This window comes from Melanotaenia boesemani, chromosome 7 (genome assembly GCF_017639745.1).
Source record: "Melanotaenia boesemani isolate fMelBoe1 chromosome 7, fMelBoe1.pri, whole genome shotgun sequence".
Lineage (NCBI taxonomy): Eukaryota > Metazoa > Chordata > Actinopteri > Atheriniformes > Melanotaeniidae > Melanotaenia > Melanotaenia boesemani.
In genome coordinates, this window is record NC_055688.1 from 37,993,903 (window position 1) to 38,063,966 (window position 70,064).

At 44.2% G+C, this 70,064-nt stretch overlaps 4 protein-coding genes and 1 long non-coding RNA gene across 6 annotated transcripts in view; 3 read left to right on the forward strand and 2 right to left on the reverse strand.

Moving 5' to 3' along the window:
* The window catches only part of LOC121643186 (fibroblast growth factor 4-like), a 16,387-nt gene extending 9,762 nt beyond the window's left edge, over nucleotides 1-6,625 (forward strand). Inside the window, exons 2-3 of the mRNA XM_041990461.1 lie at nucleotides 2,044-2,147; nucleotides 6,273-6,625. Of these exons, the coding sequence (XP_041846395.1) occupies nucleotides 2,044-2,147; nucleotides 6,273-6,449 (281 nt within the window). The 3' untranslated portion in view covers nucleotides 6,450-6,625. The remainder of the gene's footprint in view (nucleotides 1-2,043; nucleotides 2,148-6,272) is intronic.
* A 6,546-nt stretch (nucleotides 6,626-13,171) lies between these two features.
* Nucleotides 13,172-27,164, forward strand: zgc:113425 (uncharacterized protein LOC541425 homolog). Of its 2 annotated transcripts, none has more exons than XM_041990325.1 (6): nucleotides 13,172-13,629; nucleotides 13,716-13,775; nucleotides 14,756-14,884; nucleotides 24,557-24,703; nucleotides 26,313-26,370; nucleotides 26,867-27,164. In XM_041990325.1, the coding sequence occupies exons 1-6, from the start codon at nucleotides 13,465-13,467 to the stop codon at nucleotides 26,974-26,976; spliced, it is 669 nt and encodes a 222-aa protein (XP_041846259.1). In that variant the 5' UTR covers nucleotides 13,172-13,464; the 3' UTR covers nucleotides 26,977-27,164. The 2 variants fall into 2 exon arrangements, with proteins under 2 accessions (XP_041846259.1, XP_041846260.1); XM_041990326.1 differs by having other exon boundaries at nucleotides 26,870-27,164.
* A 1,646-nt stretch (nucleotides 27,165-28,810) lies between these two features.
* Nucleotides 28,811-31,087, reverse strand: LOC121643148. Its single transcript, XR_006011045.1, has 3 exons — nucleotides 29,320-31,087; nucleotides 29,049-29,114; nucleotides 28,811-28,885 (listed from the first exon to the last, which is right to left on the reverse strand). It is a non-coding gene; the product is annotated as an uncharacterized LOC121643148 (long non-coding RNA).
* Nucleotides 31,088-31,225: 138 nt separating this feature from the next.
* On the reverse strand, nucleotides 31,226-36,470 carry rab33ba (RAB33B, member RAS oncogene family a). The gene is made up of 2 exons (XM_041990412.1): nucleotides 35,792-36,470; nucleotides 31,226-32,574 (listed from the first exon to the last, which is right to left on the reverse strand). The coding sequence occupies exons 1-2, from the start codon at nucleotides 35,990-35,992 to the stop codon at nucleotides 32,080-32,082; spliced, it is 696 nt and encodes a 231-aa protein (XP_041846346.1). The 5' UTR covers nucleotides 35,993-36,470; the 3' UTR covers nucleotides 31,226-32,079.
* Nucleotides 36,471-38,965: 2,495 nt separating this feature from the next.
* hspa9 (heat shock protein 9) lies at nucleotides 38,966-50,856 on the forward strand. Its single transcript, XM_041989717.1, has 16 exons — nucleotides 38,966-39,262; nucleotides 39,797-39,855; nucleotides 42,490-42,577; nucleotides 43,685-43,866; nucleotides 44,836-44,960; nucleotides 45,038-45,111; nucleotides 46,123-46,229; nucleotides 46,306-46,468; nucleotides 46,540-46,632; nucleotides 46,718-46,927; nucleotides 47,571-47,798; nucleotides 47,871-48,093; nucleotides 48,259-48,353; nucleotides 49,324-49,416; nucleotides 49,988-50,128; nucleotides 50,307-50,856. The coding sequence occupies exons 1-16, from the start codon at nucleotides 39,182-39,184 to the stop codon at nucleotides 50,373-50,375; spliced, it is 2,031 nt and encodes a 676-aa protein (XP_041845651.1). The 5' UTR covers nucleotides 38,966-39,181; the 3' UTR covers nucleotides 50,376-50,856.
* Nucleotides 50,857-70,064: the final 19,208 nt, after the last annotated feature.

The window sequence follows — 70,064 nt, forward strand, 5'->3', positions numbered from 1 at the left end:
TAATTAATTAATTTAACATATTTACACAAAAGCTTCTTAGAAAAATGGGTGATGCATTACCTTAGAACTCACTGACTTTCCAGTAGCCATGGGCCACTGGTCTTGGAACAACTAATTTCACCCGGCTTTTCTATTTCACAAAAGACCATCTATTTACGATCGAGGAGAAAGCACTGGGATTTTTTGGAGACACAGAGAAACATTTGGCAATTCACACACCTCACCTACGTTTTGCTGTTGGACCCCAACATTCGTTACCTGAAAGGACCTGGAACCATTTCAGGCATGTGGACTGTACCATACTTTCTGATCATTATTTGATCGTTTACATTTTTAGTTTTATTTCTGATCATATTTTCTGAAGTATAAGTTATGTAGTCATGTGTAGTATGTGGTCATCTATTGCCATGGATGGCGTCTTTGGGGTCACCTGCCACTACATAAATGAAGACATGGAGTTAACAAGTGTTCTGCTGGGTGTCGGCCACTTCACACAGTCTCACATAGCCAAGAATTTAAGGGATGCCATGGACTCACAGTTGACTGCGTGGGGATTGAGGCATAAAGTCCATTGTCTCCTCAGGGACAACGCATCAAACATGCAGTTAATGGCAACACCCATGTGACTGAGAAAGGTGCCTCGCTTCGTGCATAGCCTCAGTCTGGTTGTCATAAAGGCACTGGAACAAACAAAGGCTTTGACAGACATCAGGACCAAGGCAAGAAGGATAGTTAACATATTTTAGATCCAGCGTCAAGGCCAAAGAGCCTTCAGGTGCAGCGGTATCCAGCCGAACCTTCATCTCCAGAGGAGAAGACCCGCTCAGATACTGGAGGACATGCAGAACTATGTTCCCCAACCTAACCAGCCTGACTAAACTGTATTTACACATGCCTGCCACATCTGTGCCTTGTATGCGGGTCTTCTCCAAAGCTGAAAAGGTAGCATACCAGATGAGGAGCAGACTCACAAACATTACTGAGAAAATGCTATTTTTAAATAAAAATCTATGACACTTCACAAAGTTGCACAAGCATTTGTCTCAGAATTCATGTGAATACAACAGTATGAATTCAGTAACACAATCAGTATCCCCGCTGCACCAGCACCCCAAATACAAAAGTAGCTGCAGGTAGCTTTCCATAACCCTGTTACCTAAACCAGAGTCACCGAACAGCCCCTTTTATCATTTCTATGAATGACAGAAGAGGACAGTAACACCTGCTGGAAAATGTTTCTCAGTCAAAGATGAGACTTGCAGCGAGTAAACCTTGTCAACACTTTCCCTCCCTTTTCACCATTTGTGGATAACGTCTCTCACTGTGGTTCCCAACGCTTTAGAGACGCCTTTAGAACCTTTTCCAGACTGATGGATCTCTTTCTTTCTTCTTTGTTCCTGAATGTCTTTGCTCCTGACGTGATGTCCAGCTATGAGGATGTTTTGGTCTACCTCCCTCTGTCAGGCAGGTCCCAGTTAAGTGATTTCTGGATTGAGAACAGGTGTGGCTACAGAAACTGAACTCAGGTGTGATGAACCAGTTATGTTTTAACAAGGGGGCAATCACTTTTTCTCACAGGGCCATGTAGGTTTAGATTTTTTTTATTTCTTCTTAAAAATAAAAACTGCACGTTGTGTTTACTTGTGTTGTCTTTGACTAATATTTAAGTTTGTTTTAAGATCTGAAACATTTAAGTGTGACAAACATAAAATAAAAGACTTTTTCACACACTGTAGTTTAAAACATCAGATCATTTCTATGTTAAGGTGCTATATAAGCTATAAAATAACGATTAGTGAGACCTCACGCTTAACCCAACGTGTTGAGTTTGAAGAGAGTAAATTATTTATTTGTAGAACTCTTTAAATCAGTCTGTTCGTGTATAAACGAATAAAACGTTGGATCGTGGACTACCGACTCCAGGACGAACCGGATCTGTTTTGTTTGCTTGTTTTTTAATTGTCTCATGACACACAGGCTGTGATCACAGGCGAGTAGAATTTACTTCATTTTTTAACCCTCTGATGATTTTTGTTTCTCCAGGTCTTATAGAAATTTCTCCAGTGGAGAGAGGAGTGGTGTCTCTGTATGGGGTGACAAGTGGCCTCTTCATCGCCATGAGTGGCAAAGGCAAACTCTACGGTTCGGTAAGAACAAGATGTGTAGCAAGGTGTGTGATCTGAAATATAACTGTAGTTTCAGCCCAGATCTTTTCCACAGTCCATTCAAGTTCATTACTTTTAGTTTTATCAAAGCATTACAACATTTTATATCTTTATTCTGTAATTTATCATTTGTCACAAATTCTCACTGTGGATTGAAGTAAATTGAAGGTTAAAGGCGGATTTATACTCGCGTCACCACTGTAGGCGCTACGTAGCTCCGAGCAAACCTCTTCCAGACCTGACGTGCACCCCTGCTACGCAGAAGGTTACGAGGAAGTACTCCCTTATCATTGGTCCATTTGGGATTACGAGTTTCCAGATTTCTGGATCTTTTCGCTGAATTTGTGTTGTAACCACCGTTCTTAAAAACAACACCCGAGTTGATGAGAACCTGATCGGATTATTTCTTCGTTTTCTTCCACAAGCTAATAAAGACACTGAACCGTACTGGACACCTTTGTTGTTTTAAAACATGAAATACGTAGCAGAACTGAAGAGAACCATCAAAAGAACTCCAACCTGGTGAATTTACCAGCCGATACCGCCCCTGCTGCCACCTTCAGGTGAGGAGGAGAAACTGCAGCACGACACCAAAACAACACTCGAGTGCAAAAACAAACTCACCAGCGTAACATCGATAATTCGATGTTTCGACGTACGCAGACTCCACGCAGACGCCACGCGAGTATAAATCAAGCTTAAGAGAAAAGGTGTCCAGTCAGGCTGCTGGCTTGACAGCGAGCTGCAAGCAATTTGATGTCAGGAAAAAAATTATTTACATAAAGCTGCAAGCAGCACATCGGCCCATGTCACGTACAAGTGCTGCAATCACGCTGCCTTGTCAGCAGTAAACCCAGCTGGTTAATCATGACCCAAAGGCGCAAAAGGAAAAGTGAACTTGGTCTGATTGGCACTGGTCGTTCACTCTGTTGAAAGAGCTAGCGCATCTGGTCAGCGCTAGCTAATAGCAGAGAGCAGTGTTAAGACAGGCGCTATCAAAGGTACCTTAGACAGGCCAGGTCCCAAAGGCCCCATTGTGGGTCGCTTTCATTTACTACCCTTTCAGGTCATTAGTAGACTAAAGAATCCTCTCCTCAAGACCTGCTTTAGAAAATTATAATTAATTTTGTTTGTCAATTCAATCAAATTTGTTTATAAAGAACTTTAAAACTACAAAGTTGACCAACGCTGAGGGGTCCATACGCGGTTACATGGGTCAGCAGCGCAAATCTGCAAGGGGGCTTTTATTTTGAAGCTTTTACACCTCTCCCATGTCTGATTTCCTGTCTGCTCCTACCTGAGCTGCTGAGCTCAACGGGGCTTGGACGGGGTTTAGAGACAGGGGTTAGAGATAGGGTGAGAAGCTTGGTCATCCAGGAGGAGATCAGAGTAGAGTTGCTGCTTCCCCACATTGAGAGGAGCCAGATGAGGTGGATCATCTGGTCAAGATGCCTGCTTGACGCCTCCCTGAAGGAGGTTTTCCAGGCATATCCCAACAGGAAGAGACCCAGAACACACTGGAGGGACTACATCTCCTGGCTGGCCTGGGAACGCCTCGGATGAGCTGGCAAATTTGGCCAGGGAGAGGGAGGTTTGGGTTTCCCTGTTTAGACAGCCACTCCCACGAACCGATCCCTAAAAAACGCAAGAAAATGGATGGATGGATGGATGGATGGATGGATGGATGGATGGATGGATGAATGGATGGATGGATGGATGGATAATGATGGATGGATGGATGGATGGATGGATGGATGGATGGATGGACTGAAGGATGGATGGATGATGGATGGGTGGATGGATGGATGGATGGATGGATGGACTGAAGGATGGATGGATGATGGATGGGTGGATGGATGGATAGATGGATGGATTGAAGGATAATGATGAATGGATGGATGGATTGATTGAAGGGTGGATGGATGATGGAAGGATGGATGGATGGATGGATTGATTGAAGGATGGATGGATGATGCAAGGATGGATGGAGGATGGATGGATGGATGGATGGATGGATGGACTGAAGGATGAATGGATGGATGGATGGATTGAAGGATGGATGATGGATGGATGGATGGATGGATGGATGGATGGATGGATGGATGGATGGATGGATTGAAGGATGGATGGATGATGGAAGGATGGATGGATGGATGGATTGAAGGATGGATGGATGATGGATGGATGGATGGATGGATGGATGGATTGAAGGATGGATGGATGGATGATGGATGGATGGATGGATGGATGGATGGATGGATGGATGATGGATGGATGGATTGAAGGATGGATGGATGGATAGATTGAAGGATGGATGGATGATGGATGATGGATAGATGGATGGATGGATGATGGATGGATGGATGGATGGATTGAAGGATGGATGGATGGATGGATGGCTTGAAGGATGGATGGATGATGGATGGATGGATGGATGGATGGATTGAAGGATGGATGGCTGGATGGATGATGGATGGATGGATGGGTGACGGATGGATGGATGATGGATGGATTGATGGATTGAAGGACGGATGGATGATGGAAGGATGGATGGATGGATGGATGGATGGATTGAAGGATGGATGGATGGATGGATTGAAGGATAGATGGATGGATGATGGATGGATGGATGGATGGATGGATGGATGGATGATGGATGGATGGATGGATTGAAGGATGGATGGATGATGGATGGATGGATGGATGGATGGATGGATGGATGGATGGATGGATGGATTGAAGGATGGATGGATGATGGATGGATGGATTGAAGGATGGATGGATGGATGGATGGATGGATGGATTGAAGGATGGATGGATGGATGATGGATGGATTGAAGGATGGATGGATGATGGATGGATGGATGGATGGACTGAAGGATGGATGGATGATGGATGGATGGATGGATGGATGGATTGAAGGATGGATGGATGATGGATGGATGGATTGAAGGATGGATGGATGGATGGATTGAAGGATGGATGGATGATGGATGGATGGATGAATGGATGGATGGATGGATGGATGGATGGATGATGGATGAATGGATGGATGATTGAAGGATGGATGGATGGATGGATGGATGGATGGATGGATTGAAGGATGGATGGATGATCGATGGATGGATGGATGGATTGAAGGATGGATGGATGGATGGATGATGGATGGATGGATGGATGGATGATGGATGGATGGATGGATGGATTATGGATGGATGGATGGATGGATGGATGGATGGATTGAAGGATGGATGGATGATGGATGGATGGATGGATGCTGGATGGATGGATGGATGGATGGATGATGGATGGATGGATGGATGGATGGATGGATGGATGATGATGGATGGATGGATGGATGGATGGATGGATGGATGATGGATGGATGGATGGATGGATGGATGGATGGATGGATGGATGGATTGATGGATGGATGGATGATGGATGGATGGATGGATGGATGGATGGATGGATGGATGGATGGATGATGGATGAATGATGGATGGATTGAAGGATGGATGGATGATGGATGGATGGATGGATGGATGGATGGATGGATGGATGATGGATGAATGATGGATGGATTGAAGGATGGATGGATGGATGGATGGATGGATGGATGGATGGATGGATGGTCGACTGTGTAAAAAGCTGCTGTTAAATCTAAAAGCATCAGGAAAAATGTGTCTTCAGTCGTTGGCAAGTATGATGTCATTAAAACTGGTGCAGGTTTTGACAGGTTTTAAAACCAGACTAAAAGACCTCAAGAATTTTGTTTCCATCTAAAAGGGCCTTCAAATGGATAAAAACAGTTTTTCAAAACTTTTGGAAAGGAAATGAAGCCTAGATGTTCGTCCAAATTAGACAAAGCTGAGGGGTCCCTACCAGATTATTGGACGACAGGCTGAGTACATAAGGGCCAATCAAAGACCCAAAAAGCCAGAAAAGTCCATCATTACCCACAAGGGTTAACAAAGCACTTTAATTTTCATTGTATTCACTTAAATCAAGCCTTCGCCTTTCTACTGACCAATGAAAACAAAGACCTTTTCAGAAAAACTGATATTTGATGTGATTGCCCAACATTCTTTCCCCTTTTCTCTTCAGGGTCACTATAACGATGAATGCAAGTTCAAGGAGAGTCTTCTGGCTAACAACTACAACGCCTATGAATCAGCTGCCCACCCTGGCATGTACATCGGCCTCAGCAAGATCGGCAAAACGAAACGAGGCAACCGGGTGACGCCCACCATGACCATGACACACTTCCTTCCCAGGATATGATTACAAGAAGCACAGAACTGATTTTACTGGCATCTTGTCCCGCTGCAGCTACCCAAGCAAACCGCGATGGAGAACTCGTAGTCGAAGATTTTCTTCGAGATATTACAAACCAACCGGTGACTGAAGCAACGTTTATATGAACTGCAGGGATGTGCATCAACAAGGCCGGGAATGGAGACTTCAGTGGACCTTTGAAAAATCAAAAAATTAAAAATAAAGCATTAATGTTAACCATTCTAAACAGGAACATTTGTTTTTTTTTTACTAGTCAGAAATAGCTTCAAAATAATAAAATACAACACATGCAAATCTTTGTCTTGTCAGATTTTTTCTGAACATTTTTACACTTCTGAACTACAGAAATAATGTAGTCATGGTCATATCTGCACAAGAAAATAAATGTAATCTGTATGTGAAGATTTGGGATAATTAGAGATTTATTATAGACAAAGGTCAGAAACTAGAAGCAGCTCAGATGAGAGTTTAGCCAACTAAAATCCCCACGCCTTCTCCAGGAATTGTGGGTTTAGATGTGCCCTGCTCTCAGCCTGGGCCCACCCAGATAGCAGACATGTTTGGGCCAAATCTGGGCTAATCATGGCTCAGTTAAGTAGGCCAGAAGTGGGCCAGACCTCAGTTGTAGGTCTGGGCGTGAATTGTGGTAAGGTCTTTGTAGGCCTAACATGGGAAGCCTGCCTGGACGTAGATAATAACGCCACAAGTCAAGGCTAAGTTTAGGAAAAAGTTTTTTCTGCCTTCTGGGCAGTGCTCCATGGCATTTTTGCACCACCAGTTTATTTTTATATAAAACAGCCTGTAGAAGCTCAACATCCAGACATTAGTTGTTCAAGACGCCTCGGTCGTCATAGTATGAGGCTAAAATTATGTTTTTGTTAGAAACTGAACAAGTTCAGGATTATTGAGCATTTTTTAAGTCTAGAGGTTAAAAATAAAGATAAAATCTTCTTCCCAACTAGCAGCACTGATAGCAGGCATTTCTCCGCATATACGTCTTAGAAGACGATTAAAGAGTTCATTATAGTGCAGGTACACGTTGTGAAGACTATCAGAAACCTAGATCCCCCCTCTTATAGTCTGGACTCTTCTAACATAAGATCCCATCTTGTGACAGCTGTGAGAGAATCAGGGGGGTTAACAGGAGCAGGACCAGCTCAATCAGCAGCTACGCTCAGAAAGAAACAAGCCCAGAAAAACAGAAAAACCAGCCCAAAGTTTCTCCAGCGCAGTCGTCTTTATCCCGTCTTTGTTTGATCCAGCTGGCAGTTTACCGCCGGGAGCCTCACACACTGATTGGCTGAGTGCATCACATGGGACGGCTTACCTCCCCTGCAATTGGTCGGCGTGTTTCCTGACCGTTACCATGAAGTTTGCAGCATCTGCGCCAGTTAAAGTAAAAGCACCCAGTCAGATCCATTTACATTTTAACTCTGGGTCCATGTGGGACAGGTTCTGGGTCCGGATCTGGACCGCGGTCTGTTAGTTAGTGACCTCTGCCGTAAACGTGAGTAGCGAATCGTTTCTGTTAATGGGGATTACCTTCTAGTATTTCCACAATGGTCCAAGTGGCAGAATTGTACAAATAAGTTCTTCTGAAAGCAGCTGAATCACTAGTGATGGCAGAAGTGGAACGTCCGGGAGATCGAATCGTTTGTAACAATTGTTCTGGAAAAACAATCGATCTTTTGGAACGTTTTGAGCGCGTTACCATGGCAATATCTGGGAGCCAAAAAAAGTCATTTCAAAATATCATCAGTATCAGTAAACAGAGATGTTTTCAACATTCTTGTGTTGGTTCATAAAAGAAATCTGTCTGGAAGCAGTGGGTACATTTAAGTATTTTTATTAACACGATCTGCTCAGCTGTACTCGGCCACTTCCATTTCTATTCAAACTTCCTCCAAACGCTCGACACAACACACTCATAAATGAGGCAGACTTGCAAATAGATGTCACGTTTAAGTTGTGCATCATTGTGAGCAACTATGTGATTTGTCCATTTTTTGACAGTTATTTTCAGCTGTATTTTGAATGTCATTTCTTTCGGACCTGTGTATCATCATATGATGAAGTGTTCAGTAGTAGTAGATAAATACACAGAGCTCATCTAGCATCTGCACTGAGGGATCAAGGCTCCCCTCCACCCCGTTATGCTGGGCTCAGAATGTCCAAGGACACGTTTCCTTTGTCTCTGGGGGTTTTACTGATGCATGTTGAGGCAAACTTGTGAAAGTTCCACTGGAACCGTACCCACAGAAATCAGTTTATTCCAGCTAAATATTGCTGAGTTCATTTGTACATAAAAACGTTTATGTTAGAAAAGAACGGCCTCGTGTCTTATCTGTTGCAGTCTGCTGCTTGAACTGAGCTATCTCGCCCTTGGCTGGGACTGCGAAGCATACCAGCGTTTCTCTGTCTGTGTTGGGCTGGAAGTGGGAAAGCTGCACTGATTTCCATGCAGATACAGGGTTCGTATGGCCGAAATGATAAACAGGAGGTTAGTTTGTGCAGTACAAACCTTCCTTTTTAAAGTTATTTGATTTATTCCAGTTATTAATAGCCCTTTACTGTCTGCAGACTAATTATGAACAGAAATACATTCGTGCTCACAGCTGCTGGTAATTAGACACCTGGACGGCAAATTAATCCACCAACTCAGCAGCTGAATAAAGAGATTTAGAGTTTCCCTAAAAGTGTGTTAGCGTTTAAAGATGTGGTAGAAAATATGAAAAGACTTTTTCATGCAAAGCTTCAACCAGTTTGAAAAGAAGATAGACATGTTTTTATGAGTTCATGAGCTAGCTTTCATCCTAGCTTTAGCAACGTAAACTGGCAGCCAGGGCTGATAAGTGGTGCTGCTGATTTAACTTGGTGTTAGGCTGCTGGCCTCAAAGCCTTCCTACTGTTATCAGCCCCGTCCCGTCATCTCCGCCCTCAAAGGCCTGGGCTGAGGCAGGATTCAGGACATCCTCTGCCTTATTCTGAGCTCCTCGCTAACCTGCACAGAAACAGTAAAAAACGCCTGCTTTGTGATGAGGATATAATGTGGAGCAGAGCCCCCCCCCCCCCCCCCCCCCCCCCCCCCCCCCACAGGCTGTAACTGTTGCCTTCCCCAGAAGGCTGATTTTTGCTTTGGCCATCACTTCTAATGCCCACCTTGTTTTTGATGACAGGGGAGCAGCTACATTGTCACCAAGTCAAAATCAAATCAAAATTTTCTTGCTGCATGCTAATTATTAACTAATCATTAACATGGACGGGGGGCGTTGAGTAGGGTTGGAGATTGTTTTAACAGATTATTGCTCTCACCACCATCTTGAAATTCTGACATCAGGAAGACTCACTCTTCTGTTTGTGCTACAACACAATATAAAGATATTACCTGTCAAATATGACCCTCATGAATATTGTCCACAAAAAGGAAGATTTTGCTTCATTTCACATCCACTGATGAATGCGATCATCTGAAACGTTACAGTCATGAAGACAAGACCAGGAAGGACACAGCAGAGGACAGACAGTCCTGGAGGATTGTGTTCCTCGGTTCTCCAGGACTGCCTCCGTCCTCCTCAGCTGGTCCTTAGAGAAGCAGGATCCTGCTCTTCCAGCTCCGGCTCGTTCCCACCAGTGCAGGAGAAAAAGGAACCGACCTGCTGGATGTCCACGTCTACGTGTCCACGGCTGTAAAGCCGTCTACCTGGCTGATTCGCCGTCCATCAGGCTGGCTCAGAATGTGAAGAATGGGACATTCACCGAACTCAGTGGTGTAACGGGAAGCGTGTTAAAGGGAATTAGCTCAGTTAGCCGGATAACGCTACCACAAGGTTGACAAACTCACAGCGACACTGGGACTGAAGATTCCACATGCACTTTAATAAAAGGACATTCATCAACCATTTAAAGCCGGCTGGACGGCGACGGTCTCATTTTACATGAAACAGTGCGACACAACACATCCGTCACACCGAGGGGGGGGGGAATAAAAGAAATGTCCATGTGCAAGACGATCGCCTCTCTCGAGAAGCATCTTGCTGACGTCATCATTAGTGGACGACTAAAAGTAATCTTAAAGGGCCATTCCACAATTACAACTGTCACAGTGGGTTAAACGGGGACCAGTAAAGTGTCAGACTCATTGTAAATAACTGGTTTTACTGGGTCTGTTGATGAGAAAAACAAGTTAAACCTGGCTGTCTAAGTGGTGTTAGATATATTTATTGGACCTGCAAGTGTTGAATCTGAATAAATACAAAAACTTTAAAAAGTTTAATATTCACATTTTCTCTACTAATTTCACTCAAAGTTGTTTCAAGCTTTTTCCCCCAAAACTAAAAGATTTTCCTGTACTAGCTCAGGAATCACCAGCTCCAGACCGCCTGGGCCGGAGTGGGAACCGGATTGTTGTTCCGTTATCGGGGAAGAAAAAGAGGGAAACACCAGCTATGAACGCTGGCTGTTACGTTCCGGTTAATAAAGATTCAGTAAGCAAGTTTCACTGCTTTAACCGTCTGTACAGAGACAGAACAGATGTTAATTACAGCTGAAAGGGAACAAGAGCTGCTAGCTGGCCGATTAGCTTTAAGAGGGTGACTGGCTAACGAGAGACCACGCACAACCCGAAGGTGACATGGCTGAGACCTCTGCCGGTGCTGGACCTGGACTTAGCAAAGTATTTATTTTTTTTTTTTTATTATTATAATGATCAAAATTATCTAAAGATGAATCCGAATCGTTTCCAGTGCGGGTTGGACTCCGCCAAGGCTGCCCTCTGTCACCGATTCTGTTCATAACTTTTATGGACAGAATTTCTAGGCACAGCCGAGGTGTTGAGGGGATCCGGTTTAGTGGCCTCAGGATTGGGTCTCTGCTCTTTGCAGATGATGTGGTTCTGTTGGCTTCATCGGGACGTGATCTTCAGCTCTCACTGGAGCGATTCGCAGCTGAGTGTGAAGCGGCTGGGATGAGAATCAGCACCTCCAAGTCTGAGACCATGGTCCTCAGCCGGAAAAGGGTGGAGTGCTTTCTCCGGGTCTGCAATGGGGTCCTGCCCCACGTGGAGGAGTTCACGTATCTCGGGGTCTTGTTCACGAGTGAGGGAAGGATGGAGCGGGAGATTGACAGGCGGATCGGTGCAGCGTCTGCAGTGATGCGGACTCTGCATCGGTCTGTCATGGTGAAGATGGAGCTGAGCCAAAAGGCAAAGCTCTCGATTTACTGGTCGATCTATGTTCCTACCCTCACCTATGGTCACGAGCTGTGGGTAGTGACCGAAAGAACGAGATCACGAATACAAGCGGCTGAAATGAGTTTTCTCCGCAGGGTGGTCGGGCTCTCCCTTAGAGATAGGGTGAGAAGCTCGGTGATCCGGGAGGGGATCAGAGTAGAGCAGCTGCTCCTCCACATCGAGAGGAGCCAGATGAGGTGGCTCGGGCATCTGGTTAGGATGCCTCCTGGACGCCTCCCTGGTGAGGTGTTCCGGGCATGTCCCACTGGAAAGAGGCCCCGGGGAAGACCCAGGACACGCTGGATGGACTACATCTTGCAGCTGGCCTGGGAACCCCTCGGGATCCCTCCAGATGAGCTGGTGAATGTGGCCGGGGAGAGAGAAGTCTGGGTTTCCCTGCTTAGGCAGCTGCCCCCGCGACCCGACTCCGGATAAGCAGCAGATAATGGATGGATGAATGTATAGAAAATGATCCCCATCTCCCCATGATAAAGAATTTTTAAAAAAATCTTGGATCCAGTCGGTGATCCGGATCATCCCCAAAATGGAACAACTTGTTTCTTATTCCATTTCTGACATTTCCTGAAAATCCTATCCCCTATCTGTGTTGGCAGAGTTGATAACCAGCTCTGTAGAACCGCTTATCAAGATCCTGAATGCCGGGGTCACGGATGGCAGGATCCGTCCGGCTTTACTGAATCATCAGGTCTGGGAGCGAGTCCTGCACGAGACTGCAGAGTAGGACAACACGGACTCTTCTTCCACCACTGCAGACGACAGGTGAGCTCTGCTTTACGACAGACAGCAGAAATCTCATAATGGAGCGGCGAAGGTCATGGACGCTCTTACAGAGGGTGACCGGGTGCGGGTACAACCTTTCGGGCCACTCAAGGCCTGGAGAGCAGCACAAGTAACTGGTTGTGCGAGTCACAGATCACATGAGGTGGCTCTGGACTGAGGTGATGTACTGAAGCTTAAAACCGATCCTGAAAAGCACGGGGAGCCGATGCAGCGGCTTTCAAGCTGGTGTGACGTGTTCCCGCCTCTGGTCCTCGTCTGAACTCTGCTGCTGTCAAACGAGGGTGCAGTCCAGCAGGTTTTCCATGTTTCCAACAGAATCATCTCACCAGCTGTTTCCATGGTGATAATATCTGATGAGAAGGAGTCATAAAAACACCAGAAAAGACGACTGAAGTTAAATAATGACGAAGAAACTCGGATAAAAGCGATTTAGTTCAAACCAAGTTTTTCTTCTTAATAAATTAGAAATCTGAGCTTATTAAAAGCAAACGATGCAGGATCGTCCTCAGCTGTTGGTGAATATTCTTTCTTTCTTTCTATTTCTTTTATTTTTACATGAGACGGCCACTTTAGTTTTAATAATCAGTTAATTACTTCCTTAAATCTACATAATTTATTTATTTATTTACACCTCATTTCCATGTCACCTTGTCACCTGGGTCACCAAGGGTCACCTGGTTTGTGACCCTTCATTGTCCCCACGAAAACCTGTCCAGACCAGACCCACCTCTGACTGTAGCAGGTGTGGTGGGCGGGGCTTCAGGGCCTGCGAGTCCAGACTCAGGGCAGGAAATCCCAGCTGGTCATCCAGGTTAATAAATACATTTCCGTGTCTCTGCTCCAGCTGCAGCAGGTTGAACAGTAACTTTGTTTTGTGGGAGACTCTTCCTCATGGTCCAGGAAACCCGCAGGGCTTCGCGTCCAGACTCACTTGAAAACGCATCTAAGTTGTCTTAAAGATAAAAGTTGGAAATGGACCGATACGGATACGTTATTTATTACCGGAGGAACCTGTTGGTGCTGGGAGTTCTCCAGGTGGCCTGCTCCGGTCTGTGCGTCGTCTGCGGGGTCATAGACGCGGGTTTCCGGAAGGACACCCCGCTGAGCAGCACGAGGACGCCGCTGTGGGGAGGACTGGTGAGGCTGCGCTTCACACACAAGCTGAGGATGATGGTTGTAGATGAGAAGATGGAGTGATTCGTGCTGCTTTCCCTTCCTTGCAGGTCCTGGCCTGTCCGGGGGTTCTGGCTCTTTTTGCCTCTCAGAGGAAAAACTCGGTGCTGGTGAGTCTGAATTTAACATCTGCACCAGGTTTTTCTCGTGTTTTCAGCTGTTTGTAAGAACCAGAAAAAGCTACGTGAACATTGAGCTTTGCTCTAAACTGAATTTATAATCCACGGAATGATTCACCCCAACGAAATAATAATGATGATAGTAATGAATCACTTTAATAAATAAACGTTAGAAAGATAAACGCTTGATAAGGTAAAGGTAGAGTAATGATAAACAGGTAAACAGGTAGCAGCATCACAGAGAGCCAGGTTAACCCAGTGAACCTCCGGATTGGCTGTAACAGATGATGTAATAGATGCATCAGACAGCAGAGACCTTCTCCTCTTCATTTTAAAGTGGTGAAGCGTTTCCATGACAACAGATGGGGCGGAGCCTGGATGTGGCCAGTCTGAAAGAAGCTGTGAAGTCATTTGATAAAGGCTCCAGTGAGCGTTGGCTCATGAAGTTCCGTTCCTGGACACGTAGAGGGACAGATGTTCCTCCATCATGAGCGCTCATCATGTGGTTAAAACGAGAAAGATTCGCCGTCATTCTGCCAAGCCACACAGCTCTCCTATAGGTCCTTAAGTTTGAGTTGTTGTTTAATGCCAACATAACTGCAAAGTAAAGGAAATTCCAGGTAAATCTCTGCTGTGTGCAGAATCCTGCAGGTTAATGTCTCAGAGAAACGGATGGAACGGCTGCAGGACCTCCACCTGGACTTCTGTCTGGAAACCAGAAAACTGCTCCTGAACATTTCTTTTTAACCTCAGAATTTACAAGCAATAAATTGTAGAAATAAAACAGATTAATGATGAAATATTGACAAATGGAGCATTTTAATCCTCTAGCTATCCATGTTTGCAGGGGTGGGCTCTTATTCTGGTGTATTCTGGAGTTTTATTCTCTGTGCAGAGTTAAGCTGATTAAAGGAGCATTCAGTCTGTTTTCCACATGACTGTAGCTGCTGATCTTGTGTTTGTCTTCTCAGATGAGGTTGATGGTGGTGGCTGCAGGCCTTTCCTGCGCAGCTGCAGTCGTCATCGCCAGTTACTCCAGTCTGACCCTCACCTACGGGGAGGAGGACCAGCACATCGTCCAGCACCAAAGTTCTCAAGTGGTAAGCACAAAGCTTGGTTCTGTCAGGAGGCACGGAAACCTGCTCAGCATCATCTCTCCTCCAGCTCAGTAAACTCCTGCCCTGAGTGGGCAGGTCAGCCGGGACTTCCTCTCACTGGTGGATATTCAGAAACCAGACGTGTAAACTGAAGGGCGACTCCTGCAGGTCCAACCAGACACAGAATGATCAGTTTTCATAGACACAGTGCAGCAGTTTGAGTGGAAACATGTCTGTAGCAAAAACTCTGCAGGATGATCCATTTTTTCCATCTACAGGGTATAGATGCTAGAGGGCTGCGGTCCTGCAAGTTTTAGATGTTTCCTGCCCCAACACATCTGATTCAAATGAAGTGGATCCAACCGCTGGTCAAGTTCTGCTCAGTGACTCATTCATTTCAATCAGCTGTGAATTAGAGAAACTTCCCAAACTTTCCTACCCCGGCATAGAGTAAGAAGTCGGGTTTATCCAGGCCGCAGGTCAGCTTTGTTTTAGCAGATGTAGACACTGCTCGGTATGACAGGAGGCTGGACGTGTGTAGATAGTTTACTCAACAGTGGCTGCGTTTACATGGAGGAATTTTAATCCAGGCACAGTAAAAATGTGACATTTAAACAGCTCAGCTGATCCTGTCGGCCTCGATGGGAAAGGTTGTCAACCTGTCGCTGGAATCTTTGATCAGGTCCATTTAAATCAGACAGAAGAAATATTTCTTTTTATAGACGCAGCTACTGACTTTGCAACAACAGCATTTTCTTCTCTGGTTTGGAGGCCGTCCCAAAGAGTCACACTAGGTGAAGGAAGAAAATCCAAAGGCCCAGATGTTTTATCCACAACTGCAAAAGAGTGGGGACGATGTATAGAATGAGCTGAATCTGACGCAGCAGCACGTCTGGAAAAAGTAGTTCCAGGGTGGTGATGATGATGATGATAATAATAATAATAATCATAATAATAATAATACATTTTATTTGTTGGCGCCTTTCTTGACACTCAAGGTCACCTTACAGGATAAAACACAAGAGTAAAACAAATCAATAAATACATTCATAAATTAACGGATACATAAAAAATAATAAAAGCAGTGTGAAATATTACAGTGAGGATGCCAGTTTAAACAGATGTGTTTTGAGTTTGGATTTGAACAGTTGTATAGAATCAGAGTTACGGAGGTCTGGGGGGAGGGAGTTCCAGAGATGAGGAGCAGAGCAGCTGAAAGCTCTGCTCCCATGGTAACAAGGCGGGCGGGGGGACGATGAGGTGGATGGAGGAGGAGGATCTGAGGGAACGGACTGGTATGGAGACATGGAAGAGATCAGAAAGGTAGGGAGGAGCGAGGTGATGGATGGCCTTGTAAGTCAACAGCAGGATTTTGTAGTGGATGCGGTAGGTGACGGGGAGTCGGTGGAGTTGCTGCAGAACAGGGGTGATGTGATGGGTGGAGGCGGTCCTTGTGATGACCCGGGCTGCTGCATTCTGAACCAGTTGAAGTCTATGAAGTGTTTTTGAGGAAGACCGAACAGAAGGGAGTTACAGTAGTCGAGACGGGAGGTGGCAAGACTGTGAACGAGTATGGTGGCGGTGTGAGGGGTGAGGGAGGGGCGGAGGCGGTTGATATTACGAAGGTGAAAATATGCTGATCGGGTTATATTATTGATATGCGATGTGAAAGACAGAGTGCTGTCAAGGATGACACCCAGACTCTTTACCTGAAGGGAGGGGGAAACGGAAGAATCATCAATGGGAATGGAGAAACTGTCAGATTTGGAGAGAGTGGATTTGGAACCTGTTAAATTAAGCAGCAGTAAAACAGAAATGATGTTAAGAAAGTTTGAGGTGAACCAGGACCAGACAATGGTGGGAGAGTAGAGTTCGGCTTGGTGGAGAGGTAGAGCTGGGTGTCATCGGCATAGCAATGAAAATGTATGTGGTGTTTTCTAAAAATATAACCGAGGGGGAGGAGGTAGATGAGGAACAGTAGTGGTGGGTGATGTTCAACACGGTGTAAAAAGTAGTTCCAGGGTGATGTTCAACACGGTGTAAAAAGTAGTTCCAGGGTGATGTTCAACACGGTGTAAAAAGTAGTTCCAGGGTGGTGTTCAACACGGTGTAAAAAGTAGTTCCAGGGTGATGTTCAACACGGTGTAAAAAGTAGTTCCAGGGTGGTGTTCAACACGGTGTAAAAAGTAGTTCCAGGGTGATGTTCAACACGGTGTAAAAAGTAGTTCCAGGGTGGTGTTCAACACGGTGTAAAAAGTAGTTCCAGGGTGATGTTCAACACTGTGTAAAAAGTAGTTCCAGGGTGGTGTTCAACACGGTGTAAAAAGTAGTTCCAGGGTGATGTTCAACACGGTGTAAAAAGTAGTTCCAGGGTGGTGTTCAACACGGTGTAAAAAGTAGTTCCAGGGTGATGTTCAACACGGTGTAAAAAGTAGTTCCAGGGTGATGTTCAACACGGTGTAAAAAGTAGTTCCAGGGTGGTGTTCAACACGGTGTAAAAAGTAGTTCCAGGGTGGTGTTGGGTGATGTTCAGCATGGTGTAAAAAGTAGTTCCAGGGTGGTGTTGGGTGATGTTCAGCATGGTGTAAAAAGTAGTTCCAGGGTGATGTTCGGCATGGTGTAAAAAGTAGTTCCAGGGTGATGTTCGGCACGGTGTAAAAAGTAGTTACAGGGTGATGTTTAGCATGGTGTAAAAAGTAGTTCCAGGGTGATGTTCAGCATGGTGTAAAAAGTAGTTCCAGGGTGTAAAAAGTAGTTCCAGGGTGATGTTCGGCATGGTGTAAAAAGTAGTTCCAGGGTGATGTTCAGCATGGTGCAAAAAGTAGTTCCAGGGTGGTGTTCAGCATGGTGTAAAAAGTGGTTCCAGGGTGATGTTCAGAATGGTGTAAAAAGTAGTTCCAGGGTGATGTTCAGCATGGTGTAAAAAGTAGTTCCAGGGTGGTGTTCAGCATGGTGTAAAAAGTAGTTCCAGGGTGGTGTTCGGCATGGTGTAAAAAGTAGTTCCAGGGTGATGTTCAGCATGGTGTAAAAAGTAGTTCCAGGGTGGTGTTCGGCATGGTGTAAAAAGTAGTTCCAGGGTGATGTTCGGCACGGTGTAAAAAGTAGTTACAGCGTGATGTTCGGCACGGTGTAAAAAGTAGTTCCAGGGTGATGTTCAGCATGGTGTAAAAAGTAGTTTCAGGGTGGTGTTCAACATGGTGTAAAAAGTAGTTCCAGGGTGGTGTTCTGCATGGTGTAAAAAGTAGTTCCAGGGTGGTGTTCAGCATGGTGTAAAAAGTAGTTCCAGGGTGATGTTCAACATGGTGTAAAAATTAGTTCCAGGGTGGTGTTCAACATGGTGTAAAAAGTAGTTCCAGGGTGTAAAAAGTAGTTCCAGGGTGATGTTCAACATGGTGTAAAAAGTAGTTCCAGGGTGGTGTTCAGCATGGTGTAAAAAGTAGTTCCAGGGTGATGTTCGGCACGGTGTAAAAAGTAGTTACTGCGTGATGTTTGGCACGGTGTAAAAAGTAGTTCCAGGGTGATGTTCAGCATGGTGTAAAAAGTAGTTCCAGGGTGGTGTTCAACATGGTGTAAAAAGTAGTTCCAGGGTGTAAAAAGTAGTTCCAGGGTGATGTTCAACATGGTGTAAAAAGTAGTTCCAGGGTGATGTTCGGCACGGTGTAAAAAGTAGTTCCAGGGTGATGTTCAACATGGTGTAAAAAGTAGTTCCAGGGTGATGTTCGGCATGGTGTAAAAAGTAGTTCCAGGGTGGTGTTGGGTGATATTCAGCATGGTGTAAAAAGTAGTTCCAGGGTGATGTTCAACATGGTGTAAAAAGTAGTTCCAGGGTGATGTTCGGCACGGTGTAAAAAGTAGTTCCAGGGTGATGTTCGGCACAGTGTAAAAAGTAGTTCCAGGGTGATGTTCGGCATGGTGTAAAAAGTAGTTCCAGGGTGATGTTCGGCATGGTGTAAAAAGTAGTTCCAGGGTGGTGTTGGGTGATGTTCAGCATGGTGTAAAAAGTAGTTCCAGGGTGATGTTCAGCATGGTGTAAAAAGTAGTTCCAGGGTGGTGTTCTGCATGGTGTAAAAAGTAGTTCCAGGGTGATGTTCAGCATGGTGTAAAAAGTAGTTCCAGGGTGGTGTTCAGCATGGTGTAAAAAGTAGTTCCAGGGTGGTGTTCAGCATGGTGTATAAAGTAGTTCCAGGGTCATGTTCGGCATGGTGTAAAAAGTAGTTCCAGGGTGGTGTTCAGCATGGTGTAAAAAGTAGTTCCAGGGTGATGTTCGGCACGGTGTAAAAAGTAGTTACAGCGTGATGTTTGGCACGGTGTAAAAAGTAGTTCCAGGGTGATGTTCAGCATGGTGTAAAAAGTAGTTCCAGGGTGTAAAAAGTAGTTCCAGGGTGATGTTCAACATGGTGTAAAAAGTAGTTCCAGGGTGATGTTCGGCACGGTGTAAAAAGTAGTTCCAGGGTGGTGTTGGGTGATATTCAGCATGGTGTAAAAAGTAGTTCCAGGGTGATGTTCAACATGGTGTAAAAAGTAGTTCCAGGGTGATGTTCAACATGGTGTAAAAAGTAGTTCCACGGTGATGTTCGGCACAGTGTAAAAAGTAGTTCCAGGGTGATGTTCGGCACAGTGTAAAAAGTAGTTCCAGGGTGATGTTCGGCATGGTGTAAAAAGTAGTTCCAGGGTGATGTTCGGCATGGTGTAAAAAGTAGTTCCAGGGTGGTGTTGGGTGATGTTCAGCATGGTGTAAAAAGTAGTTCCAGGGTGATGTTCGGCATGGTGTAAAAAGTAGTTCCAGGGTGATGTTCGGCACGGTGTAAAAAGTAGTTACAGGGTGATGTTTAGCATGGTGTAAAAAGTAGTTCCAGGGTGATGTTCAGCATGGTGTAAAAAGTAGTTCCAGGGTGTAAAAAGTAGTTCCAGGGTGATGTTCGGCATGGTGTAAAAAGTAGTTCCAGGGTGATGTTCAGCATGGTGCAAAAAGTAGTTCCAGGGTGGTGTTCAGCATGGTGTAAAAAGTAGTTCCAGGGTGATGTTCAGAATGGTGTAAAAAGTAGTTCCAGGGTGATGTTCAGCATGGTGTAAAAAGTAGTTCCAGGGTGGTGTTCAGCATGGTGTAAAAAGTAGTTCCAGCGTGGTGTTCGGCATGGTGTAAAAAGTAGTTCCAGGGTGATGTTCAGCATGGTGTAAAAAGTAGTTCCAGGGTGGTGTTCGGCATGGTGTAAAAAGTAGTTCCAGGGTGATGTTCGGCACGGTGTAAAAAGTAGTTACAGCGTGATGTTCGGCACGGTGTAAAAAGTAGTTCCAGGGTGATGTTCAGCATGGTGTAAAAAGTAGTTTCAGGGTGGTGTTCAACATGGTGTAAAAAGTAGTTCCAGGGTGGTGTTCTGCATGGTGTAAAAAGTAGTTCCAGGGTGGTGTTCAGCATGGTGTAAAAAGTAGTTCCAGGGTGATGTTCAACATGGTGTAAAAATTAGTTCCAGGGTGGTGTTCAACATGGTGTAAAAAGTAGTTCCAGGGTGTAAAAAGTAGTTCCAGGGTGATGTTCAACATGGTGTAAAAAGTAGTTCCAGGGTGGTGTTCAGCATGGTGTAAAAAGTAGTTCCAGGGTGATGTTCGGCACGGTGTAAAAAGTAGTTACTGCGTGATGTTTGGCACGGTGTAAAAAGTAGTTCCAGGGTGATGTTCAGCATGGTGTAAAAAGTAGTTCCAGGGTGGTGTTCAACATGGTGTAAAAAGTAGTTCCAGGGTGTAAAAAGTAGTTCCAGGGTGATGTTCAACATGGTGTAAAAAGTAGTTCCAGGGTGATGTTCGGCACGGTGTAAAAAGTAGTTCCAGGGTGATGTTCAACATGGTGTAAAAAGTAGTTCCAGGGTGATGTTCGGCACGGTGTAAAAAGTAGTTCCAGGGTGGTGTTGGGTGATATTCAGCATGGTGTAAAAAGTAGTTCCAGGGTGATGTTCAACATGGTGTAAAAAGTAGTTCCAGGGTGATGTTCGGCACGGTGTAAAAAGTAGTTCCAGGGTGATGTTCGGCACAGTGTAAAAAGTAGTTCCAGGGTGATGTTCGGCATGGTGTAAAAAGTAGTTCCAGGGTGATGTTCGGCATGGTGTAAAAAGTAGTTCCAGGGTGGTGTTGGGTGATGTTCAGCATGGTGTAAAAAGTAGTTCCAGGGTGTAAAAAGTAGTTCCAGGGTGATGTTCGGCATGGTGTAAAAAGTAGTTCCAGGGTGATGTTCAGCATGGTGCAAAAAGTAGTTCCAGGGTGGTGTTCAGCATGGTGTAAAAAGTAGTTCCAGGGTGATGTTCAGAATGGTGTAAAAAGTAGTTCCAGGGTGATGTTCAGCATGGTGTAAAAAGTAGTTCCAGGGTGGTGTTCAGCATGGTGTAAAAAGTAGTTCCAGCGTGGTGTTCGGCATGGTGTAAAAAGTAGTTCCAGGGTGATGTTCAGCATGGTGTAAAAAGTAGTTCCAGGGTGGTGTTCGGCATGGTGTAAAAAGTAGTTCCAGGGTGATGTTCGGCACGGTGTAAAAAGTAGTTACAGCGTGATGTTCGGCACGGTGTAAAAAGTAGTTCCAGGGTGATGTTCAGCATGGTGTAAAAAGTAGTTTCAGGGTGGTGTTCAACATGGTGTAAAAAGTAGTTCCAGGGTGGTGTTCTGCATGGTGTAAAAAGTAGTTCCAGGGTGGTGTTCAGCATGGTGTAAAAAGTAGTTCCAGGGTGATGTTCAACATGGTGTAAAAATTAGTTCCAGGGTGGTGTTCAACATGGTGTAAAAAGTAGTTCCAGGGTGTAAAAAGTAGTTCCAGGGTGATGTTCAACATGGTGTAAAAAGTAGTTCCAGGGTGGTGTTCAGCATGGTGTAAAAAGTAGTTCCAGGGTGATGTTCGGCACGGTGTAAAAAGTAGTTACTGCGTGATGTTTGGCACGGTGTAAAAAGTAGTTCCAGGGTGATGTTCAGCATGGTGTAAAAAGTAGTTCCAGGGTGGTGTTCAACATGGTGTAAAAAGTAGTTCCAGGGTGTAAAAAGTAGTTCCAGGGTGATGTTCAACATGGTGTAAAAAGTAGTTCCAGGGTGATGTTCGGCACGGTGTAAAAAGTAGTTCCAGGGTGATGTTCAACATGGTGTAAAAAGTAGTTCCAGGGTGATGTTCGGCACGGTGTAAAAAGTAGTTCCAGGGTGGTGTTGGGTGATATTCAGCATGGTGTAAAAAGTAGTTCCAGGGTGATGTTCAACATGGTGTAAAAAGTAGTTCCAGGGTGATGTTCGGCACGGTGTAAAAAGTAGTTCCAGGGTGATGTTCGGCACAGTGTAAAAAGTAGTTCCAGGGTGATGTTCGGCATGGTGTAAAAAGTAGTTCCAGGGTGATGTTCGGCATGGTGTAAAAAGTAGTTCCAGGGTGGTGTTGGGTGATGTTCAGCATGGTGTAAAAAGTAGTTCCAGGGTGATGTTCAGCATGGTGTAAAAAGTAGTTCCAGGGTGGTGTTCTGCATGGTGTAAAAAGTAGTTCCAGGGTGATGTTCAGCATGGTGTAAAAAGTAGTTCCAGGGTGGTGTTCAGCATGGTGTAAAAAGTAGTTCCAGGGTGGTGTTCAGCATGGTGTATAAAGTAGTTCCAGGGTCATGTTCGGCATGGTGTAAAAAGTAGTTCCAGGGTGGTGTTCAGCATGGTGTAAAAAGTAGTTCCAGGGTGATGTTCGGCACGGTGTAAAAAGTAGTTACAGCGTGATGTTTGGCACGGTGTAAAAAGTAGTTCCAGGGTGATGTTCAGCATGGTGTAAAAAGTAGTTCCAGGGTGTAAAAAGTAGTTCCAGGGTGATGTTCAACATGGTGTAAAAAGTAGTTCCAGGGTGATGTTCGGCACGGTGTAAAAAGTAGTTCCAGGGTGGTGTTGGGTGATATTCAGCATGGTGTAAAAAGTAGTTCCAGGGTGATGTTCAACATGGTGTAAAAAGTAGTTCCAGGGTGATGTTCAACATGGTGTAAAAAGTAGTTCCAGGGTGATGTTCGGCACAGTGTAAAAAGTAGTTCCAGGGTGATGTTCGGCACAGTGTAAAAAGTAGTTCCAGGGTGATGTTCGGCATGGTGTAAAAAGTAGTTCCAGGGTGATGTTCGGCATGGTGTAAAAAGTAGTTCCAGGGTGGTGTTGGGTGATGTTCAGCATGGTGTAAAAAGTAGTTCCAGGGTGATGTTCAGCATGGTGTAGCATCTCTTCTTCTAACATGTCTGGAAACGTCTGGGAAGTGAGGAGACCAGTTGCTGGAGTTTTAGGAGAGGAATGTTGTCCCATTCTGGTCTGATGCAGGATTCTAGCTGCTCTACAGTCCTGGACCTTGGTTGCTGGATTTCTGCTTCCATGCTGCTCCAGATGTTGTGTACTGGTGAAAGGTCTGGACTGCAGGCAGGCCAGTTCAGCAGCCGGACTCTTCTCCTGTGAAGCCATGCTGCTGTGATGGATGCAGGATGTGGTTCAGCATCGTCTTGCTGAAATCTGCAAGGTCTTCCCTGAAAGAGACGTTGTCTGGATGGGAGCAGATGTTGCTCTAAAACCTCCATGTACTCTTCAGCAGTGATGGAGCTTCACAGATGTGGAAGCTGCCCACGCCATAGGCACTAATGCAGCCCCATCCCATCAGAGATGCAGCTTTTCACCTGTCCACTGATAACAAGCTGGATGCTCCCTCTCCTCTTTAGTCTGCAGGACACGCCGTCCATGCTTTCCACAAACTAGTTCACATCTTCATCCAGGTTTCCACTTTGCCTCAGACCATTTTAAATGAGCTTTGGTCCAGAGAAGACAGAAGAAGCTGGTTCTGGATCCTGTTCACATCTGACTTCTTCTCTGCATGATGGAGCTTTAACCTGCATTTGTGGGTTTCAGGGTGAACTGTGTTCACAGACAGTGGTTTCTGGAAGTCTTCCTGAGTCCATGCAGTGGTTTCCAGTAGAAAATCATGTCTGCTTTTAATGCAGAAGATCACCAGGAACCAGCCTTGTCCCCCAGCACACAGAGATTCCTCCTGATTCTCTGAATCTTCTGATGATATTCTACACTTCAGATGGAGGATCTTCAGTCTGAGGAACATTTTTCTGAAATTGTTCCACAGTTTTAGATCCAGTGTGTCTCAGATTGGTGAAGCTCTGTCCATCTTTCCATCTGAGAGACTCTGCCTCTCTGAAATGCTCCTTTTATACCCAGTCATGTTACTGACCTGTTGCCAGGTAACCTGGTTAGTTGTCCAATGCTCCTCCAGGTGTTTCTGGTTTGTACCAGGTACTTTTCCAGCCTTTTGTTGCTCCTGTTCCAACTTTTTCTATCAGATTCACTATCAGCTCATATTTTCATCTCATGGTGGAACGTCTCCGTTTCATCTGATGTGATGTTGATCTTCTACTGGGAATAAATCATGAGTTGATGGGATTCTGGTTTTATTGACTTTTTTTTAAGTGGAGGTTGTAGAACAGGACTCTTTCTGTTACACGTACCACTTACACCAGTGTGGAGAAGAATTTGCTGTAATGAAAGTCATGAATGTTTTAAATTAAAAACAAGCAGCTGCCATTTCTGAGGGTCTTCATGGGTTATTTTAAAGAAGTTCCACTTTGTAAATGAAAGTATGTATTTAGTGTGTTTTACTAGCTGCTCTGATGGGAAAAACCTGGACTTTCTCTTTCTCTGTCTCTCCAGATGTTTGTCATTCACTGGATGGTGAAGGGAGTCAACGCCGCCATCCTCCTGAGCTGCACCGTTAGCTTAGCTGTCTCCTCTCTCATCGCCTTAATGGGATGCAGGAGTCTCCTCTGCTGTGGTTTCCATGACGCCAGAATTGGACTGGTATGGACTTAGACGTCACTATAGATTAATTATAGATTTTAGTGTTTTTCATCACCTTTTTTTGCCAGTGCATCAAAGTCTGGTGTTAGTTTTGTCGTGGTGATTCTCAGAACAGATCTGAGGTGTTCATCACTCAGCGGGGATCTGTGGGGTGCTTTCTTGGTGTTCATCACTCAAAAAATCTCTACACATACGTAGAGCCAGATAACACCAGCATCCTCTGTGCCATCTTCTATATGTTTGGAAATTTGGCTGTGCTGAATAAAGCATGAAAGTTTGACAGAGTTGAACTTGTCCTTTAAAACGGTGTCACACTGGAGATCAGTCAGTTCCAACTGCAACTCCTGTTCTAGAATTGACTGGTTAAAGTAAGTGATGGCTGACATCCACCATCCATCATCCATCCATCCATCATTCACCCATCCATCATCCACCCATCACCCATCATTCATCCATCCATCCGCCCATCCATCCATCCACCCACCTACTGGGACTCCACATTCCAGCTGCATGTGGATCACCAACTTCTTATCAAACTACAGTCAGACGGTTATAGTGGGATCCATCTGCAGCCATCAGCACCGGCTCCTCAGGGTTGCGTGCTGATGCTCTATACCCGCCACACATCTGACTGCACCTCTGCACACCAATAACACCATCCTCAAATTCGCCAACGACACCACAGTTGTGGGGCTCATCTCTGGGGGGGATGAGTCCACATACAGGGCTGAGGTGGAGCAGCTGGTTGGGTGGTGCAGAGAACAACCTGCTCCTTATGCTAATTAAAATATCTAAGACCAAGGAGCTTATCATAGACTTTAGGAGGACCTGGAGCAGGAGGACCTGGAGCAGAGAACAGCGGGCAGTGGGAGGAGTCTGTAGCAGAGCGCTATGGGCGGTGGGAGGTGTCTGTAGCAGAGCACAGCAGCCGGTGGGAGGAGTCTGTAGCAGAGCACAGCGGGCGGTGGGAGGAGTCTGTAGCAGAGCACAGCGGGCAGTGGGAGGAGTCTGTAGCAGAGCACAGCAGGCGGTGGGAGGAGTCACAGCAGGCGGTGGGAGGAGTCTGTAGCAGAGCACAGCGGGCGGTAGGAGGAGTCTGTAGCAGAGCACAGCGGGCGGTGGGAGGAGTCTGTAGCAGAGCACAGCGGGCGGTGGGAGGAGTCTGTAGCAGAGCACAGCGGGCGGTGGGAGGAGTCTGTAGCAGAGCGCTATGGGTGGTGGGAGGAGTCTGCGGTGGCTCGATTTGGAGCTGAAAACAGTACGAGAGTAAACTGAAAAGGAGCAAATAATAAGATCATTTTATTTTTATGATCGTTGAAACCCAGACCGTCACTGAGATTAAAATTCCGTTAATCGTCCAGCCCAAACCAACAGAAACTCAGGAGGACAAGACTATATTCCACTAAGTTGATGCTCTTCTGCTGCATGTGCTGCAGAGATGTTCAGGATGAATCCGTGTTGGCAAGCTGTCCCAGACGTTTAGTATCTAAGTTAACTGCCATCAGTCAGCTGTAGCATCACTGATGATATTTTAGTCCATACCACCAGACCTGCTCTAAAATAAGTCCCAGTTACAAGATGTCATTGTCAGATTTCTGCTGTGTTGCAGGAGACTCTGCTTCCTCACAGTGATCCTGGGGACATTGAGATGGTGTGCAGTCTGCAAGGTAAGAAGTGAATCACACGTCGTTGTAGGTCAGTGTTGTGCTGTAGGCCTTAAGTGGTAGGCTGCTGCATCCTGAATGGTGACGTCTGATTGGTTGGTTCTGTCCTCTACGCAGCAGCCATGCTGGTTTATGTTTGTCTGAGAGGCTGATTAAAGATTTTTCTGGCCACAACAGACCAGCAGTGCATCATATGACACGTGTAATATATATTATATAAGTTTTTCTGTAATTGTAAATAAATCCAGGTATTAAGAGGTTATTGACAGGACTTCCTTCTGGATCTCCATAATAAATCCGTCCTTATCCATTTAAAAAAAAAAAAAAACGTTTTATATGTCACACTTTGCTATCCAGCCAGGAGGAAAACACATAAATACTCATACACCACAGAAGAAGACCTGATACGGGGCAGGAGGATTAATGTGACTGATTTATGGTGTTCCATGCTCTGTTTTCATGCTGCAGCTGGTCTGTTGTTGTTCTCCTGTGTGTCCAGCAGGAGGCGATGGTGAGCTGTTCCTCTCTCTGGCTCCGTCAGTCATCGGAAGCACAACTGAGGAAGAGGAGGACCCCTCCAGGCTGCCTCCTTACGCCAGGCTGAGCTGATGAGACAACCAGAACTCCTTCAGGTCTCGTCTGTCGTTCAGTCTGGAAACAGCTGGATCATCAAACTGAAGCAGTGAGGTCCTGAAAACCACCTTTAAAGATTTACCACGTCCATCGTTTCTTTGTCCTCGTCCTCCCAGTGAGTCCATCGTCTCTGTCCCTCGTCCTCCCAGCGAGTCCATCGTCTCTGTCCCTCGTCCTCCCAGCGAGTCCATCGTCTCTGTCCCTCATCCTCAGCGAGTCCATCGTCTCTGTCCTTCGTCCTCCCAGCGAGTCCATCGTCTCTGTCCCTCGTCCTCAGCGAGTCCATCGTCTCTGTCCCTCGTCCTCCCAGGGAGTCCATCGTCTCTGTCCCTCGTCCTCCAGACGCTCCAGGACGTGGCGAGGTCCTGGGGGAAGTTGGCTTGTTTGGACATGTTTTTTTGTGAAGTTGATTATTTGTTCTTCCTCCCTTCAGACCAGGATCAGGTCTACTTTCTGTTCCCAGAGTCCGAACTAAACGTGGAGAGGCAGCGTTCAGCTTTATGCTCCTCGCATGTGGAACAAACTCCCAGAAACCTGCAGGTCTGCTGACTCAGCAGTTTTACATCAGAGTTAAAACTTTTCTGTTTGCTGCCTTTTATCAGAACGGATGTTAATTCCCCACACTGGAACTTTATTTCTATTTTATCTATTTTATTTTAGCTTTTTTCTTCCTGTTTTTCTTTTTTTTTAGTTTATTTAATGAACTTGTTCATGCTTCCTGCTCCCAGCTGTGATGCTTTTAATGTTTTATGTAAAGCACTTTGAACCATCTTGTCCATGAAATGTGACGTACAGATAAACTTGCCTTTATGAAGCCCTCTTGATTCTTGCAGCTGCCCACAATGAAGCAATAACCTGTTTACGGATTGATGAATGCAACATGGTTCAGGAACTCGTATCCACAGTCCCGTACATGCATAACTTTCCCTGACAGACCGTAGCCGAGAATAAGGAAAGACGTGTGAGAAGAACAGCCTGTCTGGACTCAAACCTGTAATCTGGTTCTGCTGGACTACCAGCGAAGGTCTTTTCAGAGATGTTTACATGTTCTGTGATCTGATGGTTCAGAACTGCAGCTGCATCGTTCACATCCATCCTGAAACTGCTAAACTCAGTGTTCATTCTTCACCACTAACACTGATATTTCCACATCTAAAGGTCCATTAATGCTGGACGCAGGAGACGGATACGCAGACGGACAGTTTCGCCCGTCTCCTGCATCGGTTACGTACGTAATGTGGTCCATTTTCAGCCAGTCTCTCCTGCTCCTTCGCTCTGCTGCTGCAGATCCAAGTTAAACACAGATACATTTATAAATACTAAAACGGTAAATGTTGGGGGTCGGGAGTCGTGCAGAATGATGTTGCACCGTTTATCCACTAGATGGAGCTCTGACATGTTTTAACGTCTGAAAGACGCGTCTCTGGTTTTTATTTTGGTTCGAGTCATAACTTGATGGCAGAGGAAATAAAGAGTAGAGAAAATGTGATTTAAGGTTAAAGTGCTGCATAAATAATGTCCTACCAGTAACTTCACTCATTATATCGCTTATCTACAGCAAACACCTGAGGTCTACATCTAAAGGGGAGTTCATCAGTGCAGCTGGTAGCTGCATTAATGCTCCAAAGAAAAATTCACAGTGCAAATTTAAAATAAATAAAACACAAGGTATTTTATTTATATTTAATCCTAATAATTACTGGAAATTCTTACTGCCAAACGTGAATCGGCAACATGGCTGAAACGTGCGAATGAGGTCATCACTGTAAACGTCCAGCTGCACGAGGCGTCATGCAGGCCAGCGTGTGTAACCACTGTCTGCGTTGTGTTGTGATTTTTCTGGATGAAGGCCGACACTCTTAGTATTTGGAACGGACTTTATTGTCTGCAAAAACAGCGATGAGACACACACTGGTCGGTCACGGTCACACTCATCAGCCGCTCGGCACAGCATGGGCTCAATCCTCTCTTACTGGTGCTGAGGCAACGTCACAGCCAGTATTTTATAAATAATAAACAAACTTAAAGCTAACAAAAGACATATGTACCTGCAAAAACAGCGATGAGACACACACTGGTCGGTCACGGTCACACTCATCAGCCGCTCGGCACAGCTTTATGGAAAAGAGTTTAGCACAGATTAGCTTAGCATTTGAGCTAAGTAGCTAACTATCGCGTCATCTCAAAACAATGAAATTTTAACCCATTCAGTTCCGTGCTATGTATTCGGCACGTTCTTGAGTATAACATTGCTTTGGTTGTATTATTATTATATTCTTTTCACATTTTTAATACAGTACTGTGCGCTGAGTGACCTACCATGGGCTCAATCCTCTCTTACTGGTGCTGAAGCAACGTCACAGCCAGTATTTATAACCTGAGGAGAGCCGTGCCAACCAGTAGGTGTCCCCGATACATAGACTGCAAATAAAACGGCAAATCTGATTGCCTGTTCAGTGCCAAGTGGAATCAACTACACTCCGTTACACGTGCACCTTCTCCATCTCACCTAAATCCCATTTCTTCCACATTCTGATGTCTGCATGCTGCCGCGTGATTGGCTGGTTAGATATTTGTGTTACAGGAAGTTGAATATTGATGACTCATTTTTAATAACATATCCTCATAAAACTTTAAAAAAGAAGCATTTTTTATTAATTTCCCTTTTTTATTGAATATTTACAGCATCGGTGACAGAAAATGAACATTTGTAAAAAGGCCACTGACTGGTTTCAGTCTGTTATTTGGTGCAAAGAGCATTAAAACCTCATCTGCAGCGTATTTACCCCGATAATGAACCACTAAGAAATGATCAGATGCAGCAGTGATGTTGATCAGCTTAATGATTCATGCCGTCGGAGCTCCAGGTTCAGAGTCCAGCCTGTTCCATCCCCCGACAACAAAATGCCGCCACTTTGCTCTCTCGGACGTGTTTGGGAACCGTTAGCGGCTTGTTCTCGACACATCGGCTGATCAGAACTTTTTTTCTCACAGGGTTCCGAGAAGTATTCTGTGACTGGTCGGGCATTTGAGGTGGGCGTGGTTAATGTGGAAGAGAAAGAAGCGGAAGTTGGGGCTTCGGCGTTCCCTGATGCGAGGCTAATCTGACAGTTTTAATGAACAGCTGATCGAGGTGGGGAGAACGTATGTAAATGTAAATAAAACATGTGGGATTTAAGACATGAACAAGCGTGCACAACCCCGCCGCGGACGAAGTTTCTCGTTAAATAACCTGGTCAGCTGCTTACTGCACGTAAAAACACAGACACCAGGTCCAGCTTAATTCATGTCAACAAAACTTCAGGAGTTTTGTTTCTGCAGGAAGCCGACAGCTGGACATCTGGGAGAGAACAAGTGTTCTGTTAGCCGCTAAAAGCTAACAGTCAGGGTAAAGGCTGTTAGCCGCTAAAGGTTAACAGTCAGGGTAAAGGCTGCTAAAGGCTGTTAGCCGCTAAAAGCTAACAGTCAGGGTAAAGGCTGTTAGCCGCTAAAGGTTAACAGTCAGGGTAAAGGCTGCTAAAGGCTGTTAGCCACCAAAAGCTAACAGTCAGGGTAAAGGCTGTTAAAGGCTGTTAGCCGCTGAAGGTTAACAGTCAGGGTAAAGGCTGCTAAAGGCTGTTAGCCACCAAAAGCTAACAGTCAGGGTAAAGGCTGTTAGCCGCTAAAAGCTAACAGTCAGGGTAAAGGCTGTTAGCCGCTAAAGGTTAACAGTCAGGGTAAAGGCTGCTAAAGGCTGTTAGCCACCAAAGGCTAACAGTCAGGGTAAAGGCTGTTAAAGGCTGTTAGCCGCTAAAAGCTAACAGTCAGGGTAAAGGCTGCTAAAGGCTGTTAGCCGCTAAAAGTTAACAGTCAGGGTAAATGCTGTTAGCCGCTAAAAGCTAACAGTCAGGGTAAATGCTGTTAGCCGCTAAAAGCTAACAGGCAGGGTAGATGCTGTTAGCCGCCAAAAGCTAACAGTCAGGGTAAAGGCTGTTAGCCGCTAAAAGCTAACAGTCAGGGTAAAGGCTGTTAGCCACTAAGAGCTAACAGTCAGGGTAAAGGCTGTTAGCCGCTAAAAGCTAACAGTCAGGGTAAAGGCTGTTAGCCACTAAACATGTCCACCATCTGGCCTCTACAGAACGAACAGCTAGGAGTTAATCCTCATTAGAAACATCTTAAACAGCCGTTTAAAGTCATGTGATCAGTTATCAGTGGCTCCTTTGATCGGTGCTGCAGGACGTACTGATCCAGACCGCTCACTATTTGTCTCTTTTGTTTGGTTCAGTTGTTTTTTTTTTTTTTATTTACTCAGATTCAGGGACGGCTTAAAGGATGAAAACACTGAACGAACACGGGAAACCAAGAGTCGGGACTGTAATGTCCTGATAGTCTGGATCAGCCCTCGTACTGGCCCTAAACATGGTGGACCAGCCTAAACTGGTCCAAACTGGCCTGAACTGGTCCAGCCTTCTTTCTGGTCACACCCATCCTCTCTGACCGAAGGCCCGTCACCATGAGCACGGTTACTGTGACAAACGCAGACGACGTCTGGGACTGAACACTAACTTTTAAAGGAAAACCTTCCAAGGTTGGAGGTTTTGAGTAAACCAGCGTTCTCGCTGTGTCGGACCATCTGCAGCCATCTGGGCCATTGTCTCCCCGTACCTGCTGTTAACTTTGTTTCCATGGCAACAGCAGATAGTTCCGGTGGTAATCCGGGATCCTCTAACTTCCATCTGGACCTGAAGCTCAGCTGATCTGGGGTGTGAAAACAAGGTGGTCGTGTCTGGTTTTTAGGAACAGGTTTTCCCTCCAACGCGACTCTGGCTGGAGTTTTGGCATAAATCAGAAAACATGAGCATTATTATTGATTTTTCCTTCTATACATGATTACTTTACATCTTAGATGAGATGCTGGATGGAGACGGTGGTGGAACGTAGATATTCTGATTGAAACCAGCACCCGTTTCCATGACAACAATAAGAGCTGATAACCAGCTGTAAGCGTGAAATAAGCAGTGAAGACGTTCCGACTGTGGCTGTTGGATCTTCTCCCTCCTCATCCATCTGGTCCAGACGGATACTGACCCCTCCGCGTTCTCAGCAGCTGCTGCAGCCCCAGCTCTTGGCCCTGCTCCCTTCATCATCCCTCCCCCCAGTCAGGGTGACGGTGCCCCCCGGTCCCTCAGGTGGCTGGCTGAGTACCAGGGGCTTCTGGGACTTCAGCCTGTGCGCCACCGTCATGAAAATAGCCTCAACATGGTCACTGTTCTGGAAGTTTCCGTCTCCCTGGCTGTTCGGGTTCTTGGCGGAGGTCTCGAACAGCGGCATGGAGTGGGCGTCGGCAAACTGCTGCGCCACGTCCGTGCCCACCTGAACGCAGTCCTGCAGGTCACACTTGTTCCCAACTAAGATCCGGGGTACCTCCGAGCCCAGAGCGTGCTGCTTGCACTCATCGATCCACGCAGGGAGGCTCCGGAAGCTGGCGGCGTTGGTGAGGTCATAGACGAACACGACGGCATGCACGTTGCGGTAGTAGTGCTGAACCATCGACTTCCTGAAGCGCTCCTGGCCGGCAGTGTCCCACAGCTGGATCTGTGGAGATGGAGGAAAAACTGGACCATTAACATGATGTGTAGAGAAAAACAAATTTATTCATGACCACAAAAGAAACCAAAATCCCGCAGATCATCTTCTATTCCAAGAAGATCAACAACACATCACATGATGAAACAGACGTGTCACCATGTGATGGAAAATATGAGCTGATAGAAAATCTGATGCAGCAACACGTCTGGAAAAACTACTTCCAGGGTGACATTCGGCATGGTGTAAAAAGTAGTTCCAGGGTGATGTTCAGCATGGTGTAAAAAGTAGTTCCAGGGTGATGTTCAGCATGGTGTAAAAAGTAGTTCCAGGGTGATGTTCAGCATGGTGTAAAAAGTAGTTCCAGGGTGGTGTTCGGCATGGTATAAAAAGAAGTTCCAGGGTGATGTTCGGCATGGTGGAAAAAGTAGTTCCAGGGTGGTGTTCGGCATGGTGTAAAAAGTAGTTCCAGGGTGGTGTTCGGCATGGCGTAAAAAGTAGTTCCAGGGTGATGTTCGGCATGGTGTAAAAAGTAGTTCCAGGGTGATGTTCAGCATGGTGTAAAAAGTAGTTCCAGGGTGGTGTTCGGCATGGCGTAAAAAGTAGTTCCAGGGTGATGTTCCGCATGGTGTAAAAAGTAGTTCCAGGGTGGTGTTCAACATGGTGTAAAAAGTAGTTCCAGGGTGATGTTCAACATGGTGTAAAAAGTAGTTCCAGGGTGATGTTCGGCACGGTGTAAAAAGTAGTTCCAGGGTGGTGTTGGGTGATATTCAGCACGGTGTAAAAAGTAGTTCCAGCGTGATGTTCAGCATGGTGTAAAAAGTAGTTCCAGGGTGATGTTCGGCATGGTGTAAAAAGTAGTTCCAGGGTGGTGTTCGGCATGGTGTAAAAAGTAGTTCCAGGGTGGTGTTCGGCATGGTGTAAAAAGTAGTTCCAGGGTGATGTCCAGCACGGTGTAAAAAGTAGTTCCAGGGTGGTGTTCAGCATGGTGTAAAAAGTAGTTCCAGGGTGGTGTTCAGCACGGTGTAAAAGTAGTTCCAGGGTGATGTTCAGCACGGTGTAAAAAGTAGTTCCAGGGTGGTGTTCAGCATGGTGTAAAAAGTAGTTCCAGGGTGATGTTCAGCACGGTGTAAAAAGTAGTTCCAGGGTGATGTTCAGCATGGTGTAAAAAGTAGTTCCAGGGTGGTGTTCAGCATGGTGTAAAAAGTAGTTCCAGGGTGATGTTCAGCATGGTGTAAAAAGTAGTTCCAGGGTGGTGTTCAGCACGGTGTAAAAGTAGTTCCAGGGTGATGTTCAGCACGGTGTAAAAAGTAGTTCCAGGGTGGTGTTCAGCATGGTGTAAAAAGTAGTTCCAGGGTGATGTTCAGCATGGTGTAAAAAGTAGTTCCAGGGTGATGTTCAGCATGGTGTAAAAAGTAGTTCCAGGGTGATGTTCAGCATGGTGTAGCATCTCTTCTTCTAACATGTCTGGAAACGTCTGGGAAGTGAGGAGACCAGTTGCTGGAGTTTTAGGAGAGGAATGTTGTCCCATTCTGGTCTGATGCAGGATTCTAGCTGCTCTACAGTCCTGGACCTTGGTTGCTGGATTTCTGCTTCCATGCTGCTCCAGATGTTGTGTACTGGTGAAAGGTCTGGACTGCAGGCAGGCCAGTTCAGCAGCCGGACTCTTCTCCTGTGAAGCCATGCTGCTGTGATGGATGCAGGATGTGGTTCAGCATCGTCTTGCTGAAATCTGCAAGGCCTTCCCTGAAAGAGACGTTGTCTGGATGGGAGCAGATGTTGCTCTAAAACCTCCATGTACTCTTCAGCAGTGATGGAGCTTCACAGATGTGGAAGCTGCCCACGCCATAGGCACTAATGCAGCCCCATCCCATCAGAGATGCAGCTTTTCACCTGTCCACTGATAACAAGCTGGATGCTCCCTCTCCTCTTTAGTCTGCAGGACACGCCGTCCATGCTTTCCACAAACTAGTCCACATCTTCATCCAGGTTTCCACTTTGCCTCAGACCATTTTAAATGAGCTTTGGTCCAGAGAAGACAGAAGAAGCTGGTTCTGGATCCTGTTCACATCTGACTTCTTCTCTGCATGATGGAGCTTTAACCTGCATTTGTGGGTTTCAGGGTGAACTGTGTTCACAGACAGTGGTTTCTGGAAGTCTTCCTGAGTCCATGCAGTGGTTTCCAGTAGAAAATCATGTCTGCTTTTAATGCAGAAGATCACCAGGAACCAGCCTTGTCCCATGCACACAGAGATTCCTCCTGATTCTCTGAATCTTCTGATGATATTCTACACTTCAGATGGAGGATCTTCAGTCTGAGGAACATTTTTCTGAAATTGTTCCACAGTTTTAGATCCAGTGTGTCTCAGATTGGTGAAGCTCTGTCCATCTTTCCATCTGAGAGACTCTGCCTCTCTGAAATGCTCCTTTTATACCCAGTCATGTTACTGACCTGTTGCCAGGTAACCTGGTTAGTTGTCCAATGCTCCTCCAGGTGTTTCTGGTTTGTACCAGGTACTTTTCCAGCCTTTTGTTGCTCCTGTTCCAACTTTTTCTATCAGATTCACTATCAGCTCATATTTTCATCTCATGGTGAAACGTCTCCGTTTCATCTGATGTGATGTTGATCTTCTACTGGGAATAAATCATGAGTTGATGGGATTCTACTTTATTTTCATTTTAAGCAGCATCCCATCTTTCTTGTGAACTGAGGTTGAATGTGGTTCCTCATAAAACTGGTTAGAGCACCAGGCTGCTGCTGGTGTTCAGTTTTATAAGCAGACAAACCATTTTTCAGCTTTATAAAGGGCAAAAAGTTGAGTTAAAGTGTTTTCAGCTGAAAGGCACCAGAGGAAGACAGGGAGAGGATGAAGGAGAAAGAGATGGAAGAGGAAGAACTCGAAGAGGAGAGACCTGCTGAGAAGTAATACTGTCTTGAGTAGATTTAAGGTTTTATAGGTAGAAACAAATGAAATATAAACACAATATGCCACGTAGCTCTGTGGCTTATTGTGTTCATATTCATTGCCTTTTTAGTTCATCACCGCGTTGTTGTGTTTTTTACTGGTGGTAAATAGGTGTGTACAGCCCCGGATGCGTTTATGACTGCATTTCATCTTGCACGTGACAAATTACTTAAAACTCTGTGTTTTTTAATAAAACCTGAAAGATAACTACATGTTTATATTGCAACTGACTGATTTCCTAAAACAAACTGGGCCTCCACCTTGATGTTCTCTCCGTCTATCTCCACCAGCCTCTCTCTGAAGTCCACCCCGATCGTGGCCTCTGTCTTGTCGGGGAACTTGCCGGCGCAGAACCGGTACGTGAGACAGGTCTTCCCCACGCCCGAGTCTCCGATCACAATTATCTTAAAGATGCGGGTCCTCGGCGGCGGAAACGTTGAAGTGGTGAGGGAGTCCGCCATGACGAACACGGAGAGCACCGGGCTAGCAGCAGGCTAACAGCGGGTTAGCACCAGGCTAGCACCGGGCTAGCAGCAGGCTAACAGCGGAGAGCACCGAGCTAGCACCGGGCTAGCAGCAGGCTAACAGCGGGTTAGCACCAGGCTAGCACCGAGCTAGCAGCAGGCTAACAGCGGGTTAGCACCAGGCTAGCACCGGGCTAGCAGCAGGCTAGCAGCGGGGAGAAGAGGGTGCTCAGCCACGGCTCCTCCGGCGGTATTCACGGCTGCTGCGGGTCATAACGAGGAAGAGGAGATGGCTGCCGCTCTGACTCGGTTTCAGACGTGGAAGAAGAAGTGGTTCTTCGCCAGCGTGAGGAGATATAAACCATGTTCTTCATCTGAAAACATACATTACTGTCAACCTCCCATCGGGGCTCAGCTACAAGCCACGTACTGAGTCGTCCAACAATTTCTACTAGCGAGAAAAGATAGTGACGTTCACAGCTCCCAGTTACGTAGACGCCGCATTGATTTCCGGTACGTCAACACTGCCGCCATATTGGTCCTGGCATTTATTTATTTTTCATAAACAAATATTTGCTAGATAAAATATTCAAAAGGAAAAAATACTGAAAATGTTAGAAACAATTAGACAAGAAAACTGTACGACACTACAATCATCAGGACATACAACTAATCAAGGCATAATTAAGGAAAAAATAAGAGTTAAAACATCACCAATGACAAAACACAGAGAATAATCACTTTAAATATTATTTTTGGTCTTAAATACTCACAGAGGCTTTAAAAATGTTCAGATCTTCTATAGAAGTAGGGACGCCACCATTTCAGATCTTAAATAATTCAAGATTCAAAGTGTTTGTTGTCATGAGCTAAAGTCACGTATCAGAGAATGTTCCGGAGTTCCTTCACACACATCATCCATATTTTCCAGCTTGAGAAACAACATCACGAAGTTTCAGCCGGAGACCAAATGTCTTCCTGCAAGTAAGGTCCAGAGTAAAACTTTCCCAGAATGCTGCTTGTTTTCTTGTGGAAGACGGAATACGGGTTCATGTGTGGAGAAGGTTGTCGATTCATACAAAATATCTCGATATTTTTCCAGCGATGCGGTTCAAGCGTTCTGGTTGGGTTGGGGTTCTGGTTTTAACTGATGGTGGAGAAGTAACTTCCTTTTAACTTCTATAAGATTTGGTTTAATTTTGAAAAACAAAGACGGTTAAACTCTGTTACGGTTTTTTTCAGTTCTATTGATAATGTGTTTATAGCACATTAAAAACAAAGTCGCTGCTTCAACGCTAGTCAATACGTACAAATAAAAGCCGTTGAGGTCTATTTCTACACAAGCAGAAATAAAAAATGTCTCCTGATTTTCCCAGTGAGTTAATATTTGAATTATGTTTATTTTGTCTTGATTTTTTAAATTATTTTCTGGATCTTTTATTTGAGATGTTCCCTCTGGAGCTGTTATTCTCCTGCACTGTGGGTTCAGCTGCTCTCTTTACACAGTTTCTGTCTTCATACAATGTGCAACAAAGTTCTGTAGAAATAGAAGAAGAATTTGAAGAGGAGTGAATGGAGGAAGCGTGCCTGTATTGTTAGCCACCTTATTAATGTTGTTCTTTTGTTATTGGTTACCTGCATGTCTTGATCAAACATGCCGTGTTAGCATGCAGTGGTGTAGTCTAGCTTATTGTACTGGGTGTACTCTGATTTTTTGCTTCCCACCCTCATACATCATGTCCTGGTGTAACATCATGTCGCCCAGCAGCCTTCCCAAAGCAGCAACTGCTCTTAAATGTCCACTTTGTTAATGAGCTCCACAGTAATTAACAAAGTTTGCATCACACATAACTGAGACCATGAAAGACTGGTTCTGTGTTATCTAAATGTAAACACAAGATGTATAACAGTCATTCCTTTCCTCATGACGAGGAGCTTTGCCTGCTTGGACTGGGGGTTGTTGCCGTGGTGATCGGCCTTGTCCCAGTGGCTGGGGGTCCTGCACCGCCGTCCTACAGCTGTGATGTGGACTCTGCTCTGATCTGGGTGGTTGCTGTGCTGGCCTCTGTGGAAATGTGTGGGCTGGCTCTTGGTGTGATCGGATCGCCAAGATATTGTTTCCTCACAGCAGCGTCAAGCCAGATGTTTATTACTTTTATTATTTTTGTACTAAGAAACAGAAATGAGGGAGTTCATGTCTGTGTATAATGGAGGGAGGGGGACGATTCTTACATGTATGTGGACGTCTGTGTGACCGTGAGAGACAATGACGGGTGTGTTTTTAAATTGCTATGTCATATATATATATATATATATATATATATATATATATATATATAAATATTTCCAAACCCAAAGCATCACAACTAGCCGCTTCAATTTTATTTATTTATTTATTTTTTCCTTTTCAAACTTTACTGGCAATAAAAAGAAAATACCACAAACATGGCAGTGATTTTACTTTCCTACATACGGAAGGGACATATAAAAAACGTCCAGCATCATGTTGTAACCTATCGGCCATAATTATAGCAAACAACATTACTTTTGTTAAAATGGATAAAAGTGTAAATGAACCCCAGAAATTAAAGTCTTCCCAGAAAGTTCCTAACTCCTTCAGGTTTAAATTTGGTGTTTATGACACAGTTTACGTTCATCCTTGATGTAACACACGTGAAAGCTCCGTCGTTACATCATGACCTTCACTTGCCCACTACCTGTAGCTGCCCTCTCCCGGCCATAATCTAAAAAAATAAAATACCGTATCAGTGTATATATGATTAATGTTGATCGTGTTGGCTATTTTTTTATTGATGTCATTTTAGTTAATAAACACTGGTCCATAAATCTTAAACAGCTCTTTGATATTTTTTATTAAGATAAATAATTCAGGCAGTAAATGGGCGAGCCAATTTGGGGGCCTTCAGCTTTGCATGGTGCAACATGTGTTGGATAATTCCAGAAGGAGGTCCGCAGTTCATTTACTGCTGCGTTTCTCAGAGGATAAGTCGTGTTCGGCTGGATATCCAGTTTTTTCTGTGGTCAGGACTTGCTGTTTGGACGCCTGCAGATTCCCAGAGATAAAACTCTGTAGCTTTCCATCAGCTCCGAGGTTGCTGTTAAAATTAAAGGCCGTTAAACGTTTATATTATCAAGTTTATTAAGCCTGTTAGCCGAGCTGTCAAAATGTTGAGCGTCGCTAGAAACATCTCAAGGACTCTGCCGACAGGGAGCTGCTCCAGAAATGTGTCCTCTCTGGTGAAAAAGGTAAGCCTCAGGTGTCCATATTATCGAGCTTAAATTTAAAAATTGACAGCTAGCCGGTTAGCTTAGCATGCTAACAGGTTTAGCATATGGACGCCTGTTAGCTTTGTAAATGTCATCTCGTTGGATTTATCATTTTAAAAAGCGACCTGTGAGATTCAACTATTACAGTTTATGAAAAGTTGTGTTTAGTAAACTGTTTTTAGTTGTAATCGGAAATTTGTAATAATTTGTGACGAATTTTGAACCAACGTCATATCTGCTCCAGTTTGTGACCCATTACAGATAGAAAGAAGTCAATAAATAAAAGCATTTTCAGAAACAGCTGAAGTGATGCACGTGCTCAAAGAACACGGGTTTCTGGTCACAGGGGTGTGGAGGTGGAGAAGATCTGTGACCTTCAGTGAGGCCTCTACAGCCCCCTTCATTTTACAATACTTACTAGATTTTGATCAACACAGTCTGGACAAAGAAATGATAAAAACCTCATTTTACTGTTTTATACATGAGCTAAGGTTTGGTTTCTGGTCTTTACAGGCGTGTTGGAGTGGCTTCCATCCAGATGCTCTAAGAGCCCTCTCCAGGAGAGACTATGCGTGAGTATCAGCCTTAAAAAAAGTCCAGGAATGACCAGAGGTCCAGTAAAAGGGAGCAGGTTTCATTATGTGGCTCAAAGCTAAACGGTTCTGAAGACAAGAAGCAGCATAAATCTGTTAAGGTATCCAGAAATCAATACTGAGCAGATTGAAATTAATCTTCATTTCTTGGAGTGTATTTGAATGTCACACATAAGCTGCTGTGAACATCTACAGTTGATCCACCCAGCGGTGGCCTGGCTTCCTCTCAGCTCACAGGATGAAACTGTCACATTTACCTCGGCTCCATCATAAGTTCCTGAAACTATCCGGGTTCGCTTTTCCATCTTTGCCAGAGGTGGTATTGTTGAGTCAGATGTTGACTTGTTTATATGTGGTGGTGAGCAAGAAGCTCAGCTCCTGTTTACACGACGTTTCCGAGCAAAACACCAAATTTTCTCTTTACATGTTTTTAAAAAACTGCCTTTACACAACAGTGGAATGAAAACTGCGTCTGTGCAGATAGAAAACACGAATGGGACTGAAGAGGATGTCGGGTCCACGCCAGGCCTGGAGTGGGCGGTGAAACTTTACAATGACATCCCCCATGTGTGCACGACCTCCTCATCAGACCTGACTACAACATCCACCATCCATCCATCCACTCATCCACCCTTTCATTATCCATCCACCCATCCATCCATCCACTCATCCACCCACCCACCCACCCATTCATTATCCATTCATCCATTCATCCACCCACCCACCCACCCATTCATTATCCATTCATCCATCCATCCATCCATCCATCCATCTACTCATCCATCCACTTATCCATCCATCCATCTATCTATCCATCCATCCTTTCATTATCCATCCATCCATCCATCCACCCACCCATTCATTATCCATCCAGCCATCCATCCATCCATCCATCTACTCATCCATCATCCATCCATCCATCCATCCACTCGTCCATCCATGCCCAGACTTCCCTCTCCATGGCCAGTTCATGAAGGGGGATCCTGATGGTTTCCCAGTCCAGCTGAGGGATGTAGTTCCTCCAGCGTGTTTCCTTACTAGGAGGCGTCCAGAAGGCATCCTGACCTCATCTGGCTCCTCTGGATGTGGAGGAGCAGCAGTTCTATTCCAATCTCTTCCTGGATGACCGAGCTTCTCACCTCTATCTTTAAGATAGAGCCCAGACCCCTAAAGAGGAAACATGTTTCAGCCACTTTACGTGGTTGATGATGAGGTGGGACATCTGGGGGAGCAGACTCAGGATGTGGGGGGCTTCTCAACTCCCTGCAACCCTGGCTTTTGGGAAAAAGGTAATAAGGGTTATTTGAAGGACCGATAGTTAATGAAAGAGAGGAACAGGAAATGTTGAGGGGCTGTAAAAGAAAGAGTGAGGAAAGATGGACAGAGGGAGGGTAGAAGAATAGATGAGGGGTGAAGGATGAATAGATGGGTAATGGAGGGGGTCGATAAGACGATACAGAGGAAGTGAGTATAAAAAGCCTCACCAGGCTATTCGACGTGTTCTTTTTACATGGGATGCACCATATTGGATTTCTGGCTGATGTCAGACTTCCTTCCACACCTGATTCCAGATGAGTTTCCTCTGTAGATGAGTTCAAAGACAGATTTATTCTGCATCTTTGTCGTGTTGACCTGCTGCTGAATGCAGGTGTAAAAAAATCAGAAAATGATGGAAAATCCTTTAACTTTGGGATTCAATACTGTTTCAACTGTAGTAAAATCTAGTAAGATATTTGCATCCTTTCTGACTTAAAGCAGACATATTTATAATAGAAACATAAAAGTGTACAGCCATTTAACACAAAACCATGACCTCTGCCAGTAACCATGTCAGCCAGATGTGCTCGACAGACAGCTGCTGAGGTTCCAATATGTGGCTTAAAATGATCACCTCAAATCTCTTTAAATCTTCAGGCCTTTGTCAGAACTTCACCCACCATTTTATTTCTGCAGCACTTTAAGAATAAATAAAGCTATAAGAAATGTAAAATAACAGCAGTTCATGGAACGACATGGCGCGACATGGAGGCCTGGCTAATTATCCAGGCGTGGAAATGAAAGCACGGATAACCGTCTGGACAGGAGGGGCTTGATGTTTGACAGCCGCCTTGACTGAAAGAAGCAGGAGTTTTAGGCTGGGGCCCATATTTACACCTAAATTTGTGATGCTGGATTTTTCATGTGGTGCCAGAGAGGAAAAGTCAAAAGACGGGGTACAGCTGGAGCCACTGGATTTAAACAGCATGACCTCTGCAAACGTGCACGACATGCTAACAATACTAACGTCTACCTCTGGCCTGCAGCAGGTCGTGCATCAGATTCGTACCATAATGTGCTGCTTGTTATTTATCAGTTGATCGTGTCGGTGGGATGTCTGATATCACACATTTTTCCAGATAAAAACGGAAAGCCTGTTCCAGTTATTTATAGTCATGGCTTTTCTCTTTGGCCTCCACTCCAGCAAACGCGTAATTAACTATCTTTTCCACCTGACGCTTTCAGGAGGTTCTCTGTGCATCTCTGCGTTTAACAACCTGTAGTCTGAATATTTCCTCCTGTTATCCATGATAAGCCTGTCAGCTGTCAGGAATTTACTAATGTGTTTCTCTGCAGGTCCGAAGCCATCCGGGGGGCCGTCATCGGCATCGACCTGGGCACTACCAACTCATGTGTTGCTGTCATGGAAGGGAAGCAGGCCAAGGTGAAGATAAACCGGCATCCCGTCTTCGGTTACGTGTGAGCATAAGACACGGAGGTGGGATCGGTCGCAGCGTCGTGCAGGAGAACGGAGGTGGGATCGGTCGCAGCGTCGTGCAGCGGAACTTAGGTGGGATCGGTCGGAGCGTCGTGCAGCGGAACTTAGGTGGGATCGGTCGCAGCGTCGTGCAGCGGAACTTAGGTGGGATCGGTCGGAGCGTCGTGCAGGGGAACTTAGGTGGGATCGGTCGGAGCGTCGTGCAGGGGAACTTAGGTGGGATCGGTCGGAGCGTCGTGCAGGAGAACTTAGGTGGGATCGGTCGGAGCGTCGTGCAGGGGAACTTAGGTGGGATCGGTCGGAGCGTCGTGCAGGGGAACTTAGGTGGGATCGGTCGCAGCGTCGTGCAGCGGAACTTAGGTGGGATCGGTCGCAGCGTCGTGCAGCAGAACGGAGGTGGGATCGGTCGCAGCGTCGTGCAGCGGAACTTAGGTGGGATCGGTCGGAGCGTCGTGCAGGAGAACTTAGGTGGGATCGGTCGGAGCGTCGTGCAGGGGAACTTAGGTGGGATCGGTCGGAGCGTCGTGCAGCGGAACTTAGGTGAGATCGGTCGGAGCGTCGTGCAGCAGAACGGAGGTGGGATCGGTCGCAGCGTCGTGCAGCGGAACTTAGGTGGGATCGGTCGGAGCGTCGTGCAGCGGAACTTAGGTGGGATCGGTCGCAGCGTCGTGCAGCGGAACGTAGGTGGGAGCGGTGGGAGCGGTCGGAGCGTCGTGCAGGAGAACAGGTGAGATCGGTCGGAGCGTCGTGCAGGAGAACGGAGGTGGGATCGGTCGGAGCGTCGTGCAGCAGAACGGAGGTGGGATCGGTCGGAGCGTCGTGCAGCAGAACGGAGGTGGGATCGGTCGGAGCGTCGTGCAGGAGAACAGGTGGGATCGGTCGGAGCGTCGTGCAGCGGAACGGAGGGGGGATCGGTCGGAGCGTCATGTAGGAGAACTGTGACTTGGTTTTTTGAAGCGTTGTCTGGAGGAAGGGGCAGGTGTGGTTCGTGGCTTTGTTTCCTCCCGTCGTGTTTCCATGACCTGACCTGGAGGTTTTTCCTTTATCTTCCAGGTCCTGGAGAATGCTGAAGGAGCCAGAACAACTCCTTCAGTCGTCGCCTTCACGGCAGACGGAGAACGTCTGGTTGGCATGCCCGCTAAACGGCAGGCCGTCACCAACCCTCAGAACACGCTGTACGCCACCAAGAGGCTGATTGGACGTCGCTATGACGACCCAGAGGTCCAGAAAGACTTGTGAGTAAAATACATGAAATACCTCAATGTCGCCTTGCGTTGAGGAATTTTCACTCTGGAGGCCGTTGTCAAATCTTTGTGGATTTGTCCACTTAAAACTCTGTTACCATGGAAACAAGAGGCCAGAACACAACAAAACTTTAGCATTTTACTGTCTCAGCGTTGTGGTGTAAACAGGGCCTAAATGTATAAAACCATATGAGCTCCCTTACAGGTCTAAGATTTCTTTATTTGTCTTCGGATCCCAACATAACAGTAGAACAACAAAGTAAACTCCACGTACATCTAGTCTGCTGTGCAGGATAAATAAACCCTACATATTAACTCAGAGAAACCGATGGAAAAGCTCCAGGATCTCTACCTGGACTTGGGAGGCTTTTACTACATTGTAAAATGCTCAAGCACATTTCTTTAGAAAGCAGGAAAACATCTGGCTCGCTTTGACTTCCAGCTGCTGTTTGACACATATAATCCTGGAACAGTGGAAAGAGAAGCTAGACCACATCTTATGTAGTCTTACATGAATTATGAATAACAGGAGAACATTTGACGTTAGAGTTACGTTAGCTAAACATCAGCGGCGTTGACCAGCTAACGTTTCCATTGTGCCGCTTGTTGTCCTGCTGGACATGAAATATGCTGGATGGACTTCCTGTTTCATGTCCTGCTTTCCAGGCTGAGACGTCGTCCACAATGACAGTCATATAAAGAAACATATGCAACTTTCCACACATGGTTTCACGCATCGTGGCCTTGTTTGTTTTATAAACTTCACAGGGAAATAAGGGTTTTATGTTTGTATATCTGAGGTTGTTCTTGCCTTACTTTTGGAGCCAGTCAGGACTAAATGATTTCCTTTAGACTGAAGCTGACGTCGTGTTGGTCGTCGTCCATGTGACTGGAGTCTTACCTGGTAAGACCTGGTTCAGGTTCCGCCGCCAGCTGCAGTGATCTCTTTCTCACCAACAGGAAGAATGTTCCCTACAAGATTGTGCGTGCATCCAATGGGGACGCTTGGGTTGAGGCTCACGGGAAATTGTACTCCCCCAGTCAGGTTGGAGCCTTCGTTCTGATGAAGATGAAGGAGACGGCCGGTAAGGACGGAGGGCGTTTCAGTGTAAAAGTTTCAGATGTTCAGGTGGTCTTCAGTTTGGTTGTTTCTGTGTTGTAGAAAACTACCTAGGAACCAAAGCCAAGAACGCTGTGATCACTGTGCCCGCCTACTTCAATGACTCCCAGAGACAGGTAAACCCCCATCAGGTCCAAGCCCGCCTAACGCTCCATTTTTCTCTCTGTTATGTACGTAAATGGTGACGTCCGTTTCAAATGTTTTCATATATTGGTCCTCATACTTCCAGCGTCTTTCACGTTGCCATGGTTGTTAGGTCAGTTCCTCCACTAGTGGGCAGTGCTGAGTTCAGAGGTCACTCCTGCGATCGAACGTCAATTTCAGAAACCGGTTGGAGGTGAAGACCGCCCACCACGCCCCAAACGCTCACATATCGTCTTTCTTCAAAACCCGTGTAATTTCTGCAGTTGTCCTCGTCTTCGTTCGCCTTCTGCCTTTCCCCCCTTCCTTTTCATCCTCTTCTTCTTCTCTGGTTTGTTTCTTTCCCTGGTTGCATGTCAGCTATTCTGCTCAGCATGACCCCCGCGATGTCCGCTGGTATCACTCCGTCTTCTGCGTCAAATGACAGATAGCTAAGCTGCCTGAAAACGGACCAATTTAACCCAGAAGAACCCGACGTGAGAGTTTCTGAGACATTTTACTTCAATTTATGGTATAAACTTTGCTCAGAATCCTGTTGAACACAATCCGATTCTTGTCTTCTGTCTCCTAACTGATACCCAGAAGCAGAAAAGCACATTATAATATTTTTAAACTATCATGTGGTAATAAATGGTAGAAATCCCCCCACAAAATGTTAATTTTTTGTTATACTTTGTTAAAGGGCCAAATAAAGACCTCATATTAAAAAAATTGGACTTACCATTTTTTCATGGGTCGGGCCTTAACGGGTTAAGTACATAACCGACGCAGGAGACGGACGAAACCGCCCGACTATACTACGTTTGGATTTACTTCTGTTCCCTTTTGGGGAGAATTGGGATGTTAGACCTCATTTCTCTTGACTCTGACTGGTTGTTGTCAGTCATCAGAATCAACTTACCAGAAAGCCAGAAAGTCTCTCAAACAAGTTATCTGATCTCGGTATGATGATGATGATAACCTGTAGAGGTGCGTTTGTTTCTCAGGCCACCAAAGATGCCGGTCAGATCGCCGGCCTGAACGTCCTCAGAGTGATTAATGAGCCCACAGCTGCTGCTCTGGCCTACGGTCTGGACAAAAGCCAGGACAAGATGTGAGTACGAGAGCGATGCTGCCTTCACGTCCATCCGTGCTGCATTCAGGAAACCCACATGTTCATGTGTTTGCAGCATTGCTGTGTATGATCTGGGAGGAGGGACGTTTGATATCTCGGTCCTGGAGATCCAGAAAGGAGTTTTTGAGGTGAAGTCCACCAACGGGGACACGTTCCTGGGAGGAGAGGACTTCGACCAGCACCTCCTCAAACACATTGTGAAGGAATTCAAGAGAGAGGTGGGTATTCTCCTCACCGTCCTCCTCGTCATCCATGTTTCAGTTTGTTTATGCTGTCATGTTTTTTTCAGTCCGGCGTGGACCTGATGAAGGACAACATGGCTCTTCAGAGGGTTAGAGAAGCTGCTGAGAAGGCAAAGTGTGAGCTGTCCTCATCGCTGCAGGTAATCCAGCTGAGGGGTCTAACGTCGCACCAGCAGGTTAAATGTCCTCATGGAAATACCGCATTAATGTCTGTCCTGTCTCCAGACCGACATCAACCTTCCATACCTGACCATGGACGCTTCGGGCCCCAAACATCTCAACATGAAGCTGACTCGCTCCCAGTTTGAGGGCATCGTGGCGGACCTGATCCGCCGCACCGTGGCGCCCTGTCAGAAGGCCATGCAGGATGCAGAGGTGTCCAAAGGAGACATCGGAGAGGTGCTGCTGGTGGGAGGAATGTCCCGCATGCCCAAGGTAGGAATCCTTCAACAAGATGCAGGGCAGGATCAGCTGGGTTAGCTAGGTGGACTAGGCTAGCTAGGTGGATGGGTTCAGCTGGGTTAGCTAGGTGGACTAGGCTAGCTAGGTGGGCGGGTTCAGCTGCGTTAGCTAGGTGGAGTGGACTAGGCTAGCTAGGTGGACGGGTTCAGCTGCGTTAGCTAGGTGGACTAGGCTAGCTAGGTGGACGGGTTCAGCTGCGTTAGCTAGATGGACTAGGCTAGCTAGGTGGACTAGGCTAGCTAGGTGGGCGGGTTCAGCTGCGTTAGCTAGGTGGACTAGGCTAGCTAGGTGGACTAGGCTAGCTAGGTGGGCGGGTTCAGCTGCGTTAGCTAGGTGGACTAGGCTAGCTAGGTAGACTAGGCTAGCTAGGTGGGCGGGTTCAGCTGGGTTAGCTAGGTGGACTAGGCTAGCTAAGTGGGCGGGTTCAGCTGGGTTAGCTAGGTGCACGAGTTAGCTAGGTTTATTGGGTAATCTGGGTCTGCTGGTAGCCAGTTTAACCTGTAACCGTAAAGTCTGATTTACTAAATCCACCAGATGCGTCTCAGGTTTCTGTCTCTGGTGGGTCCGTTGGTCCTAACTGGTTTCTGAGTCTGAAGTGGAGTACTGGTGTCTGCAGGTTCAGCAGACGGTGCAGGACCTGTTTGGCCGCGCTCCCAGCAAGTCCGTTAACCCCGATGAGGCCGTCGCCATGGGAGCAGCCATCCAGGGCGGTGTGCTGGCCGGCGATGTTACCGACGTGCTCCTCCTAGACGTGACTCCTCTGTCTCTGGGCATCGAGACTCTGGGAGGCGTCTTCACCAAACTCATCAACAGGAACACCACCATCCCCACCAAGAAGGGCCAGGTACTCCCTGCAGATCCTCAGCCCCGCCCACTTTAAGAAACAGGAAGTACAGCGTCCCTCTGTCCCCTCCAGGTGTTCTCCACGGCGGCCGACGGGCAGACTCAGGTGGAGATCAAGGTGTGTCAAGGTGAGAGAGAGATGGCGGCAGACAACAAGGTGCTGGGTCAGTTCACCCTGGTGGGAATCCCGCCGGCCCCCCGCGGAGTCCCTCAGATCGAGGTCACCTTCGACATCGACGCCAACGGCATCGTCCACGTGTCCGCCAAGGACAAGGGGACAGGCCGCGAGCAGCAGAGTGAGTGTCGGCCATTTTGAATAGCCTCAGTTCCTCCTTTTAAACCGTCTCCACTTAGTCTCACGTCTGGTTAACGTGGCCCGGTTAAATAACATGAACTAGTCTCCGGTTAGTGGTGGTTTCCTGTTTAACTGCTCAGAATGAAACTGGCTGTTTTCTCCTCAGTTGTGATCCAGTCGTCAGGAGGTCTCAGCAAAGACGACATCGAGAACATGATCAAGAACGCCGAGAAGTACGCCGAGGAGGACCGCAGGAGGAAGGTAGGAGAACCGGCGTCCCTCAGTTGCTTGTCTATAGAAACCTGGTTCAGACACGACCTCAAAGAAAACATCAAATAAAAAATCTCCTAACAGCCAACAAGACGTCCAGTAAAGTCACCACAAAAAACCGCTAGATTTAAATAAAAAACAGTGCTTAAAATATGAGCCAGTGTAGTGATCTCCACCAATGATCAGACCCGGACCTGGGACATGCTCAGTAACTCACCTGTACAGGTGCTCCAGAGGAGAAAGGCAGCTAGAGCTCAGAAACTGATCCTGGTTCATCTGTGCAACTCAAACATCAGGAAACATCTGCAGCCGATAAAAACCCAACATGCCAAACATGTAACTGACTTGCTGCTCTTAGAACGGACGAGTCGCACCGAGTTGAATCCAGCTGCAGAGGAGGAGGGGGGGGACACACCTGTGGTTGCTATGGTTACTGTCTGTTAGGTCTGGTCTCATTGCTGGAATCATCCAAGCTGCTGGAAGTGGCTGATTCTTGCAGCGTGACAGCTGACGCTCCTTTCTACTGATGTTCGCTGTCTAAAGGTTTCAGTCTTTACAAAGCTGGCGACCACTTCACGCCAGATATGGCGATAATGGGCGGAGCTTTACAAGGCCACCCACCAATCCTCAGCATCGAAACCGGTTTGTGAATGGGCGGGGCTTGCCCCCTGGTCTGACCGTTAATGGTGGTCTGTGATGGAGAGCGACAGGACTTCCTGAAATCAGACATGTCTTCAGTGTTGGTGGTATTGAGGTGCAGGTGGGTTAATAAGTCCCCATGGCCTGGCCATGCTTCTTCATCACCGAACAGCTGACCGACCGAGTTTCGGGGCGTTCTCTCACTGACTCTTTCTGTTGTTGGTGAACAGCAGACGCGACAGGAGGCCAGCATGCTGAATGAAGCGTCATAAAGCGGCTCAGGGTCTCTGACGTGGACTAACTCTGATTTCTGTTGCCATAGGAACGCGTGGAGGCCGTCAACACAGCCGAGGGCATCATCCATGATACAGAATCCAAGATGGAGGAGTTCAAAGATCAGCTTCCTGCTGATGAGGTATGACTTGGGTCGACATGATGAGCTGATAACATTTTTACTCAAACGGGTTCAGCAGACGAGCAGCTGCTGCATGCTGGGATGATATCCGGTTACAAAGTCCAGGTTAACAGGTTTACCGGATCCTCTGAGACCAGATTTTACTGAGTGGAGATCAGGTGATGAAGAGGTTGTTTTGTAGGCGGATGTCGCCCTCTGCTGACTGTGGAAGAGATTGCAGGGCTGCAGCCGTCTCCTGGAAACATAAATGTGACCTGAGTCCAGCCAGAAAAACAAAAACTGGTTTTATTCTAAAAGATGGATGCATGTTTATGGACTAATGAGTGGTTACAGTAATATGTGGAGATTTAATTCATTTAAAATGACTAGTTATTTTTGAACAAATGGGGTGGGTCGTGGGGACTGTGGGGTGGGAAACGGGCCGTCTGAGTTGCCCGGTGCTGGTCAGGGAGCATCTGAACGGGCAGATCTGTTTAAATCCTACAGTCAGCGCGGTAGGGAGTGAAACAACCGAGTTAAACATGAAGCAGCTCATTAACTCATGTTGGTCCTGTCATGGATCTGCTTCCAGTGCTCCAAGCTGAAGGACGAGATCTCGAAGGTCAGGGATCTGCTGGCCAACAAGGACTCTGAGACGGGAGAGAACATCAAGCAGGCGGCCAACAATCTGCAGCAGGCTTCACTCAAGCTCTTTGAGATGGCCTACAAGAAGGTAGGAGGGGGCGGGACTGGCGTCAGATTCCCTCTCAGCTCAGATCTTCCATCACATGGTCACATGTCTGTTTCAGCATCTGGTGTTTGTGCTCTGCTGGGACTGAAAGATGCATGATGGGTTCTGTTTGTGTGGAAGTGTTTGTGGTTGGTGAAGAACTTCCTCTGTGTTCCTGCAGATGGCAGCAGAGCGCGACAGCAGCAGCTCCGGCTCATCAGAGGGAGAGAAGAAAGAAGGCCAGCAATAGACTGATGAACTTGGTTGTCACAAGGTTACCATGACAACAGAGGACTTTTGAGCTTGGGTGAAGTAGACGGGGAGGGCAGCGGACCCGAGTCATCCTTCCAGTCATATTATTCTACTGTGTTTTGGCAGTAAAATACTCGTAGAGAAGATAAATGTCCTGGTATCATATCTGTAATTTAACTGTGTCCACACAATTTTACCGAGCTGTTAATCCACATTATGATGTAGTTTCTTTTTCTGTCGGCCATGTTGGGAGTTTCTGCTTCTGATCCCAGTTTTTCATGTGGTCAGAAGAAGCTTTATACCTGCAGAGACGATGGATGTCAGCTGGGTGGGGCAGGCTTCGGTGGATCGGTGGGTAAAGATGAGGTCCCATCAGCTGGGAGATGGAAGCAGGTTCATGGAAAAACAGTTTTTGAAGGGGGGGGGGGTGGAGTGCCAGAATTACTGTTGCAGTTTTTTCTAATAAATCTGAAACGTGACTCGGTGTGGTTCAATAAGTACGCCACTGAACTCTGGTGTGGTGATGGTCCAGAGTGGAGGTGATTCCCACCAGGATAGTCTGGGAGACTCGGTCAGAATGGGCTGGAATTCCTAAAAGTGTCCCACCTTCCTTTGGGCTTTGTGAAATGAAGCTTCCAGAAGCAATGATGCTTTCCAGCCCAGCAGTCCTGAAAAGGCTCATTACTCTGCGCTTCTTAGCGCTCCAGCGCCACCTACTGCCGGCTAAACCAAACTGCTGAAGGTATGTAAACCATGCAGGGTGATTCTGCTGAACCTTGTAGAAAAATTACCAAGAGTCTGGAACGAGTAAAAGTATAAGGTTTATTACAGGAGAAGTATTGAATACAGAATTACTTGCAAGTAACGAGAGTGGTTGTCCCGACTCCCGTGAAGTCGAGAGAGACTCTGGGAGGAAAGAGGAAAAACAAGAGTTGTACATTTCTGTAGAAAGAATCCTCCTTCCTGAAGACGGGTGGACACACAACTCCAAGAGCTGGTATCAAAACAACCTCACATAGTGTCTCCACCAGAACCAGTCTGAGGGTCTGAGGAAGGACCAGATGAAGATCATCTTACCCTCGTAGTGAACTTTTAACAGAGCATGTATATGAAGAGAAGAAACCTTAAAAGTGAATGAAAGCATGAGTAAAAATGTAAAAAGTGTAATATAGTAACGATCAGTGTAAATACAATTTATAAATGAATATAGTAAAGGAAGTAATTATAGGTGTGATTATAATATTATATATATAGAACATAAGTAAAATTTCTTCCACAGCCGGTACCGTGTGTAACCCTGCCACGGTTCATATGGGTGAGCTTTTTGTAAGAAAGTTTCATTTCAAGAACTTTGAAGTTCCAGTTAGAATTTTATTTAAAGGTCACAGTCCTATTGACTCCTATTAAACCACATTTTTCAATCTGTCAACCATAACAAGATAATCACGCTTCCTCTAATGTCAGGGTTTTATTTTAGAGAAAACTGGTCACCCTGACGTGGAGGCATTTTCCCATCATCGGCCTCGGCTTCAAACACCTGCTGGTTCTCGGTGGAGAAACCAATATAACACTAATATTCCCCTTTTCTCTGAAACTCTTTATTTTACACACTGCAACAGTTTTTAAACCATCAATACTCAAAGGGACCTTTCTGTCCACCGATGACCCGATAGATGGTAAACTAGTGCTACAAATGATCCTGCTAACAAACACAAACCCATCCATCGTCTACAGCCGCCTTCATCAAACCGGGGTCCCAAGCAAATTTCAGGGCTCGCAGATCGTTGTAATAAAAGCTGAATCCTACATTTATCAAAGAAATGCAGGATTTTAACAGGCTGTCTAAATGAAGAGAGATTGATTAAAAATCTAAATTTTGGCAGATTTTTGGCATCTGGTTGTGTTTTCACAGCTGTTAACACCATCCACCCAAAACCACTTTATCCTCCTTATTTATGAAGATTCAGACAGTTTTCAGGCCTTCGATTTACCGGATGACCCACATGATGCACCACGCAAAACCAGCGTGTGCTGTCTTGGAGGTCTTGGTTAAAAAGTTTGGGAACCCCTGGTCTACAACCAGGAAGCGCCACGTGTCCCAGACCATACGAGGCCTCGGTGGTCACGTGGTCTTCAGTAATGAGATACGAGCATCGGCGCGAGGCTCCATTTGGCACTGCCCCTTCCATGCTCGGACCACGCCTCGACGTCCCAGCTGATGCTGATGCAGCTAAAGATGGAGGCTGAAGAAGAAATGAAGCATCTGATCTGAAAAAGAGAGGAACCGATGCCGTAATAAAAGAAGAGGAAACACTGGATATAGGTTATTACCAGGGATTAAAACCAGGCGAACTAAAACGTTATCACTAAAGGACGACGCTGAAGTCCCGGCGCCAGGACGCAGTAACCGCCCGGACAGCTGCTCGCTGTGGGCGGTTACCTTCTTTCAAAGCTGAATTTATAAATAAGAGGTTCATTCATTCAATGTTCGGCCCAGGGTGAAGCACATTAGGGATAGAATACAATTAAAAAGAAGTATTTTCCTCTGATGTTGGCAAACAACTTTTGTGACTTAAAATTGGATCCAGCAGACATCAGCTGTAACCCGACGGATTTAACAGAAAACTGAATGTTTCACTTCAGTCCGCTAGTCGGCCAATAACACTTAATGAAACTGACCGAGGCTGAGCGAATCAAAAAGCCCAGACATGACGTTCTGACCTGACGCTCAGGACAACGTTTGCATCACGCTCAGCTGACCTCTACCCCGAAGAGCAGCCCTGGAGGCCTGCCCAGTTACTACCTGCACAAGTTCGCGGACGTTCAATTTAGAGAAAAGCAAGTTTATTTGTTGATGGAAAAATGCTGATTTTACAAGACTCTGTTACTTTAGTGTTCCTCTGGGAGTATTCAAGGATATATCACCCTCCTGCCAGGCTGGGTCATCGTTGAACCTCCTGCACAAGGAGCTAAGCAACAACACTTCCCAGGTGGTGACGGGGTATATAAAGAAGTGTCCTAAGCTAAATGTTAGCTCAACATTGTCTGTCCACCTGTGTTCAAACTCTGTGTGAACTCCTGAAATTGCAGGAAACAGCTGTCTGTCGTTCATTTGAGAAATTTTCCAGCATTTGTGCAGCACATTTCATCTTCAAGTGCTTCACACAAAACATTAAAAGCATTGCAGCGGCGTGCAGGAAGCAATAACAAGTGCATTAAAAACAAACTTTAAAAGAAATAAAAGACACCGCCAAATAGAAAAGTTTTAACCCTGATGTAAAACTGCTGAGTCAGCAGACCTGCAGTTTTCTGGGAGTTTGTTCCACATGTGAGGAGCATAAAAGCTGAACGCTGCCTCTCCACGTTTAGTTCTGACTGTGGGAACAGAAAGTAGACCTGACCCTGATGACCTGAGGGATCTGGTTCATAACCAAACAGAAGATCCTGAATGGATTCTGGTCCTGAACCATTCAGGTCTTTGTAAACTAGCAGCAGGATTTTGAAGTCAATTCTTTGCCAGACAGGAAGTCTGGATCGGACTGTAGTCTCCTGGTGAGATGGTTATGTAGATGTGTGTGTCATCAGCGTAACTGTGGTAACATGTTTAGTTGTTTCCATAATGTGAGCGAGTGGCAGCATGTAGATGTTGAACAGCAGTGGCTCCAGGATGGAGCCTTGGGGAACTCCACAGGTTATTTTGGTTTGCTCAGATTTATAGTTTCCTATAAACACAAAGTAGTCCCTGTCTTTTAAACAGGACTCTAACCAGTTAACTGCAGAGCCAGAAAGTCCGACCCAGTTTTCCAGCCGGTCTAGTGAGATGTTCTGGTCGGCCGAGTCAAATGAAGCACTGAGATCCAGCAGTACCAGGACTGAAATGTTCCCGCTATCTGTGCTCAGATGGATGCCATTAAAGACCTGAACTAGAGCATCTCAGTGCTGTGGTGTGGCCAGAAACCTGACTGGTCGACATCAGAACATTTATTTAGTGTCAGGAAGTTGTGTAGCTGCTGGAAGACAGCTTTTTCTAGAATCTGACTAACAAAGGGGAGGTTTGATATCGGCCTGTAGCTGCTCATGAGGGACGAGTCTAGGTTTTTCTTTTTCATTAGAGGTTTGATGACGGCTGTTTTTAGGGTCTGAGGGAAGACGCCTGAAAGCAGAGACGTGTTTACAACCTGGAAGATATCTAAGGCCATGCATCCTGAAACATTCCTAAAAACCCGGTTGGCAGCACGTCAAGACAGCAAGTGGTGGTTTTCAGATGGACAAAGATCTCATCCAGGTTTTTAGGACTGACTGGAGAAAAGTGTGTCCTGGTGTTCATGTCTCCGAGTGGACACAGGGAAATATGTCCTCCCCTGGCATGGAAGCACTGACTGCCTGGTTTTCTGGGTGTAGTCAGTAAAGAAAGAAGCAAACTCATTCCAGGCCCGGTTGGATAGAAGTTCTGGGTTACTGACCAGGAGGATCAGTTAGCCTGTTAACAGTAAACAAGGCTCGAGCTTTATTGCTGTTCTTAGCAATGATGTCAGAAAGAAAGATGGTCTGAATTTCTCAGCTCCTGGTTAGAAATCCTCAGTCTCTCTTTACAGATCTCATAGTGAACCTGCAGCTTTGTTTTCCACCACCTGCGTTCAGCTTGGGGCCGGCGTGGCTCAGCAAGGTAGAGCGGTTCTCTTGTAACCCGAGGGTTGCCGGTTCGATCCTTGGCCAAGTTGAGTTCATGTCGAGGTTTCCTTGGGCAAGACACCGAACCCCTAATTGCTCCTGATGGGTCGTGGTTGAGCGCCTTGCATGGCAGCTTCCGCCATCAGTGTGTGAATGTGTGTGTGTGAATGGGTGAATGTAATGTATGATGTAAAGCTCAGTCTGAACTGAGCCAGCCTCCATTTTCAGTTTGGTGGTTAACAGCTCACGTACCGTGTTCTGTCTCAGTCCACCACTCTTCTGCACGAGCTGAGCATATTCCATCAATGATGATGTTGTTTCTTCAGGTTTGATTCTCCACGTAATCAATCTGATCAAGAAGTCCTCAGACAGGGATGGTGTAGCACAGTGGTTCCCAACCTGGGGTCCGGGACCCCCCAAAAGCACAGGGGGTCCTCAAGGATTTGAACATTCAGAGCCATTGTGATTAATGTCCATACATTGTCCCTATTTTAGGAAAAAAGGAAGGTTATATGTTGTAATTTTAAGTTAGGCTTTATCCAAGGACAGGACTCAGCCAGCATATGTTATTTATGGTGAGAATCTCACTTTTGAAAGCACAGAACTAAGCATGGTTTCGGCATGCGGTGCAGCAGGGGGTCCATGGCCTTTTAGTATTTGCATGAAGGGGGGTCCCCAAGGAAAATAGGTTGGGAACCACTGGTGTAGCATACCCTTCCTTCACCAGTTTATCCCACTCTATTAGAGTCTTCTCGTCCAGTGTTTGAGTGACCTCTATTTGATTAGTGTCATTCTGACGGAACTTCAGACTATTTATCGAGTCTTGGAAGTCCTTCCAAGTCCATCGATTCTCTTGTTAGTTGTCTCAAGGATCATTTGTGTGAAGCTCCTAAATGACACCTCCTGTCTTCAAAATCTCCTTGTAGAAAGTCTCTTGTTGGTCCAACATTTTCGTGGCGGTTTCCACCGTGACAAACTCGGCTTTCATGCCCTCTGTGATTTGCGAGGAGTCTTTCTGGTAGAAGTTTAGCTGTTAGCTTGTGTGGTTTTCTGCCTGATAGTCCTCAGCTCAGGCTCAGTAGATGGAGTCAGCTGATGCAGGAGCAATCCGAGAAGTATCACCTTAGTCAACAACCATCCACCCTTTTTACTTCTTATCCTTCTATATTATGAAGATGAAGATGATAAATGAAGAATGAAGTTGAAATGGATAAATGGATGAAGACTTTGACTTATGCCAACATTTAGCTTACAAGAACTTCTCTTCATTAGCTGCCCTTTCAGGTTCTAGCGCTTTAGTTTTAATAATCAATGCAATATTAAATAAATTCAAGACTTTAAATATTAATATAAATTATATCCCATCTGTACCCCTCTTTTCCTGGTCAGTGCCCCTGCCCAGCCCCCCCCCCCCATCAGAACTTTTCTAGACCCGGCCCTGCATATCAGCTACTGTGTTAGAGAAGGTCCTGCTCTGGTTTATACCTCAGAGCCTGTTCATAGTTTCTCTCTCCACATTCATGGTCTCTAAATGATCAGACCTGAATCTCCAGCATCTGCACAGCAGCAACGATCTAAAGAAGGCAAAGCAGTTTATTTGTACAGCACATTTCATGTACAGGACAATTCAAAGTGCTTTACATAAAACAAAGACATTACAGATATTTAGAAACAGTAAAAGTCATCAACACATAATCACAATAAAATAATAAATTACATTAAAATGATTAAAAGTAAGATAAGTTAAAAAGTTAACGTGCGGATTTCATGCATAGACTCATGAGAAAAGAAATGTTTTTAACCTGGATTTAAAAATGTCTACATTTGGGGAAAGTTTAATCTCCACTGGCAGTTTGTTCCATTTGTTTGAAGCATAACAGCTAAATGCTGCTTCTCCATGTTTAGTCTGGACTCTGGCCTGGACTAGTTGACCAGAGTCTTTGGATCTAAGAGCTCTGCTAGGTTTATGTTCTCTGAACATATCACAGATGGATTCTGGGCCTAAACCATTCTGGGATTTGTAAACAAGCAGAAGGGTTTTAAAATCTATTCTGTGACTGACTGGAAACCAGTTTAAACTGGAAACCAGTGTAAAGATTTCAAAACTGGTGTGATGTGTTCAGATCTCTTAGTCCTGGTTAAACTCTAGCAGCAGCGTTTTGGATGAGCTGCAGATGTTTAATGCTCTTTTTAGGAAGTCCTGTTAAAAGACCATTACAGTAATCCAGCCTACTGGAGATGAATGCATGGATGAGTTTCTCCTGGTCTTTCTGGGAGACTAAACTTTTAATCCTGTTGAGAAGACGCCTCCTCGCTTCCTTCTGCTGTTTCACTGACCAGATATCTAGTCTATCTTCGTAGACGTGTGCACGGCTGTCAGATGAGTGCTAGATTTTACAGCTGTGTCACTAGCAAACCTCATTAATGCAAAAACAATACTTGAAAAACTTCAAGGTAAATATGTGTTGCTGTGAAATAGGGCTGCAACTAATGACATTCTGATGGTCGATTAGTCACCGACTATTAAAACGACTAGTCGACCAATCGGATTTTGTATCTCATGATTATTATATATGGATCTTATTTCACTTTCAGCTTTGAAATCTTGCATGAGGTTGTTAAGTAAGTCCGATGTGCCTCCTCTTTAAATGTTCGAGCATTGCAGACGTACTTCCGTGGTACACAAGGTCCGCTTTACAAATCTCACATGTATTTAATTTATTTTGAAAGTTTAACGTGAAGTTATTTCACTTTGACGTCCTCTGCCACCGTTTTGCTTCCTGGTCCGCCACCATATTTTTCCCCTGGCGGACTTTATTGCGCATGTGCAACTCTCAGCATAGATAAAAAAAGAAGACGATGTGTCACTCTGTAATTTTTTTTGCTAACAATAGTTGACGGCTAAATTTGTTGTCGACTATTTTTATTGTCGAATATTGTCGACAACGTCGACTAATTGTTGCAGCCCCACTGTGCACCGCTGGACTCATGGTCCATCATGGAGGGCAGTTTTGCCAGGACCCTTTTTTCACCTACCTCCTGCACTGAGTCCAGAGGCCAGCCCTGAACAGAGCTGGACTTCCTGATGACTTAGTCCAGCTTCTTCCTCTCCCTCTCTGTGATGCTGCTGCTCCAGCAGACCACACCGTACAGGATGGCACAGAGTCACAGAAGGTCCTCAGGAGCCCCCTTCACTCCAAAAGACCGCCTTCTCCTCACAAGATAGACCTGCTCTAACCCTTCCTGTACAGGGCGTCCATGTTGTGTGTCCAGTCCAGTTTGTTGTTCAGATGAACACCCAGGTACTTAGAAGAGTCCTCTCTCTCTCTCAAAGTCTGTTCCCTGGATGTTCACCGGTGAGGGGACAGCAGACCGGCGTCTGTGGAAATTCACCACCATCTCCATGGCTGGCAGCTGTAATTCCTGATGGATAACTTCACTGTTAATGTTCACACAGCAAATATGACGCGACAGCAGGACCAGGTTAAGTTACAGAACGGTTTACAGTCTGCAAACTTCCTCAATTAATTGATTAAGATGGATGTAAGCAGCATAAATGATCATAAATGGGAGGACTATTTATCTTATACATGGCAGGATGTTGAATACTGACTGAAAACAACGTTCATGTCCCTGTGTGTTGTATCTGTCCACCACACATCTGCCAAAACTGATCCAGCTATTAGAAACCTGACGGAAGAAATCTGGATGTTGAAATAAAAGACATACTAAAAGTTGTGTTCATACCATACCGCTCAGTCGTCTCGCCACCTCTGCCTTGGTCGCTGTGGGATCAGCTCTGCCTCGTCACTCTGGGATCAGCTCTAGCTCAATCGCTCTGGGATCAACTCTAGCTCGGTCACTCTGGGATCAGCTCTGCCTCGTCACTCTGGGATCAGCTCTAGCTTGATCGCTCTGGGATCAGCTCCACCTTGGTCGCTCTGGGGTCAGCTCTGCCTCGTTGCTCTGGGATCAGCTCTAGCTTGATCGCTCTGGGATCAGCTCCACCTTGGTCGCTCTGGGATCAGCTCCACCTTGGTCGCTCTGGGGTCAGCTCTGCCTCGTTGCTCTGGGATCAGCTCTAGGTCAGTCGCTGAGCACTCTTTTCTAAGGCTACATACTGATGCATTGAACACCAGTTGTCTGCAGCTGTTGGCTTTCATTCAAGGCAAGGCAAATTCATTTGTGTAGCACATTTCATGTACAAGACAATTCAAAGTGCATTACACAAAACACAACATTACAGCAAGGTGCAGGAAAAAAATACAAGCGTATTAGAAAAACAAAGATTAAAAAAGATAAAATTTATTATATAAAACAGAAAGAAAAAACACTCAGATAAAGAAATAAAGTAAAGATTCCAGCTTAAAGAACCAGATCCAGATCTGGACTCTAAATAAAAACTAGTCCATGCAGCAGAGAACAGGTGGGTCTTTAACCTGGATCTAAATAAACTGAGTGTTTCAGCTGATCTGAGGCTTTCTGGGAGTTTGTTCCAGACATGTGGAACATAGAAGCTGAATACAGCTTCTCCATGTCTGGTTCTGACTCTGGAACTGATAAGAACCTGGATCCAGATGACCTGAGGGTTCTGGTAGGTTCATACTGGGTCAAGAGGTCTCTGATGTATGTTGGTCCTAAACCATTCAGAGCTTTCTAGACCAGCAGCAGAACTTTAAAGTCTATCCTCTGACGGACCGGCAGCCAGTGTAAAGACCTCAGAGCTGGACTGATGTGGTCCACTTTCTTGGTCTTAGTGAGGACTGGAGCAGCAGAGTTCTGGATCAGCTGCAGGTGTCTGACTGATGTTTTAGGTAGAACCTGTAAAAACACTGTTACAATAATCAATCCGACCCAGGCAGTAGAAAGCAGAGAGTGAAAGATCATGATTAGCTCCGACCAAGTGCCTGCAGTTAGCCTACTTATTGTCCTACTTCTTAACTCGTCTGCCTAGTTATTAACTAGTTATTAAGTTTTCGGCCTTGTTATGAACTCTCGGACATGGACATGTGGTTTCATCTCTTCTGCTCTAACATGGACAGCGATGCCACCTCACTTCTGGTGTTTGCCTGGATTTGTCTTTACTGGGATCTTGGAACGCTCAGATTTAACATGGGTGGTGTTTGCTTAACTGAATGGCAGCATAAAAGTTTCTAAAACACAGAGGGAGAATAATTCTGCATGCTGTCTATTAAAGAAATGTTTTTGCAAGTTGTTACTAATACATTAATGAACCACCAGTTTTTGCAAATTCATGATTTGACATTTAATCATACAAGTGACTGCAGCTGTCCAACAGCAACATTTATTTGAGAGAATTAGAAAAATTAAAAAAACACAGAAATACATTTGTAGTTGCATTGCAAAGCTCTCATTCAGCTCCGTTACTTCCCACACTGGAATAAAAGGTTTATCTTTGATGCTAAAGTACACATGGGAAGATGGGAACTCTTAGCAAATACTCAGAGGAGCTTTATTCTTCTTGTCCTTTATCCCTCATGTCCTTTTCTGTCTGCATCACATCTCCTCGCACCCTGCAGACATTTACAGCATCATGTTTTAGAAAAAAAAAAATATTTCTGCCCTTTCTCTAGTGCAAAGTTAAATGTGTTGTTTCTCACTTCCAGGTCAGTTAGTCCAAAATATTTAGTCTCCTGTCAAACAGACCAGGCCCTGCCTTGCCAAATCTCCTGATGCCCTCTGCAAAATATTTCTCACAGCCTCCATTTGAGGGCAAGTAGAGTGTCGAATCCTGCAGAAATATCAGCTGTGGAAGGAAAAACAGCTCTCAGTTTATTTAACTTTTAACTGTGACGAAGAGGGAAGAGCAGAAGAGAAAGGAAAGAAAAGGATGGTTCGGCACATCTGAACCGACTCATCAGACCAGGACTCAGCTGGTTTCCTGCATCTTCGTGATAAAAGACATACTTCTGAGGACCACCGTGGAAAAATCGTGGACAGAGATGACAAGTGGATGGAGCGGGGAGCAGACTTGTACAAAATTCAGAATTTAATTCAATCTGTTGAATAAATTTAACCTTGAATTTGAATTTGAATTGACTGCCTCCACAGCTGCTTTGCTTTCACATCACCTAAAGATTCATGATTAAGACTTGCACAAGCAAATGAGAACTAGCGTGACTGTAGAGGATGGAATAAGGTTATATATCACACATTTAAGTGGTGAGTAAAATGGTAATGTCTTACTGACGGATTCACAGTTCCCATTGCAAATACGTGTCATGGTCAACAAAATGAAAGACAGATTATAAACCTGTGCTGTGGCCTGGAAGTGGTGTTTGAAATGTGAGGCAGGCTTTACGGAACCAGACCGGAGGGTAGCTGCAGGATGCTCTGTGGTTTCCAGTTGTTGTGGGAACTGGTTCACCAACATGAACCAGCTCAGACATCTTTTACTAGCGATGTTACCTCCAGCCGTCTGCTCGAACATGTCGAGCATGTGACACGGAAGTGTCGCGAGCCTTGTTCCGGTACCTTGATTCAGCATTACAAAAGTCACGTGACCACACCAACCGAGGCCTCGGTGTGACATATGCGTGTCAAGCTGCTCCCGGAGATTTTGAAGGGACTGAAGTTGTTAATCAGTCAATGCTTTAAAATGGATTAAATTGCGTTGTAACCCGAAGCTTTCTAAGAGGAGGTAGCAGTTAGCAACCATTCATCATTTCAGACTGAAGGAAAGCCTCACCTTAGAATGATGAGACACCGTTGCCATGGTAACTGCTCAATGGGCTCGAAGTATGAGAGCGTAAGAATGGAGCGGGTGGTGCCTTCAACATCACAGGTAGGTTGTATTTCCCTTCCTTTATATTGTTTTTAAACAGCCTTGCAAAAATCAGACTTTACAGTTAATCATATGAACGTCATCCAGAAGCATCAGAGTAAACGTCTCGGTCTGCAGCTGCAGAGGAGAACCACGACCAGCCAAGCTGCTTTCTCATCGCCATCAGCAGAGAATTTTAAAGATTTTAAAGTTGCTTAAATACAATTTAATTCTTGTTTCTTTCAGGTGGAACCTCTCCAAAGCTGGAGAGGTCGTGTTCCAGAAGAGGAGCAGAATGAAGACAGACATTACTGAGAAAATACTTTTAGTAAAAATCAATGACACTTCACCAAGTTGTACAAGCATTTCTCTCAGAATTCATGTTAATACACCTGGATGAAATCAGTAACACCATCAATCCCCACTGCCCATACCAGTGTTACTTAAACCAGTGTTATCTAGACCAGTGTTAATTAAATTAGTGTTAATTAAACCAGTGTTATCTAGACCAGTGTTACCTAAACCAGTGTTATCTAGACCAGTGTTAATTAAATCAGTGTTAACTAAACCAGTGTTATCTAGACCAGTGTTACCTACACCAGTGTTATTTAAACCAGTGTTACCTAGACCAGTGTTACTTGAACCAGTGTTATCTAGACCAGTGTTACTTGAACCAGTGTTACCTAAACCAGTGTTATCTAGACCAGTATTACCTAAACTGGTGTTACCTAAACCAGTGTTACCTAGACCAGTATTACCTAGACCAGTGTTACCTAAACCAGTGTTACTTAAACCAGTGTTACCTAGAACAGTGTTACTTAAACCAGTGTTACCTAAACCAGAGATATCTAGACCAGTGTTTCCTAGACCAGTATTACCTAGACCAGTGTTACCTAAACCAGTGTTACCTAAACCAGTATTACCTACACCAATGTTACTTAAGCCAGTGTTACCTACACCAGTGTTACCTAAACCAGTGTTAATTAAACCAGTGTTATCTAGACCAGTGTTACCTAAACCAGTGTTACCTAGACCGGTGTTACTTAAACCAGTGTTACTTAAACCAGTGTTACCTAAACCAGTGTTATCTAGACCAGTGTTAATTAAATTAGTGTTAATTAAACCAGTGTTATCTAGACCAGTGTTACCTACACCAGTGTTACTTGGACCAGTGTTATCTAGACCAGTGTTACCTAGACCGGTGTTACTTAAACCAGTGTTATCTAGACCAGTGTTACCTAAACCAGTGTTACCTAGACCGGTGTTACTTAAACCAGTGTTACTTAAACTAGTGTTACCTAAACCAGTGTTATCTAGACCAGTGTTAATTAAATTAGCGTTAATTAAACCAGTGTTATCTAGACCAGTGTTACCTAAACCAGTGTTATCTAGACCAGTGTTAATTAAATCAGTGTTAACTAAACCAGTGTTATCTAGACCAGTGTTACCTACACCAGTGTTACTTGGACCAGTGTTATCTAGACCAATGTTATAACAGCCCCTTTACTCATTTATATGAACGACAGAAGAAGACATGACCACCTGGTAGAAAACACTTCCTTCATTGAACACACAGTAAGAGGACATGCATCAGACACCCACAGCCAGCAGATGGTGCTGTTTAACTGTGTCAAATGTTTCTACACAGTGAGACGATTTCAGGCAGTTGTGTCAAAGATGACTCGATGTTTCACGAATCCTCGGTTCCACCATCCCTACTTGTTACATGTGTTATTTTACACATATTTTATTGCTCTAATTCCAAAAAATCATAAGCCCAACCAGCTCTGGCCCTCTAAGCTAAATGAAACTAAATAAACTATTCTGAAGTCTTGGATTTGAAGGTATTCTGGGAAATGAAGTGCTGTCCCATCATTTTCCACAATTTGAAAATTTTCACAATTTCAACATTCTGTTTTATGGAGAATATTTTTAATGTTGATTTTAGTTTTTTTTAAAAAGCCCATTTACTGTAATAAAGTTTACGTTTACTGCAAAGCTTCCTATTTAAACATCCCTCAGTTATGTATCAAGAGCTTCTTTGAATTTCATGGAATTCACATTCTACTTTCTGCAATTTTAATTTGAATTGCAATTCCACTTCCTGTTTGCAATCCTAATTCAAACTCAAACTTGAATTCAAGAACTGAATTGGAATTTAATTTCTGAATTTCGCACAAGCCTGGTGGGGTGTGAAAGCCAGTCCTGCCACCGAGCAGGTGGCGGTACGTGGCTACCCTCCGTGGGTCTGGTCCTGATGCTCAGGGTGGGGGGGCTGGAAGAGGAGGTTCAGTGGGATCTGTTTTCCTTAGCTAGGAAACTATGATGGACTGGGCTATATAAACACAGCTGGAATGAGCTGGATGTTGATCACAGTCATTTTCATTTGACTAGATTGTAAATGACTGAATACTTGAAACGGATCAAAACTGGAATAACTGGAAAATCTTGAGGTGTTTTTTTGTTGGGGCTTGGCACAGACCTCCTCCTGTGTGTTTCTGTGTGAGTGTTCGGGGTGGGTTGGGTCCTCGCAGTGTGACAGCAGATTGCATTATCGTGTAGGACCTGTCTCTGGCTGACCAGCTCAATCCCTGGTGACATCCTGACGTTGCAGACTAACCAGTCAGCCATGTAAAGCCATGCAGCGTTTCAGTGGAGGAAACTCCTGCTGTGGTTCAGCACCACTTAAAATATTCTGTTGTAGAAAGACCGAGAGCACAGCTTCAGAATAAACCATCACCCCCGGTCTCCGATGTAAATACGAAGATTTTTAATTTTTATTTCCACTCTTATATAGTTTTTCAGTCTTAATGTTATATGTTCAGTTGGCTTGTTCATATCTTATGGTTCATATTTATCTATTTATATGTAGGCACCGTCAAATCACAACAAATTCCTTGTAATGAAAGTTACTTGGCAATAAATCTGATTCTGATTCTGATTCTGAAGATTTTTAGTGACTAGTTTCTTTTATAATTCCATCAACTCAAAATAAAATCCATAATTTACTATAATAAAGTCTTTATACTTCAGTGAAGTATAGACAGAGAAAAATGTGTTCTGTAAAAGTACCACATTAACCTTTTTACTTTTAAAACTACTTGCTGCACAGCTAATGTAGTGGCAAGAGTCTGAAACTGCATAAGCAAATTACTTTAACACCATAACATTTAAATCCTTGAGAAATAAGTTTTTCTGGTTTTGGTGTTTCATGCATTTTAAACTCAGTTTTTATCAGAAGGGATGAACCACTGTCTTATCTCTCACAAACATGAACTGACAGTGTCTTACCCCTGAAGTAAGAGGGCACACTTATTGTATGGTTACTTACCAAAACATAAAAGTAACTTCACACAACTTTTCATTTTAATCATTTTATCTTCCTGTGAAGAAAAATAGTCCCTATAGCAAACAGAGCTGTAAAGTTGCAGGTGTTGCATCGTGGCAGATAAAAATGACCATGGATCTCTGTAACGATACGTAAACGGACTACTGGGGGGACTACTTCGCTGTCCTCATGTCTCCGTCCCCATGTCCAGGTGAGGTAACATGTTGTTCTCCAGTTAGCGGAACTAAATGCCATCTTCTTGTTCCACGAAGGTGAAAAGGAACAGCTTGTGGCTTGTTCTCGACACATCAGCCGAGCAGAACGTGCTTCTCGTGAGGCTCCTTGAAGTATTGTGTGATTGGTTGGACATCTGGGGTGGGCGTGGTTAATGCTGAAAGTTGTGGCTTCCACTACGAACTTTCTCCTCCTCGTTACTTCTCGAGACTCTTGTGGAGCATGTAACAAGCTTTAGGCATGTTTGTAGCTCCATACATCCGCACAGCTTTTCTTTACTGACCTGCCACATTGAATTTGCATCTTTTGTTTTCTTCCTTTTGCTGGTCACACGTTGGCTTTACTGCTGGTTCTGCGCCGTTTGCTGTGTTTGCGTGGCGTCTGCTAGCTGTAAAGGTGTATTTATACTCGCGCCGTGTCTGCGTCGCCGCCGTAGGCTCGCCGTAGCTCCGCAGAGGCTCGACACTCACCTTTTCCAGACCTGACGTGCACCCCTGCTAAGCAGACGGTTACACGGAGGTTCTCCCTTGTGATCAGTTTAGGATCACGTGTTGAATCCTCTCGCTGAATTTGTGTGGTAACCACCGTTTTTAAAAACATTAACCTGTGGATCAAGTTGATGAGAGGCTGATTGAATTATTTAATCATTTTCTTCCACAAGCTAATAAAGACACAGAACCATACTGGACGCCATTTTAAAACAGAAAATACCACCGAACTGAAGAGAACCATGAAAAGAACTCCGACCTGGTGAGTTTACCGGCCGATACCACCCCTGCTGCCACCTTCAGGTTAGGAGGAGAAACTGTAGCACGACACCAAAACGTCGCGAACCCCCGATTCTCAAGTGGAGAGTAAACTCACCAGCGTCAGCTACGCCATAGCTTACCTCAAGCAGATGCAGCTCCACGGCTACACCGTAAATGACTGCACGCAGACGCAGCGCGAGCATAAATCTGCCTTAAAGCTGCTTTGGCTGGATGTCCAAACACCTCCCTCAATGTCTTCCAGCTGATCCAAAATTCTGCTGATTGGTCCCTCCCGCAGGGATCACATTTTCCCAGTTTTGGCTCACCATGAAGTCCAGAATTCAGTTTAAAATCTTAATGATGTATAAAGCCCTAAATGGCATTGCTCCGTCGTATAAAAGATCTCCTGGTTCCCTACAATCCCATCAGAGATCTGCTGGTTTCCCTGGATCCTCTAGATCCAGACTGGGAAGCAGTGGTTTTAGTTTCCAGGCTCCTCGTTCATGGAACCAGTGACCAGCCTCCCTCTTTAAGACTAGGCTGAAAATAATTATTACTGTGTGGACCGTTTCTGCCCTATTTTACTCATTTAAGCTGGTTTGAACTGCTTTGTCTTTTTGTTTACAGATATGAAATATTTTACAATCATGTTCAACATGTTTCTGTTTAATCATTACGTATATTTTTTTTTATTTAATCTTGAGTTTTTATTTGCTCTGTTAAGCACGTAGATTTATGTTCTATGTTCTACATAGATTAAGATTGATAAATATGCATGAAGGAAACACATTTTCTCTTCATTTCTGACCATTTCCAGTTGATAGACCACACACAGACACAGAGATAGTTGTTGTTTTTAAAAACAAAAAAACACTAACTTGATTTCCCTGTTGATATTTGAAATTTGTAGTATTTGTCCAGATGAGCTGAGAAAACTTTTGCAACCACAACAAGAGGAGGCCTCATGGTCTTCACCAGAGGCTCTCAGAGAGGAATGTAGGTTCATTCAGCAAAGAATAACGACTGCAGGACTTATGTTTTACAATGTTTTATCTAACTATTATTAAATAATATCTGGATCTGTAGTAGCAGATCTAAAAGAAGAACACTGAATTCAGAAACGTCATAAAGATGATTGAATCCAGACAGACAGACGGCCGGTCTGTGTCTCTGGTGGCTGGAAGGACATGAGGGAATATCTAATAACGAAACAGCTTCAAACATGCTTCAAAAATTCAATTTGATTGCTTGATTGTTGTTATGTTTTACACAGTGGCATTATTTTGTTTTGTTTATCATAACTGTAGCAGTTTTAATAGTTTGATGTGTGTTTTGTTTGCAAAGTTTTACATTGATTTAGGATTTGCACTGGTGCCATTCCTTGTCCTGGACTTTTGCACCAAATATTATTTATTTTAAAATGAATGTTATTTATTTTTTACTAAAGGTTATTTAGTTTTTACTTAATGTTATTTATTTTAAAAGTTATTTATTTTCAACTAAACGTTATTTATTTTTTACTTAATGTTATTTATTTTAAAACAAATGTTACTTATTTATAAATAACTGTTATTTATTTTTAACTAAATGTTATTTAATTTTAACTAAGTTATTTATTTTTTACTAAACTTTATTTATTTTTTACTTAATGTTATTTATTTTAAAAGTTATTTATTTTCAACTAAATGTTATTTATTTTTTACTTGATGTTATTTATTTTAAAATAAATGTTTCTTATTTATAAATAACTTATTTATTTTAATAAAATGTTATTTATTTTTAACTAAATATTATTTATTTTTAATTAAATATTATTGATTTTTAACTAAATGTTATTTATTTTTTTTACTAAATATTATTCATTTTTAACTGAATGTTATTTATATTAAAAGTTATTTATCTTTAAATAAATGTTATTTATTTTTAACTAAATGTTATTTATTTTAAATGAAATGTTATTTATTTTTAACTAGATGTTATTTATTTTTAACTAAACATTATTTATTTTAAACTAAATGTTATTTATCTTTAAATAAATGTTATTTTTTTTAAATGAAATGTTATTTATTTTTAACTAGATGTTATTTATTTTTAACTAAAAATTATTTATTTTAAACTAAATGTTATTTATCTTTAAATAAATGTTATTTATTTTAAATGAAATGTTATTTATTTTTAACTAGATGTTATTTATTTTTAACTAAACATTATTTATTTTTAACTAAATGTTATTTATTTTTTTTACTAAATATTATTTATTTTTAACTGAATGTTATTTATCTTTAAATAAATGTTATTTATCTTTAAATAAATGTTATTTATTTTAAATAAATGTTTTATTATTTTAAATAAAACGTTATTTATTTTTAACTAAATGTTATTTATTTTTAACTAAACATTATTCATTTTTAATTAAATGTTATTTATCTTTAAATAAATGTTATTTATTTTAAATTAAATGCTATTTATTTTTAATATTATTCATTTTTAACTAAATGGTATTTATCTGTAAATAAATGTTATTTATTTTAAATGAAATGTTATTTATTTTTTTTACTAAATATTATTTATTTTTAACTGAATGTTATTTATCTTTAAATAAATGTTATTTATCTTTAAATAAATGTTATTTATTTTAAATAAATGTTTTATTATTTTAAATAAAACGTTATTTATTTTTAACTAAATGTTATTTATTTTTAACTAAACATTATTCATTTTTAATTAAATGTTATTTATCTTTAAATAAATGTTATTTATTTTAAATAAATGTTATTTATTTTAAATTAAATGCTATTTATTTTTAATATTATTCATTTTTAACTAAATGGTATTTATCTGTAAATAAATGTTATTTATTTTAAATGAAATGCTATTTATTTTTAACTAAATATTATTTATTTTTAATTAAATGTTATTTATTTTTTTTACTAAATATCATTTATTTTTAACTAAATGTTATTCATTTTTTTTACTAAATATTATTTATTTTTAACTAAATCTTATTTATTTTTAATTAAATATTATTGATTTTTAACTAAATTTTATTTATTTTTAACTAAATGTTATTTATCTTTAAATAAATGTTATTTCTTTTAAATGAAATGTTATTTATTTTTAACTAAATGTTATTTATTTTTAACTAAACATTATTTATTTTTAATTAAATGTTTTTTATTTTTAACTAATTATTTATTTTTAACTAAATGTTATTTATTTTTTTTACTAAATATTATTTATTTTTAACTAAATGTTATTTATTTTAAAAGTTATTTTTAACTAATTGTTATTTATTTTTAACTAAACATTATTTATTTTTAATTAAATGTTATTTATCTTTAAATAAATGTTTTATTATTTTAAATAAAACGTTATTTATTTTTAACTAAATGTTATTTATTTTTAACTAAACATTATTTATTTTTAATTAAATGTTATTTATCTTTAAATAAATGTTATTTCTTTAAATTAAATGTTATTTATTTTTAACTAAATGTTATTTATTTTTTGCTATTTATCACTTTTGTAGTGGTTTCTTTTAGTTTAGAGTGTTTTGCCCAGGACACCTGCAGGCCTAGGACCGGCCCTGGGAACAGCTGCATCCGCATTGTGTTTCTATTCCATGTTTTTGTCTCTGTGTTTGAATGTTAATAGTCATTCAGCTCTCACCAGAGTGTTTTACAGCACACACTCTTCAGTGGGATTTAACGAGGTCAGCAAAAACAAAAACAGCTCCAACAATTATTTAACTCCCATATACATCGAACAGAAAATGATCTTTAAAAGCTAAATCAAGAATACACACACACACACACACACACACACACACGCACACACACACACACACACACACACACACACACACAGAGAGAGAGAGAGAGAGAGACTGAGCATGCTGCATAGTCAGACATTAAGCTCTGA

What these genes read in the sequence shown, in the direction of transcription:
- rab33ba (XM_041990412.1), bottom strand. Translation starts at nt 35,992, where the DNA reads ATGGCGGACTCCCTCACCACTTCAACGTTTCCGCCGCCGAGGACCCGC. An exon ending in TAGACGGAGAGAACATCAAG is followed by an intron (nt 32,575 to 35,791) that starts GTGGAGGCCCAG and finishes CCATCTCCACAG; the next exon opens with ATCCAGCTGTGGGACACTGC.
- hspa9 (XM_041989717.1), top strand. Translation starts at nt 39,182, where the DNA reads ATGTTGAGCGTCGCTAGAAACATCTCAAGGACTCTGCCGACAGGGAGC. An exon ending in GAAGATGAAGGAGACGGCCG is followed by an intron (nt 44,961 to 45,037) that starts GTAAGGACGGAG and finishes TCTGTGTTGTAG; the next exon opens with AAAACTACCTAGGAACCAAA. An exon ending in AGCTGTCCTCATCGCTGCAG is followed by an intron (nt 46,633 to 46,717) that starts GTAATCCAGCTG and finishes TCCTGTCTCCAG; the next exon opens with ACCGACATCAACCTTCCATA.
- zgc:113425 (XM_041990325.1), top strand. Translation starts at nt 13,465, where the DNA reads ATGGACCGATACGGATACGTTATTTATTACCGGAGGAACCTGTTGGTG. An exon ending in AGAGGAAAAACTCGGTGCTG is followed by an intron (nt 13,776 to 14,755) that starts GTGAGTCTGAAT and finishes TTGTCTTCTCAG; the next exon opens with ATGAGGTTGATGGTGGTGGC. An exon ending in ATGACGCCAGAATTGGACTG is followed by an intron (nt 24,704 to 26,312) that starts GTATGGACTTAG and finishes GCTGTGTTGCAG; the next exon opens with GAGACTCTGCTTCCTCACAG.